Source organism: Panicum virgatum, chromosome 7K (genome assembly GCF_016808335.1).
Source record: "Panicum virgatum strain AP13 chromosome 7K, P.virgatum_v5, whole genome shotgun sequence".
NCBI classification, from domain to species: domain Eukaryota; kingdom Viridiplantae; phylum Streptophyta; class Magnoliopsida; order Poales; family Poaceae; genus Panicum; species Panicum virgatum.
In genome coordinates this window covers 8,125,771-8,197,859 of record NC_053142.1, presented here as the reverse complement: position 1 = coordinate 8,197,859, position 72,089 = coordinate 8,125,771, and the positions used below count along the sequence as shown (strand labels likewise).

The window sequence follows — 72,089 nt, the reverse complement described above, 5'->3', positions numbered from 1 at the left end:
GGTACTGGAGGCCTTCCTCTCCTTCAGTCGTGGGCTCGTCCTCCTCGGAGACGACCCCGAAGTCGAACTCCTCTGCATCCCAGTGCAGAGGAGCCAGTGCCTCGTAGGCTGTTGTTGGGTCCCATTCGGGAGTCGGCTCTCGGCTCTCTGAGATAGGATCGATGGAGGAGGCGGAAAGGGAAGAAGAGGAAGAGGGAGAAGAAGAAGAAGAGGAATCTCCAAAGGAGTTGGAGCCAGAGGAAGAAGAGATCGCCATGGCCAGAGGATTGGGGTTTTCTGCGCTACTTGGCTTTGGGAGGAAGGAGTTTGCTATGGAGAAGAGCCGATTCGGGGTGAGATTAAATAGGGAAAAGATGTAAGACGAATCGGCAGTTTCACATTCTACGAGAAGCCAGTTGCAGAGACGTTGCGTCTTCCTTGGTAGTTGCAGTGTGTTTAATGAGCATTAACGGGAAGATGAAGCGACGGAGTGGCTTTGGAACTATCATTGCCAAAATCAGGGGGGCATGTGTTATCGCCGTAAATTAACAGGGTTAATTTATGGGCCGAAAGCAGGATGGGCTTAAAGCAGAAGATTAAGAGGGCTTATAAATCGGCTCCTGCGTGAGCATTTGGGCCACATGGGTCATGTATCTTTAGATTTAGTTTAAGATTAGAGATAGAGTCCGATCGGGACAAGATTAGTTTAGATTGTTTCCCAAGTCTCCAGACTATAAATATGTACCCTATGTTATTCATGAAAGAAGAACGTCATCACGTCTCGCACACAACAATCTCGGCGCATCGCCACCCCTAATCCTAGGGTTTCATCCAAGTAAGCGCCATGCTGCCCTGATCGCTTCTCGCGATCAGGACAGTATTGTTCTTGCTTTTACCTTGGTATTACTCGTACCGAAGCATTTTTGATGGCGAGTAATGCTAGTTATCCTGATGTTCATAGCATGGCTTTTAGTAGATCCATTGTGCTTTTATTGCTAATTGTCAACGAATATCATGTTGTCTTTATGCAATCATGTTATCATCTTATACTAGCTCTTGTTGCATAGAGTTAGCTACGTAAAGGCAACACCCTGCTTCTTTTATATCTAGTAGATCTAATCTGTTATGGTTTGCTCTTATCTTTAAGGGTTAGCGTAATATCTGTTAGATTAGGCCTTGCAAACGGGTTGGATGATCCGGTGGTGTACTAGATGCTTTATCTTAGCCTTGATAGGGATTGTTCCGGGAATCAGCTCTTGCTAGTTCTTAGGCCTCTGTTTTGGGTTATGGTTTAGTTATCTGTTACGTTCATTAGGCCCAGTCACGTGTAGGACGTTCCGATCTAGCAGTGAAGCTTTTACCATCGTGGATTTGATTAATTAGATTTAATTGAAGCAGTTTTACATTTATTCGCTTTATTTATCAATATCTGGATAGATGCAGATCCAATCTGACACTGGGACTCGATCGGCTCTTTAAAGCCGATGCAAGAGTCATCCCAGGGAGCCAACCACGGCTCGGACTTATGTTTCCACATGTTTGTGTATGGAGGCACTCATTGCAAGCATGTTCGCACCTTCCTGATCGGGTATAGGTCAGGTGCCACACCCTGCGTCTTCACGAGCCGCGGCGTGTGCTGGAATTGCGGGCCGTCGACGAGGGAGCAGTGCCTGCCAGCGCCCCAGCAACCTCCCGGCTCTTCGTCTTGCCTGTCGCTGCTCGCCGGTGGGTTTCGACCGACAACAGAAGCGCAACAATGATTGTGGAGGCAATAGCAACCAGCAGGACCCTGCACGCAAGCGTAAGCCAGACGATGTTGTCAGGGCTATTGATCACAGCCCGCGTGGTAAAAAAGCAGAAAAAACTCAGGATCAGTTTGACAAGATCCTGCACAACAAGAAGTGCCCGATCCATCCTAAGAGTAACCACTCGATGTTCGAGCGTACAATCATCCGCAAGTCCCTCCAGTCCCTGCTGCCAGATGCACCCAAGAAAAAGTCAAACAAGGAGGATGTTGACAATGACATGAAAGATCCTGACAGGTTTCAAAAGCCTAAAAATGTGGTCAACGTCATATTCGGAGGAGATCCAAGCTTCTCCAACGTGTCCAAAAGCTGCTGCTACGGGAGATCCTTTCAGTTGAGCCTGCAATCCAAAGACCCCTCAAGTATAGCAAGGTTCCAATCACATTCTCCAGGGAGGATCAATGGACCAGCTTCTCTGAGCCAGGAAAATTTCCACTAGTACTCGATCTAGTCGTTCAAGGATCCAAGCTTACTCGAGTACTTATCGACGGTGGAAGCGGGCTCAACCTGATTTTCGCAAGTACTCTAATCAAGATGGGCCTCAATTACATGAGTCTGCTCATGCCAAGCAAAGCTCCCTTTTACGGCATTGTCCCAGAAAACTCCTCTACACCAATCGGCTCGGTCACTCTCCCGGTCACATTTGGTACAGAGCAAAACTTTTGGACAGAGCACATCAAGTTTGAAGTAGCCAACTTTGAATCCTCTTACCATGCCATCTTGGGAAGACCAGCACTGGCCAAATTCATGGCGGTGCCCCACTACGTTTACCTACTCCTCAAGATGCCAGGCAATACAGGTGTCCTCTCTCTGCTTGGGGATCTCCTCAAATCCTTCGAGTGCGACAAGGAGGCGATTATCCACGCCTCCAGCATTCGGGTACCTAGCTCCGTGAGCGAGATACTTGTAGCTGCCAAGGAGCTATCTCTCAACAAGGACTCGATGCCCTCCAAGAAGCCAAGCCAGTCGTTGGTAAAGCCAGCCGGGGACATCGGCACTAAGGCCATCCAACTACAAGAGGGAGATGATTCTAAAACTGCTATAATTGGAGCAAGCTTAAGCAACAAATAGGAACTCGATCTCGTCAACTTCTTTAGGGCCAACCGAGACATATACGCGTGGAAACTAGCAGATATGCCAGGGGTGCCCAAGGAGTTGATCGATCATGCACTAAAAGTTGATCCCAAAGCCATCCCAAAGAAGCAGTGACTATGATGTTTCTCCCCGGACAAGCGAGAAGCCATCAAGAAAGAGCTGGCAAAACTACTCGCAGTAGGGTTCATCAAGGAAGTCTACCACCCTGAGTGCCTGGCCAACCCTGTACTTGTCCAAAAGAAGAAGAACAATGAGTGGAGGATGTGTGTTGACTACACTGAACTGAACAAGCATTGCCGGAAGGATCCTTTTGGGCTTCCTCGCATTGATTAAGTAATCGACTCTATAGCAGGATGTGTCTTGTTATCCTTCCTCGACTGCTATTCAGGCTACGACCAAATTGCCCTTAAAGAAGAAGATCAAATCAAGACAGCATTCATCAACCCATACGGGGCATACGCCTACAAGACCATGTCTTTCGGGTTGAAGAAGGTAGGTGCTACCTACCAGCGCGTGATACAGCTCTGCTTCGCTGATCAGCTACATTGCAATGTTGAAGCTTATGTTGATGACGTCGTCGTCAAGACAAAAACCAGGATCAGTTCACATCTGATCTGGAAGAAACCTTCAACAGCCTTTGCAGATTCCGCTGGAAAATCAACCCAACCAAGTGTGTCTTCGGCGTACCCTCTGGAAAACTACTCGGTTTCATCGTCAGCCACAGAGGAATCAAGGCCAATCCAGAAAAGATCAATGCCATCTTGGCTATGGATGCTCCAGCAATAGGCAAAGACGTCTAGCAGCTCACAAGCTGCATGGCAGCCCTAAACAGATTCTTGTCTAGACTTGGCGAACGGGGTTTACCCTTCTTCAAGCTTCTTAAATGACAAGATAAATTCGAGTGGACTACAGAAGTTGCGGAAGCACTCGAGAATCTCAAACATCACCTCCAATCACCGCCAATTCTCACAGCTCCATTACCCGGTAAGGAACTACTCCTCTATATCACTGCGACTACTCACGTAGTTAGCACAACGATTGTGGTCAAACGCCCAGAGGAAGGCCATGCTTATGGCGTCCAGAGGACAGTATATTTCATCAGTGAAGTACTATCTGAATCAAAGGTCAGGTACCCTTCAATTCAGAAAATTCTCTATGGAATATTAATAACCTCCAAGAAGCTTCGCCACTACTTCGACGAATACAAGATCTTAGTTATCATTGACTTCCCATTGGCGGATATTCTCCATAATCGGGATGCCACTGGAAGGGGCAGTGGAATTGGGAGCCTTGGAGATTAAATATAGGCCAAGAACAGCTATTAAATCACAAGCACTAGTCGATTTCTTAGCTAAATGGCGTGAAAACCAAATCCCAGCACCCCTCAACGTTCCAGAGCATTGGGTAATGTACTTCGATGGCTCACTAAAGCTCGAGGGAGGAAGCGTTGGAGTATTATTCATCTCTCCTAAGGGAGATTAGCTCAAGTATGTGTTCCAGATCCTATTTAAAGTCTCCAACAATGAAGCAGAATACGAGGCACTCCTCCACGGGCTTCGCCTGGAGGTTTCCCTCGGCATCAAGTGACTACTGGTATACGGCGATTCTCTACTCATCATCCAGCAAGTTAATAAAGAATGGGACATCAATAAGGAGACAATGGATGCGTATGTGGAAGTAATCAGAAAACTCGAGAACAAGTTTTTAGGACTGGAAATCCATCATGTCGATCGCGATGATAACGTGGGAGCTGATATCCTCTCCAAACTTGGATCTACTCGAGCCAATGTTCCACCCGGAGTTTTTGTCCATGAGTTACATCATCTATCAGTCAAAATTCAAAAGCAACTAACCACCGACGCGGAGGCCCCGGCCACAGTCAGTGAGGTAATGATGATTGAAGAAGTCTGGCAGACACAATTCATCGACTTCATCAAGGAATTCAAACTCCCACCAGGTGTCGAAGCCAAAAGCACTCAAGCAGTGCATATCATCTGGCATAGCAAAGGCTTTGTCCTAGTCAGTGACAACTTATACAAGCACTCTGCTTCAGGGATCCACATGAAGTACGACACTCTTGAGGAAGGCAAGGATGTTCTAAGGGAATTCCATGAAGGAGTCTACGGCAACCATGCTGCATCAAGAACACTTGTTGGCAAGGCTTACAGATCAGGTTTCTTCTGGCCAACTGCCATGCATGACACAGAAGACCTTGTTCGAAGATGCCCTGGTTGCCAATTCTTCGGCGAACAAGCTCATGTCCCAGCTCATAACCTAATCACAATTCCTCCATCTTGGCTGTTCACATGTTGGAGTCTGGACATGATCGGGCCTCTAACTACAGTGCCAGGAGGATTTAATCATGTGTTGGTGGCAATCGACAAGTTCACCAAGTGAATTGAGTACAAGCCAATTGCCAAGATCTCATCAAATAGAGTAGTCGACTTCATCTCCGACATCATACATCAGTTTGGTTTCCCTCACACAATCATCATAGCTTTGGGTTCTAATTTTACCTCACAATCCTTCTAGGATTTTTGTGATAACTGATGCATTGAGGTCAAATACGCTTCAGTAGCTCACCCACGAGCAAATGGACAAGTAGAGCTCATTAGTGGCTTGATTCTCGATGGCCTAAAAAAGTGAATCTATGATGCTAATTCTAAAAAGGGTTGCAAGTGGATTCACGAGCTGCCTCATGTGGTCTGGGGGCTTCGAACGCAGCCTAGCAAAGCAACTGGACAAACTCTTTTCTTCCTCACTTATGGATCAGAAGCCATATTGCCAGCAGACATCATGTCGAGATCTCCAAGAGTTGAGGCTTGTCAAGAAGGAGAAGCAGATGAAGCTCGACAACTTGAGTTAGACTTTTCTTCCTCAGATGAGGCTTATCATGTGGAAATTTTATCCTTGATTCAATTGTATGATAAAGGTGTCAGTTGATCTCTTTAATAAAGCAATGATACCCAATACCTCTCGACTACATTAAAGGAAGCAATCAATCTGATACTATCAAGATCAACTACTCCAAAAGGGTTTTTCCAACCAGGGTAATCTTATGAGATTCACACCGACCTGGATAACCCAATCTGGATAACCTATACAGTTTTTCCTACTGGGATAACCTAACAAGGTTCATCCGAACTGGATAACTATACAGGCCACATCTCCGTCCTCAGAATAGGACACGCCCTACTCGCCCGGTCGTGTGGGTTCTTGGATATCTTTAAAAGTTAGTCCTACTTGGGTAACCCGACGGGGTTCATCCTAATTGGTCAACTCTAAAGGTTACTCCAGCCTTCCACTAAGGCACAACTACTCGTTTGCTCGAGTATGTTTTGGATACTTTTAAAATAAGTCCTACTTGGGTAACCCGATGGGGTTAATACTAATCGATCAATTTTTATAAACAGTTACTCCAGTCCATGAGAGGTCATTCTACTCGCCTGCTCGAGTAGAATATGGATATCTCCGTATAGTTTTTTTCTATCCGGGTAATCCGACGGTGTTCATCGTAACTGATAAACTACTCGATGGAAGGATTAGAAGCAACCAGAAGGATGTTCTGATTACATGAATTACTTGAAGATGCCTCACCAAATACTCGACGCCTGTAGGACTTGGTTACGAAGAGCTCGGGGGCTTGTCAGACCCGAGGCAGCGGTACTGCTCATAGGCATAGAATGTTTTAGAGTAAGGGATAGTGCATGGATGTACCTTACCTCTTTTGTAACTACCCGAATAGCGTAGAACTAGCTGCAGTACAAGGAAACTACCCGACCAAGATGTAATAGGACTCCAACAGTACTCGGCTAGGACTTTCCATGTAACCCTGTCCCCCGGAATATATAAAGGCGGGCAGGGATCCCCTCAAAACACATCAACACCTAAAGCAATACAAGCAACCACACAAGACGTAGGTTATTATGCACCTCGCGGCCCGAACCTGTCTAAATCCTTTTGTTCTTTGCACCATCAAATTCGAGAGCTAGTCGATTCCTTACCTACAATCCTACTGCTAAGTGTATCCCTGAGCAGGTTTAGCAGCTAAACACCAACAGACATTATATCTGACATTTCTGGACATGGATGGGAAAACCACCCTACATTTAATCTTTGCCAGTTGTTATGAAGAATACTCATCAAGATCAACCATTTTCTGTGAACATCTCTGAGCAGGTGCATGTGAGAACAGCTGATGATATAATTAACCCTCATGGTTATGAAATCAAGGTACACAATTGTCATTTGTATGGTGCAATGTTATTTTGTGCCCTTGTTAATTAAATGATGTCTTATACTTGACCAGGAATACATGTTTTCCTATAACATTTTCAAGCCCACCGAACTATTTTGTTATCATGAGACGAATTTATGTTGAAATATTGCATAGTTAATACTCTTTTTTTTGCAAAAATAGTTAATACTCAAATATAAACTATAAATAAATGTTTCTGTTGGTTGCAGAATGCTTGTACTCCATAAGAGATTGATGCATATCTTCCAAAAGTTGCACTCTTTTCCTATGCAGAAGTTGAACATATATAGTATATAGTGTGATTCTTCCGGACATTCTATTAGGTGCATATTCTTTATTATATGTTTTTTTTTTGCGAAGGGGCTGGAAGCCCTAGAATGCATTATCCCCTGAGAATTACATCAAGGCCCCTAGAGAAGGAAAAAAATACAACACACCCCGCACCACACAAACTCCAGGGACACCAACTTACACAATGGACCCTACAAAACTTTGAATTCGAAGGAAAAGCCCCTGGATCCTTTGATCCTCCCAGCTGCCGCTGCGCTTCCTGAGCTGCAACACCAAGGAGAGCCCGGCAAAGTAAACCGACGAGACCTCCAGCAATTTGAAGCCGCAAAACATGTCTTCAGTGGGGTGAATCGTCCATCATCGCCGAGTACTTGGTCAAGCTTGAAGCCTGCACCAAGCGGCAGGAAGAAGCCCAGACTGCAGCCCCAGAGAAGCCCTAGGATCGCAGACAGGCAGAAGACCGAAGCCGGCGAAAAAATCAACAGCCCGGAAATCGAGATCTGGGTAAACCGAGAAGAAGCCCAACAGGAATCCCGGCGACCCAGACCAAACCGCTCGCAACCAGGGGAGAGAAGAAGAGGCTTCCCCCAACCAAAGTTACAAGAACAAGGACGCACTTGGCCACAAAATCTCGCACAGAGACAAAGCCTCTGACAAAGAAGACGGCCGGCATCAGGAAAGGCCAAGCCAGTGGTACCGCCGACAGGCCAGCACAACCAAACCTACCAGCCCCAAGATGCTCATCACCGGAAAAAGCGTCGAGCCTACCACCGCCGCCATCGCCGAGGATGAGCATGGGGAAACCTAACCCTAGACGGTGACCATGAAGCCGTCGCCGCCAATGAGCTGGGCTCCCCTCTCGACGCCGGCGCCCCGAGGGCCGCCGGAGGAGAGGGGGCTGGCGGATCGCCGGAGGAAAGCGGGGTCGCCCTTGAAATCACCTTGGCCTACTGTAGCAGGGGAAAGCGAGTGAGGGGAAAGAGCTCCTATTCTTTATTATATGTTATTACTTACTGCACTTCTATAGTTCTATTGCTGTCATATTTCTTGAACGAGTACTAAGAAAGTAGTATATGTATACAAATGTAATTTTAAATAGGCAAGCATAATGCAAAAAGAGCTATTGTGATGTCACTTGTCCATGAATCTTGTATTGCCTTTTCTTGTTAACTTCTGTTTATTTTATTCATTCAGCATTCAAGGAGAGACATGTCCGCCCAATATGCGAAGCAAGTACAAAATGAGAGGGAAGACATTGAAGAAATGACAAAAATTGCAAAAGTGGAAGGCATTAACAGACGTCCATTTGTACGTACAGAGTCGGAAGTCATATGGTGCACATGGTAAATCTGTTGATTACCATGTATATGGAGGAAGGAATGCTTCAAGAAACAGTCACGGTAGTTCGGCTGAGGACATTTCATTCAACATTCCTGGACATGGATGGGAAGATCACCCTACAGTTGACACTTCACCTCTCAGTATGACAGATACTCATCAAGACCAAGCATTTCTTGGTTATGAGATCCAGGTATGTAATTTTCACTTTGTATGATTCCATGTTATTTTCTGCCATAATGAATTAAATGATTTTTTGTACTTGCCCAGGATACTTGTTCCCCTGTAACATAATCAAAGTTATCAAACTGGTTTTTCCTTTATTACGATACTAGTTTATTTTCAAATGCTGCAATTAGTATTCATATGTAAAATGTAAAGAGATGTTTCTGTTGCTTCCAGGAATGCATCTGGCGTTCTAGTCTATAAATTTATCTATATCAATGTTAAGGTTGATGCCTATCCTCCGAAAGTTTCAGTTGTACTTTTTTCCTTTACAGTGTGATTCTTTCACGCATTCTATTTAGGTGCATTATATCTTACTCCACACATCCATTGCCCTCATATTTCTTAAAAGAGTGCCCCAAGAAAGTTGTGGATGTATGTAAATGAAATGTTAAAAGCAGGCAAGCAAAGTACAAAAGGGCTACTGAGGTTTCACTTGTTAGTATCGATCTCCATGGGTTCGGTCCAACGACTGAGCCCAACCCTGACTCGTGCCCTGATCGGGGGTGTCCAACTCAACGAGGTTGGTGGGCCCCGTCGCGCAGCGCCGAATAAAAAAGAAAGAGGTGGGGTAGGTAGCACGAGCAAAAAAGTTTTCCATGAGCCGACACACCACACAGAAACCCTAGCCCGATCCGATCTAGCGGGAGGCGCTGAAGTGACAGGAAGGGCCACCAAGCCGCTACCATCACCGACCTCGACCTCTGCCACCGCTCCTGCACCACTACACCAACGTCATCGACCGCGATGACATCGCCACTGCTTCCCCTACTCCAACTACGCCGCCACCTCATCCCCACCACGAAGGCGGCACTATGTCAGGTGGCAAAAGCTACTGGCAACCCTCGGTTAAGTACTCAGCCCACTGATCTACTCCTAGAATGTCTAGTATACCTAACAATAGCCTCGATCTAGTGAGTAGATCAAGATGGGGAAGAAAAGCAAAAAGAAAGAGGTGATTTCGATACGAAATCAGAAGAAGAAAGAATTCCGATCTCGAATCGTAAGAAGGGAGAAAGAACCGATTCGATTCGAATCGAAGTTGAGGAACCCTAACCCTAACAAGAACGGGCTGCGGGACTTACCAATGCCCACCAACGCCAGCCATCGCTGCTCGGGAAGCCACCCCTCGGGACCGGTTTGCTGGCGCTCCAACGCTACACGCGGGAAGGACTCCACCGCCGGCTCGCCATCGTGCCGCCACGCTGAGTCACGCGTGCGGACTCAGGGCACCGCTGCTAGGCCACTCGACGGCGTCACGCTCACGCACAGGTGAGTGCGCGGGCCGGCGAGGGGGCCAGCGGCGGCGCCGCCATCTTCCCCTGCTGCTACGGGCGGCCACCGCCTGAACAAAGAAGAGGGGAAGAGAAAAGCAAGTGAGACAAGGTTTGGGGTCGTGCGTCCATGGAGTGGCCTTGCGCGGCGGCCTGACCGGGCGACGTCGACGGCGCGTGCATAGGCCGGCAGCGGCGGCGAGGGGGAGGAGAAAGTGAGTGCTAGGGTTTGGGGAGAGTTGGCCGATGCTGGGTTTTTGTCCCGCCGAAGATGTCGGACGAGATCCGACGGCCGGTAACTACCGAGCCGATCTCCAGCCCAAGTAGGAGCCGCATGCTAGGCTGATTCGGCGGCCTAGCCGTTGGCTATCGGGCTCCAGGCCCGGGCGAGCCAAGAGGAGCAAGCCAAACTAGCCATGGGCCTCGTGCACGCGGGCTAGGCTGTGCGCGGAGGCGCTGCGCTGAGCAGGCGCGTGCTAGCTGGGCCTTGGGCTGTTTCATCGACTGGGCCGCCTGAACAGTAAAGCATATATATATATATATATATATATATATATATATATATATATATATATAAGTTTTACTTCATTTCAGAAGCCCCTTTCTTGATGATTTTTGATCAGTTTATCTCTAACTAAAATTGCACCAACGTGACAATTTTTTTTAGAGAATACATGAGTACAAAGTATTGCTTCAGAAAAGGAATTGTTTCCGCTGCTATGATGTTCATCTGCCAATTAAATTGGAACCAACGGGAAAATTTAATTGGAAGAGAAGTTATATTTTTCAGTTAATTATGATATTGTTAGTTTCTGACCAACACCAATGTTGATATTAACAATATTATGATTCCTTATTATAAGATTTATGCATTAATTCTATTTCTACCCGATGGTAATGTAGAATTAATGTAGAAAAGAATGTTGTATTCTTTATTTTTTGGCCAACGTCAAACTAAGGCATACAACTTTGCCTAAGAGAAAAAGAAAGACAGCCATTGATTTCCATCAACACATGAGATTGCTCAGCTGCAAGCAAACATGTTGCTTTTGCTGGGGAAAGGGCTTTGGGCCAAAATAATTTTAGTGATTCTGTCACTAAAAGCTTCCGCTGTTGTTAGTTTATTACTTTTCTGATTAAATCGGAACCAACGGGAAGATTTAATCAGAAAATGAAGTATAAGTGAACGTTTTTGGTCATCATGACTAAGTTGTTAAGTCAGCTGCATGTTTAATTTGACCAATGTTGAATTAAACATGTGTGTTATAGAATATTCAGATTTAATTTCTGAAATTGGTGTACACTTTTCTGTGTCCTAAGAGCTAGTTCCAGCATTTATGTCCCTCATAGAGAATTATCCCGCATGGCAGGAGAAGCTTGGCATAGTAATTATGCTATTCATATCCTGCATTGCAGGAGAAGTTTGTGATGACTCATGTGCTGTTAGTGTATCCAGCACAGTGAGAGAAAGTTTGAGGTAGCTCTTACGCTATCCTAGAATTGGCTGTGCATTTTTATTGTGTCATAGTAATTAAGCACTCAATGAGTTGAGGCCATAAGGGGAGTAATCCCAAATAACACCATTATTAAACCTTGAGAAGGTGGAGCGTCTGCCAGAGCCGGGGCAGTGGGACTGCTCACAGACATGGAATATTCTAGAGTAAGAGATATCGCATGGGATGTAACTTACCATATTGTAACTACCCGACTAGGCGTGTAGGACTAGCTGACTTATAAGGAAACTACTCGACCGTGTAAGAGTTGGACTCTCCACTAGTAATCGGTTAGGACTTTCCATGTAACCCTGTCCCCCCAGACTATATAAGGGCGGGCAGGGACCCCTCCAAAATATCATACACAATCATCTACACCTAAGGCAATACAAGCCATCACAAAGGACGTAGGGTATTACGCTCCGGCGGTGTTGACACTAATTTGCGCCAAACACACTCGAATGCGCTAGAACGCGTGGACGATCGTCAATACGATCAACACCAGTGAAGCTCTAGGCGGACCGGTCTGACCGGTTCCATCGACCGTTCTGACTGCTGTGAAGCAAAGCGCCGCGTAGACCTAGGAACACAAGCTCGGGAGGGACCCTGTCAGAGCTCGCGCAGCTAGGGTTGCTTTGAGGTCGGCAAGGGCACTCAGAACGCCTTCAAACACCGCCGGGACGCAGGAAGAACAGCAAATTAGGGTTTGTTAAAGCTAGGGCTTGAGAGGAACAAAAGTAGATGTAAATTGTATTGATTCGATTGGGAATATCCTCAATCGGCCTTAGTCTTTATATTTATAGGCCGGGGAAGTCGTACCCCTTCCAAATCGATTTACACAAGGATTCTAAAAATAAAATAAAACCTACTCGGATTACAACTGGACAAACTGGTCTGACCGGTCGGCCCGACCGATCAGACCGGTTGGCCTCTGACTGCCAAATTTGGCTGTCAACATATGGCCCCCTACTTTTTGGTGAGTTTTACAAGCCAAAAAGTAAGAACTAGCCTGATACACATGTTTTACATAGATTACACAGGCCTAAAAATAAAACTATGGGCGATATACAATATCGGCCGTCTTCATCTTCATGCACTTTGCCACACGCTGGGATAATATTTCTTCAAATACCGCCCGTTGATAGCTCTTGGTAGACACTTACCTTGTACCATCTCCATCATATATGAATTCCCAGAGATAACCTTGTTAATCTTGTACGACCCCTCCCAACTTGGCCACCATTTGCCAAACTTATTGCTTTTCATCCCAAGAGGCAAAATCGTCTTCCTAACAGAATCCCCAACCTGAAAAGATTTAATTTTTACCTTCTTATTGTAAGCTCTGGCCACTCGAAGCTTGTCCTTCTCAATCTCCTTTAGAGCCCTCAAACGCTTGTCGGTCACCTCATCAATGTTATCCATCATCAAGTCATGGTAATCAACAGCAGAAATGTCATTTTGTTTTGCCAATCTATAAGCGTTCAGATTTACCTCAACGGGTAAAACGGCCTCTTGACCAAACACAAGCTCAAACGGAGTAACTTTAGTAGCACCATGTCGAGTTACGCGATGAGCCCATAATGCTTCGGATAACACCTCATACCACCTCCTAGGATTTTCTTCTATCTTTTTCTTAGTAAGTTTGATCAAAATCTTATTACTTGACTCGGCCTGTCCATTGGCCTGAGCGTAATATGGAGATGAATTGAACAATTTAATCTTATAAGATTCGACAAAGGCACGCACCTCCTTTGATATAAACGAAGAACTTTGATCAGTTGTCAAAGTTTGTGTAATGCCGAATCTATGAATAATATGGTCAATAATAAACTCAATTACCTCCTTATGTGTCATATTTTTCAAAGAAACTGCTTCGGTCCATTTAATGAAATAATCTGTAGCAACTAACCCGAAGTGGTGCCCCTTTGAAGATAGAGGATTAATTTGTCCAATGAAATCCAACCCCCAACCTTGGAACGGCCATGGTCTAATAATAGGATGCATCAATACAGTAGGCACCAATTGCAAATCACCAAACCGCTGACACTCTTCACACCCTTTATAATACTTGAAGCAATTAGACATCATGGTAGGCCAACAAATACTGGCTCTTCTAAGTAACCACTTCATATTGGGAGCCGATTGATGAGTACCACAAATGCCTTCATGAACCTCGCTCATAGCAACTCTGTCCTAATCCGAATCCAAACACTTGAGCAGCAAATCTTCGGCAGTTCAACGATAAAGCTCATCGTCGATCAAAACATATTTAAAATCCAAACGCCAAATATTTCTCTCTGCACCACGACCAGGATCTTTTAAATAAGATATAAGGGGAACCCTCCAATCCTGATCTTCGGCCTTGACGATTAAATCATCTTTCATGGCTGAATTGGAGTCATCAGCAGAACCACCGGTCAGACCGGTCTCTGGACTGGTTAGACCGGTTGCTACAACCGGTCAGACCAGTTCGTCCAGAACCTGACACTCGGCTTTCGCCCGCATCGGTTTGCGAGTGTTAAAATATTTCTTCGTAACACTATAGCTAGATGCTTGTTGAGCTAGATCATTTGCCATTCCATTCTCTTCCCTCGGGAAATGTTATATCACAAACTCATCAAAGGAAGAAATAATATCAAGGCATTTATCAAGATATGCATTCAAAGAACCATTATCACATTGGCATACCTTGGATACTTGCTGCACCACCAGAAGAGAATCTCCGAAGGCTTCAACATGCTTCACGCCCATGGATTGCAAAAATTCCAAGCCAAATAGAAGTGCTTCATATTCAACTTGATTATTTGTGCATTCTTCTTCCAATCGGATTGAAAATTCAAAAACAGCACCACTCGGAGAAATAAGAACAGCATCAATTCCTTGACCATCATCACAAACCGATCCATCAAAGTATAACTTCCATGGTGTGCAAGTAACATAGCCGACTTCTAAATTATGCTCATCATTAATCCGATGCTCAACAATGAAATCTGCTACAATCTGGCCTTTCATAGATTTTAAAGGTTCACAAGCTAAATCATACTAACTAAAGTATAAACCCACTTTCCGATCCTACCACTCAAAATCGGCTTTTGTAACATATGCTTGATCACATCGGTTTGACATACCACTATGCAAGTACTAGATAATAGATAATGCCTCAACTTGGTACAAGCATAATAGAGAGACGAACACAACTTCTCAATGAAAGTATACCTTGTCTCCGCATCAATAAGTCGTCGGCTTAAATATGTAATGAGGTACTCCTTGCCTTCGGTTTCTTGAGTCAAAATAGCTTCAATAACCTTGTCTTCAGCAGCCACATAAAGCTTGAAAGGTACTCCTCTCCTAGGCGCCTTAAGCACAGGTGGTAAAGACAAATAAATCTTGATCTTCTCAAACGCTTCTTGCTGTTTTGCCCCCCAAGTGAATTCAGATTCATCTTTTAACCGAAGAATAGGAGTAAAAGCATCGATCTTCCCAGACAAGTTAGATATAAATCTTCTCAAGAAATTTACCTTGCCCAAGAACTTTTGCAAATCTTTCTTGCAGGTAGGAGCCTCAACTTTCTTTATGGCTTCAATTATCTCAGGATCGATCTCTATACCCTTTTCATGAATAATGAAGCCAAGGAACTTCCCTGCCGATATACCAAAAGCACATTTGTGTGGATTCATCTTCAAACCATACCGGCACATCCTTTCAAGAGCAAGCCTCAAATCGGCCAAATGATGATCCAAACCAGCTGATTTAATGATAATATCATCAATATATACTTTCAAGTTGACACCAAGCAAATTATGGAAGATTAAATTCATAGCTCTTTGATAAGTTGCACCCGCATTCTTCAAACCAAAAGTCATAACAACCCACTCAAACAAACTGACAAATCCAGGATATCTAAAAGCCGTTTTAGATGTATCTTCTTCTGCCATAAATATTTGATTGTAACCAGCATTACCATTAAGAAAGCTAATGACACGATGTCCGGAAGCCTCATTAATCAACATATCGGCTATGGGCATAGGGTATTCATCTTTGGGAGTAGATTTATTAAGATCTCTAAAATCAATGCATACTCTAATCTTCCCCTAATCCTTTTTTTCTCAACGGGCACAATATTAGAGATCCAATCAGCATAACGAAAAGACCGAATAAATCCAACATCAAGCAAACAATTAATTTCAGCTTTAATTCGGTCATACATAATGGGATTGAAACGTCTAGCTAGTTACTTATAAGGTCTAAAACCGGCTTTAATCGGTAAATGATGCTCAACAAGATCACGACTCAAACCAGCCATTTTATGATACTCCCAAGCAAATCAATCAACATATTCTTACAATAAATTAATCAAATCGGCTTTATATTGAATCGATAAATTTTTATTTATAAAAGTCGGCCTAAGAATAGTCCCATCACTAATATCTACATTTTCTAAAGGATCAGCCGATGTAAACCCTTGGCCCAGCTTTTATCGCCATAATTTAACAAGTTAATTAATGGGCCGCAAGTGAGTTGGGCTTAATGAAGAAATTGAAGGAGGCTTACGAATCGGCTCCTGCGCGAGTATTTGGGCCATGTGGGCCATGTATCTTTAGATTTGGTCTAGTTTGATTAGAGATAGAGTCCGCTATGGACACATTAGTTTAAGATTGTTTCCCAAGTCTCCGAACTATAAATATGTACTCTATGGTATTTGTAAAGGAGAACGTCATCACGTTTGCAAACAACAACTCTCGGCACACCGCCACCCCTAATTCTAGGGTTTCATCCAAGTAAGCGCCATGCTACCCTGATCGTTTCTTGCGATCAGGGCAGTGTTGTTCTTGCTTTTACCTTGGTATTACTCGTACTGAAGCGTTTTTGATGGTGAGTAGTACTAGTTATCCTGATGTTCGTAGTATGAATTTAGTAGATTCATCGTGCTTTTGTTGCTTATCATCTACGAATATCATGTTGTTTCTGTGCAGTCATGTTTTAATCTTATGCTAATTCTCGTTGCATAGAATTAGTTGCACGGAGACAACACCCTGCTTCTTTTCCATCTAGTAGATTTAGTCCGTTATGGTTTGCTCTTATACTTAAGAGTTGGCGTAATATCTGCTAGGTTAGGCCTTGCAAACGGGTTGGATGATCTGGTGGCATTTTAGATGCTTTGCTTTAGTCTTAATAGGGAATTGATCCAGGAATCAGCTGTTTGCTTGTTCTTATGCCTCTATTCTGGTTAAGGTTTGGTTATTTATTACGTTCATTAGGCCTAATTACGTGTAGGATGTTCCGATCTAGCAGTGAAGCTTTTACTGTCATGGATTAGATTAGCTAGATTTAATTGAAGCAGCTTTACAGTTATTTGCTTTATTCACTAATATCCAGATACATACAGATCTGATCTGACACCGGGACTCGATCAGCTCTTTAAAGCCGATGCAAGAGTCGTCCCAGGGAGCCGACCATGGCTCGGACTTATGTTTCCACGTGTTTGTGTATGCAGGCAAATCGTCGCAAGCACATTCGCACCTTCCTGATCGGGTATAGGTCAGGTGGCACGCCCTGCGTCTTCAGAAGCCGCGGCCTGTGTTGGAATTGCGGGCCGTTGACGAGGGAGCAGTGCCTGCCAGCGCCCCGGCGACCTCCCGGCTCTTCGTGTTGCCTGTCGCTACTCGCCGGTGGGTTTTGGCCGACAACACATTCTGGCACGCCTGGTGGGACATTCATCAGCAACAACGCCCGCCGTAGAGATGACAGGACCTTAGGATCAAGCACCGGTTCCGCCGGTCACCAAACCTGTCACATACGAAGAGCTGACTCTAGAACACAAGCAGAAATACGACGAGGTCGAAGCTCAGTTCAAAGCCGATCTCATCGGCTCTTTCGAGAGGACCCGCAACCACGGCATCAGGTCGAAGGGGTTCTCACCCGAAGGCGCTCTCGACAACGTTGACCTGTCCGTGCCTTCAGAGGAGCGCACCAGGGCCCTACGCCAGGAGATGAATTATATGGTGGCTCACACGCTTCATCGGCACTCAGAAAGCCTGGTGAACGAGCTCGAGCGCGTGGCACATCGCGTTGTCCACGAGGTGATCAAGAACCAGTACTCCCCATCAGGGCCAATCTTGGGGAGTCACGGGGGAGAGGCCTCACTTCAGTCTAGGCCGACATTGCCATATTCGCTTGCAAATCCAGGACCGTAAGGTTCGCCGATCTACGTCATCTACAAGATCGGCGGTGACCCTGGAGAAGGCCAGTTCCCGAACGAGCCGCCTAAGGAGATCCCGCATGGCTACACGTGCGTGTACATACCTGACAACGTCAGTCCAACATGTGCGGGGCATCTATTGGGTACAGGAGCTTCAGGGACAGATGCAGAGAAGCAGGCATGGCTAGCGAAGTACGCTACCGGGCCGAGTGCTGAAACCTCGGCCCCAGGAGTTCTGAGTGTGGAGCAGGTCAGTGCAACATTAAGGGACCAGTTCGGCATCCTGCCCAAGAGAAAGGTGATCGGCTATTCCAAGCCGTATCCAAGTGATTATGATTTGATCCCGTTGCCACCAAAGTATTGGCTCCCGAAGTTCACCAAGTTCAGCGGGTCAGAAGGGGCCAGCTCCATCGAGCATGTGAGCTGATACTTAACGCAGCTTGGGATGATCTCAGTGTCGGATCCTCTAAGGGTCCATTTCTTCTCCCAGTCTCTCATGGGTTCAGCCTTTGGGTGGTATACGTCACTGCCCCCAGATTCGATCCGGACTTGGAGGCAGCTGGAAGATCAGTTCCACACCCAGTATCATTCAGAGGCTGCTGAAGCCGGGATTGCTGACCTCACCCAAGTCAAGCAGAAGCGAGGGGAAAGTGTGTCGGAGTATGTGCAACACTTCAAAGAAGTTAACAATCGATGCTACTCGTCGCGCATCACAGAAAAAGAGGCAGTCAATTTGGCAGTTCTGGGACTCGCTAAGCCGATCAAGGATTTGGCTTTTCAGTTGGAATTCACCTCTCTGGCACACATGGTGCAGAAGCTCACGGCGTATGAACACTATCACCCGGAGCTGTACCAGGAAAAATTCAAGCACCATGTAAACATGGCCCAAGCAGATGATTACGATGATTCTGGTGGGGAACAAGAAGTGGCTGTGGCAGAGTGGACCCGGGGGGCAAACCCCGTCCCATGCAAGTGGGTCAAACAGAAGGGGCTTGTGAATGGCTTTGATTTTGACGTGGCCAAGGTAGATCAGATATTTGATCTACTGCTCAAGGAAAAGCAGTTGACACAAGAGCTGCAGGGGAGGCTGTACTGCAAGTGGCACCACTCGTTCACCCATGCCACGAATGACTGCAAGGAGCTACGTCGGCAGATACAATCGGCTATCGAGCAAGGCCGATTAATTCTGGCCCAACACACTATGAAGGTGGACAGTCAACCATTCCCACAAACTAACGTGGTGGAGCTGTCGGATTTTCGATTTGAGGGCCAAAATTTGGCATTCCAAATTAACATGGCAGGACCCATGCACCGCCATGACGAGCAGAGGAAAGAGGCCGCTTCTGGCAAATAGCCGCAGAATGAAGATGAGCCGGAGCAGCAGCATGTCACTGAAGAACAAGTGTGTCACATCCGCAATTAGCTCCCAGCTTCCAGTCGGCTTCTGGAAAAGTACCAGAAACCATTCGGATCATCAACACGAAGCATAGGAGCATCTTCCAATGCCGACACCTTGGGTAGAGCAAGAACAATGGAGAAGACACATCATTGAAGCCGTGATATTTGCTGGTAATCAATGGTGATGACCTTGAAGCCTAGGGACGCACGACACTACGTTCCAAAGACCACATGATCGAGATCATTGACATCTTCGGATGAATTCACAAGAAGATATTGTTCTCATCAATATCCAGCTCGACCTCAAAAGCAAATAGCAGCATATTTTTGTATATTCAAAAGCTCCATGAAGTTCCCGTTCCAACAAATCAAGAACCAAGTCAATCGGAGATTCCTACAAGCGGTTATGGCCAAAACATTGAAGGGTGTGCACTCTGAAAATTTCTGGACAGCACGCAGCGCCAAAAGTGAAACGGGCATAACTCCCTCGTTTGGACTCGGTTTAAGATGAATGACCACTCGTTGGAAAGGTAATTTCATAAACATTTCAATAGATTTATATTTTGGTATATGTTCTATTGAGTATACCGGAGATATTCCACGAAGAAGAGGAGGAGCAACGAGATGAGAACAAGATAGAGAAGATGACGATGACAACAATGAAGGGGAGCTTGGGCGATGCTTTCATCAAGCATACATGATAAAATTCAGAGGCTTGAAGCAGAGGAAGAACCCTAATGACATTGGCAAATGAAGGCAAAAGCGGTCGACCTTCGACAAACGAAGATGTTGCAAACAAACCACGACGGCTTACAAGAGCGCAACATTCAACACATGGAGACGTGAGAAGCAAACCACAATGGACCACGAAGAGTGCATCAAGATGACATCTCGCACAATGCACCACGACTCCAATGAGTATGAAAAAGCTCCGAGGCTAAGGTATACATTGAATTCTCAAGCTTCTATTGGTTTAGTTGATAATCTTTAAAAAATCTCATGCTCGAACCGATAGTCGGAATGAAAGTTTAAATTCTATGCCTTGTTCTTTTCATGATGATAGGCTAGAGTTTCTTGAGAAGGTTGATTTCATGCTTAAAGAACCTCTGCCTAATAATAAGCTCCGCGCTATGCAAGAAACACATGCTACATTTAATTACACCATGCCTTGTTGATGAAATATAATTGAGGATGTGATTATGTTGCATATGTTCACAAATAATTGCAAATTTCGATCTTGCTTTGTGCTTGGTCAAGCTCGCTGTGACACCCTAGGTGTGTGCACAGTAGTTGTGTATCTATTTTATGCATCATTTGCTTGATTGCTTGAAAAATGATCTTTTTGTAAATATAAAAGGTTATATGTGTAATTATGATTTTATGCAAGGTCCTTTTTATAGTTTTATTTGAATAGGATGGGTGATTATAGCTTTTGTGGAGGGTGTTTTTGCGAAATTCAGTGCAATCATTGCTTGGCAGGAAATCTTTCAATTCAGTCTAAGTTTAAAGTGAATTTACCTTGAAAAAGACAAAAGTCCTTTGAATTCAAAATCCCTTCTATGTTTTCAAAATTAGCTCTTTACCCTTTGTTCAAATCAATTTTTCCACAACATCAAAGTTGTAGATCTTGAAAAATTGAACAACTTTCATGTTGGGCACTTTTTCATTTGAGCCATAGATTAAAAGTTATCCTTGTTTTATAGTTAGGTCCCTGAAATATTAGAAATTGCAAACCGGTCCTTTTCCCCTTCCTCCAGCTTGCTCGCCTGCTCTGTTTCTTGCCGCCGCTGTGCAGCGCCGAAGCCGCCGTGGAGGGCTGCCCCCGAGCCACCTCCTGCTTCGCGCTGGCGCCCACGCGTCGCTCCCGACCTCCTCCACCACCCGTTGCCTCGCGCTGGCGCTCCCCTCGCATTGCCACGCAGCAGTAGAGCACCGCGCCGCCGCCACCTCGCCGCCGCGGTGGCGAGCTCACTGCAGAGCCCTAGGCCTCCAACTCTCACGCGCAGCAGCACCAGGAAGACCCCTGCACTCTATCCCACACGCTCTCTCTCCGGTTCCCCGAAACCAAACCCCAGAACACCACCGCCTCCTCCATGGCCGCCATCTTCCTCTGAGCTCACCGTCGAACCCACTCCTCTGCCCTTTCCCGCCCTCAATTGTCCTCACCAATCGCTCCGCCTCACTCCCGTGCAGCTCACGGGCAACTCCTCCTCGCCCAATCCCCACCGTAACACTCCTGCCGACGAGAGCCTCCGCCGCCGTCTCACTGTCCACCGCCGACCTCCCTCCTCCAACCCTCTCCCGATGCGCCAAGTACACTAGGAGGTCCGCCTTGGCCTGCTCTCCATTTCCCCCAACCCCACCCTCGCCGCCGGTGACTCCTCTCGCCGGTAAAGGCCGGCCATCATTCATCTATCCTTCCCCAGCTGGCCAAGGACCTCGAGTTTGAAATTCAAGAAACCCCAGGGGGTTATTTGAATAGCCGTAGACTCAAATGAATAGTAACAGCAAGGGCTTATTTGTTATTTCTAGCTGTAAACTTTGAAATTCAATAGGAATTCGTAGAAAATTCGTAAAATAGTAAATCCAGTTATTCTGGAATCCTTGTGTAAAGCTCTATGCAGTAGAATCAAAATATGATGGATGTTTGTTGAAAGTTTTTGCTATACAAATTGATTTGTGTCACTAGGTATATAAAGACTAGTTGTTTTATCTTTTTCTTAACTATTGCTTGAAGCCATGTCTTGTAGTGAAATTTTTATGGTGAATTATTCATGTGAATTTAGTATTTCCATAAAAATTATGTGGTCGGTTATCATGTGTAGCTATTTCTTTGATTTAATGCTTGTTTAGTAGACTTTAATTATGATAAATAGTTTATGTTGAAGTTAAATCATGAAAATATTTATGAGTGTTCTTTTTGAAAAGTTTAGGTTGTCCATGATGTTTGAGTCCCAGTTCATGACTAGAACAGAAGCTAAAAATGAATCTTGTTAAATTGATATGTGTTTTGTTTATTTTCTCATAATTAGTTCTCTCCATAATAAATTCTGAGAAATTTATGAGGTGTTCAAAATCATATGAAGTATATTCTGAAAAGTTTTGAGCTTCATAAGTGTTGTGTTTTGTTTTGTAGAATTTAATCTTTCTCTAGGTGTTATCTAAGTAAATGAATTGTTTTGATTAAATGGATGCATGAAATGACATGATTTCTACAGAGTAGATTTCTCTCTATACCTTCTGTTTAGAGTAATTTTTGCTAAATTTATTACTGTTTTTGCTCTGAGTTGTTGATTTATTAACAAACCATGATTTAATTGCTATAGGAAGCTACTCCCACTTGTTTAGGAAGTTAGTATAGCTTTCTTGTGCTGTTGATCATGATGCCTTGTGTACTTAGATATATTGAGTTACTACTCTATAAATGATTGCCCATGTGTGTTTTATTTTTGTTTGCTTAGCTTCACCACATCGTGAGCGTGTTTATAATACTGTTCTTGCATCACATATAGATACGACTGCTTTATTGGACGGGACGTACGAGCTGATCCCGGATTCCGAAGGAGGTGATTTCGAAGCTCAAGTGAATACTGTTGTACTAACTGAAGCCCCGAACCAAAGTTCGGAAGAGCCCAGGGCTGAAATAGTTAGTGACTACCGAGAAGGCAAGCCCCGGACATAACCTATATTTCAAATTATTACCATTTACTGTTATTACTTACTTGTGCATTTACAGTTCTTAGGATTTGAATTGAAACCCTAGATGCATGATCCTAGGAACCTATGTACTGAACAGTAGACCTGAGTTAGAATAATTGCTAAGCTTATAGGATCGGTAAAAGTCGAGTGATTGCCTATCACTCGCGAGCTCTATAGGAATTGCTTGTTTACTTTCTGTTATCAATATAAGGACGACGGACGGGGTTGTGTTCGATATCATGACCTTATGTGAGACCCCGTTTGTGTTGATGAACTTGCTAAGGTCGCGGTGTGTGGTAGCCACATGCCGTAAATATGGTACGTGGTAAGCCTAGTAACCGATTGGACCGGGGAGTGGATATACCTGACATTCTCTCTTAGGGATAGGTTTTATTTTTATGTTGCGCAACACTGCGACTTCGAGGGACAAGGTTGGACCTTGGAGCCCTGTAGTCGGGGAGAGTGTTCCTATCCACAAGCCGGAAATAAAGACAAACGGTTGTTTGGGAATGACCACTAGTACAGAACCTCTTTTCTATGACAAACAGTTTTCGTCATGGATAACACCGTTTTCGTCATAGAAAGTGTTTTGTGACGAATTAATGACGAATTTGAAATTGTCACTGTGGGAGCGTCACATTTGATTTTTTGTGACGAATCGACCAAATTCATCATAGAACTGTTTTTTCCAGTGACAGACAGGTTATTCGTCATGGAACTGCTTTCGTTCTATGACTAATGCAAAGCGTCATTAATTTCGTCATGGAAGACACTGCCACGTGGCACACGCCACGCTGACAGCCTGATGTGGCAAGCTGCCATGTGGCACCGCCACGCTGGCAGCTGACGTAACGAGCTGCCACGCTGGCAGAGCCACATGTCGCCTTCCTGGGATGCCACGTGTCTGCTTCCAGCGGCGCCACATGTCGTCTTCTGGTCGTGCCACGTATCGTGTTCCGGTGGCGCCATGTGTCTACTTCAGGTCGAGCCACGTGTTCTATTCTGATCTAGCCAGTTGTCCTGTTCTTTTTGCACCATGTGTTGTATTCTGGTCGCGCCACATGTTGTATTCTGGTCGTGCCATGTGTCGCTTTCTGTTCGCTTCATGTGGTAGCTTCTGGTTGCTCCACGTGGACGCTTCCTGTTGCGACACGCACTACACAGAGGCAATTCTTAAAGATGTACAGAATAACAGACACCAAAATATAGCACAGAATAACAGCTGATCATGTCTGGTTCATCACAGAGTTCAAACACTATTCATCACAGAGTTCACACAGGCATCAAAGTGTTTAACCAGCACCAAGTGCTTCACCCAGAACCCACCGAACGTGACCCAGCACCCACCAGACACAAGTTCACCATACACCCATCACCAGAGAAGTTCACCAGACAAAATCCAACCCACCAGACTGTAGCTCATCAAACTGAAGGACCACTGTTGGCACCGCTGGTGATCATAAAAAACCGGCGCATCAGCGCATTGGTTTCCTCCGTCGCCTTCTTGTTATCTTCCACTTGCCGCTTGTATTCTTCCAACTCTCTTCGGGTCTTCTCAAGCGCTTCGTCTGTGCTCTGAGATTTTTGCTTCAGCACAATCACTTCCTCTTGGAGAAGTGCAGAACCTTGTCTTTCAGCTGATAGCTGTGCCTCGAGCACCCTTTCTTTGGCTGTGGGTGCTTTTGTCGGGCTAATGGGCTGCACACCAATGTTCTTCAGGAAGATGTTGCTGCTATTCTTGGGGAGCACCTTGGAGACGACCTCTGCACTTGAGACTACTGGATTGCCTTCGGCAGGAGGCATGGCCTTAAGGGCTTCCATGTCAGCCAGACATAATCCAAAACCAAATGTCAATTAGCTGGCTGCTATTCAATGCAGGAACGAATAGTTAAAATGCACCAATGCCAACAAATCATAAGTAATGTAGCAGCGGGAGCAATGGCATACAGAACTGAAGGAAATACTAACACCAAATCAGATTATGCTACAACCATAAAATAGTCCATTTACCTAGCAAGCGACTGTGCTAGCCTAAAAAGACTCACAGATTTACCAAATGCAGCACTATGAGATATTTCTCCCCTGTGTTCTTGCAAACAGTCAGAAAATGCAATCTACAACCATGGCAGAGCCTCAACTACACTAGCCTGCTGCAAATTTATGTGTAAATAGTGGAAGATGAAGAATTCATGCCTACTAACAGCATAAGCCAAGTTGCCTTATTAGTATATAGTCATATTATACTTACTACTGCTTCTTTTGCAGTTTCACTCAGTCCTTTCTTGCGGCTAGTATGGCATTCTTTGAAGACCTCCACTACATCAAGTTCTTCATCAGAGGCATCTTCTTGGTCCCCATCAGCGGGTTCTTCAAGTTCTCCAATAGCATCTTCTTGATTTGCACGTGTTGTAGCCATTTTCTTTTGTGTCTGTTCGGCATGGAATGCACGGAGTAGTTAAAATGAGTAGCATAGAGGCAGTGGAGTTAAGAAGTAACATAGCACCAGCAGTAGCAAGTGACACAAGAATGAAATAGTAGCAGCAGTAACATAGCAGCAGTAGCAACATGTGTGACACACGAAAGAAAATGAAGTAGTAATAACATAACAGCAGCAGCAACATCTAACATAGCAGCAGCAGTAAAAAAAGTGACCCTCCTCATACATATTCATGCAGCTGTGCAACATAGCAGCGAGAACCCGTTGTCTGGTGGAACTTGACTTCGCCACGGTTTTGCGTGTTCTTCTCTGCTGTTTGCTACAACATGTCACATATGAAAGAATAAATTTATAATTCATCCAACATAGCTGCAAGAACATGTACACGAGAACTAAAGAATTGCACTAAGATAACATACCAAGTTTTTGGGATTCATCCACTTTTCAACCAGTTTGTTCCACATTTCATCAGTCATGTAGGAGACATGTGATGTTCTTCTGATTTGATCAATTGGAATCCCAGTGAAGTATTTTTTTCTTCAGCCTGTAGCGCTTCTGTCTTATAGCAGATTGGAACACACTGTAGCAAGCCTCCTCAACTGCCTTTTCTCTGGTGTCCACACGCAGCCTTAACTGAAATATTTTGAGAGAGATCTGTCATTAGCAGCAAAAGATGAACACTGTTATAGTCAAATGCAACATGTACTGAGTATAAAGGAACTTACTCCTAGTTTTCCTATGAAGTTATCAAAAATGGGTTTACTCTCCTTTTCCTTGTAATGTTTCCAATGGGTAAAGACAGGAACATGATCTCTAACAACGACACCAGCTTTGGAAGCAAAATTCGCCGCTTGAACCGGGTCATGGGGTCTTTTGAATCCATCTGCAACAGTTATAGGCAACTTGCTCTTCATCAATCGTGTCATCTTGTCAAGCAATATCCCTTTTGTTCGTGTCCTAGCCTTTCTTGGGGCAGGCTCTACAAAAGACCAACCAATTGAGAATGTCAGTACTAATAAAATGACAAGATGTAACATAGCAGCAGCAGCAACATGTGACACATAAATGATAAACAACAGTAGTTAACACAGATCTTGTAATGCACAAGTTAATACAACACCCCCTAATCATATGTATCAACAATGTAATCATGATCTTGTAACAGAGATCTTAATTTGATTTAATTCAATACAGCAGTAGTAGTATCATTTAGGAGGTACAGATACATATTAGCTTAAAGTGAACTTTCACAGAAATTCAGATCTCACAGAGAATTAATTGTTGCACAGATACAATTATCTAATCAAACATCTAATGCAACTAGTTTATGCCCAGGACGTAAACCATCTACATTATTATCTCCATTTCCCTTCCACAAACATCATCATTCACAAAAAAGAGCCATCAGCAACATGTAACATGTAATATAGCAGCAGCAGCAATAAAAGAGGTAGCAGCAGTAACATAGCAGCATCAGCAACATGTGACATAGTAGCAACAGTGAAAAAGAGGCAGTGTTAGCAAATGCCACTTGCCTTCAGCTCCTGCTTGTGTCATTTCTTCAGGGTGCACCTCTTCTTCTCCCTCAGCCTGCTCTCCTTCACCACCAAAACCATCATTCTCATAAGCCCAATGGTAGGACCAGTCAACACCGTGATCTTCTGACATTGGAGTTAACCCTTGCTGATCTTCATCACTTGGTTGTGTTGGCTATTGGCGCCCTTGCTGATCTTCATCACTTGGTTGAGTTGGTTGTTGCCTTGTGGAGGAGGACCTTGTTGCCACACCTGGAGGCGTCTCATTGGAAGGACTTGGCCTGATTCTCTTATCCTGGGTTCCTCCTTGAACAGCTACATCTTCAGCTTCAGCAGGTCTCTCATCTGGAGCTTGAGACCTCACTCGCTTACTCTTTCTTGCACCTCCAGGTGGCATTTCTACCGTTCCTTTTCGGCACCTTGCACTGATTTTCTTTCGAAAACGTTTAGGAGGCTATAGTAGGGGAGAAAAAGATCTTGTTAGCACATGAATGAATTAGAAAAACAAGTCAAATAATGAACTGCTGCCAGAAGTAAGAAATGCAAGTGTTCATCACATCCCCAGGTACCTCAATAATCATTAGAGGAACAGGCTCGTCGACTAGCTCCTCGTCTAATGATGTATCATCATCGGTGTCTCCCTGAACCTGCTCCACAGTTTCAGGGAGATAATCCGAATCATATGTATCTCCAGGACGACTACCATGTTCCCCTTCCCTTATTCCCGTTGAACTTGCAGATGCATTTGCAAATGAATTTACAGTTGCTGAAAATTTGTTGAGGCCAAGTGCTTCAAATCTTGCATTATTCTCTGCTATGTTCTTGTCCCGCTGCCTCTCGTAATCAGTTTTTGCAGTTTCTTACACGCGTAAACACATAATACGATAGGTGAGGATGTTGCATTCATAGAAATTCTAATTATTCATAACATATTGACTACCTCAATTCTAATTGCCTAATGCTGGTTGGTGACACAAACCAAGTATGGTTCTAAATCCTTAACAACAATGCATATCAAGAATCATATATTCTACACAGCACCTGGTGTAAGGCAGGAAGCATACAATGAAAAAATAGCACCTGGTGTGATCTGAGCAATATACATGAACTGTAATGAATTTAACACATGTATAATGATTTAACACAGCAGTAGATAATCATATCTAAACACAGCAGTAGATAATCATATATAAACACAATAGTAGATAATCATATATAAACACAGCAGTAGATCTTGTAATGCAGAAGTTAACCCATCACCTGCTAATCATATCTAGATTAATTTGATTCATTTCATCACGGCAGTAGTAGTATAATTTCGGAGGTACAGATACAGAAACATCATTCACAAATCCGAACCCTAATCCTGAAACATCATTCACGAATTGGTCCAAATCCTAATCCCGCTCGAGATCCAAATCCTAATCCAACTAATTATTGTCCAGCTCGAGCTCCGAACCCTAATCCAACTCGAGCTCCAAACCCTAAGAACTGGAACCATCTTCGAGGGTGTAGGTATTTGGCTTACCTGCTACTGCACCGCGTCTAGTCTTTACCATACTTCGTCGAAGAGCTAACGGGATCCGGTCGGCGGCGGCGTCGGCGTAGTAGATCCGCAAGGTTCCGGTGGTGAGGTGAGGTAGCAGACCAGGTCGGTGAAGGCGAGGAAGCAGAGCCGCTTCCGGTGATGAGGTGAGGTAGCAGACCAGGTCGGCGATGGCGAGGAAGCATAGCCGCTTCTGGTGGGCGTCGTGTGTCGTCGTCGTCGAGGTGCGGACCGGCCGGGGCATCGCGCGTCGGTGAGTTGCGGACCCGGCCGGCGCGTCGGGCGTCGTCGAGTGCGGATCCGGCCGGCGCGGTGGGCGTCGACGAAGAGACAGCCACGGCGGCGGCTAGGGTTTAGAGGGGGAGAGGGAGAGAGAGGGACGAAATGAGGGAGAGAGAGGGACGAAATGAGGGAGATAGGATTTATCTAGAGCCGGCTGGAGAGGGATGAAATGAGGGCGTCGCGCGACTGGTAGGTGGCCCCTGGAATGAAATTAGAGCGGGAGAGATAAAAAGAAGTGAAATTAGAGCGGGAGGTTAGCAGCGGGAGAGGGTGGGAGGATATTTGGCTTGCCGCCGAGAGGGAGATGGCTCACTGGCAGGTGGCCCCAGTTTTGAAATTAGAGCTAGATAGCTTCAAACAGTATTTTCAAATACTAAATGATTTCAAATTAAAAAGTCATCAACTAGACAATTGTATAACTCATCAAAATCTACAACTTTCATATTTGGCATTTCTCCGTCTGAGTCTTTTTTAATGATTGAAATTTTGAAATTCAAAATTTGACAATTTGTAACAACAATTTGAGTGAGTAAATGAATTCAAATGGAAAAGTCAATAAAACCAAACTTGCAGAACTAGTCAAGATGTACAAACTTTATTTTGGTTAATTCTCGATCCGACTTTGTTTGAAAAAAATGAAATTTGAATTTCAAAAAATGACAAGTAGATTCAAGTTTTTTAACACTAAATGATGTCAAATCAAAAAGGAATGAATACCAAAGTTTTGTAACTCAACAAGCTCTACAAACTTTATTTAGATCATTTTTTTATTTGACAAAGTCGTTACAATATGCAGTACAAATCTGACAAACCCCTAACATAGCTCCTTACACTATGAGGGTGATGTGTAGTATTTGTGAACAACTTTAGTATCACTTCGTCGGATGAACAAATGACCCAAATAAAGTTTGTCGGTCTCGATGAGTTATACAATCTTGTTATTCATGACTTTTTCATTTGAAATTACTTAGTCCCCTAAAATTTTGTTTGAATATGTAACATTCAAAAATTCAAAAGTCAACCCGTCGAAACTAATTCAAATGAACAAATGACCCAAATAAAGTTTGTCGGTCTCGATGAGTTATACAATCTTGTTATTCATCACTTTTTCGTTTGAAATTACTTAGTCCCCCAAAATTGGTATAATCAGTTTTTTTTCTTAAGAAGACAGTGCCAATCAGTGATCGCTAGATTCTCATAGTTGTTGATGTTGGATAGTCTTGTCGTTTTGTGGCATGCAGGTTTGGGGCATGGTTAATTATTACCAAATAAAGGCAACTTGGCTTATGCTATTAGTAGGCATGAATTCATGTCTGCACCGTCTGCACAATCTGCTGTGACAAAGACAGTATGGCAAATTCATCATGATCACTATTCAGTATTCACCACCATCCTCACAAGATTGATGGACAAGTAAATCAAACAGAAAATGCATTATTATACTACTAATCACATGGAACCAGCCATCAGGGATTCTCAGTAAAGATAAAACTGTCCAAAAGAACTGATTTTCTCATTTTTGCTGTCTCGAGTTCACAGCAATCATGTCCATGGTAAAATGTTTTCTCAGACACAATTACCACTCGCCAGCTCAAGCAACTAGGACACGAAACTGTCCAAAAAAAATCAGGACATGAAGGCCACAGTTAAAAAAATGCAACACGACAATGACAGCGTTAGAACTCACTCTACCAACCTAAGCAATTAAGCAGTGCATAATATTAGTGTACAACAATATCGTCCAGCAATTCTTCTACTTCCCTCTTCCTTCAGGGCCTCGCACCACCCTTTTTCATCCTCCTCGCCGAACGTTCTGTCTCGAGGCTCCCTTAACAGGTTTTTTAGGATTTATTCCAGTGCCGTTCTCAGCAGAATCAACATCTACAGCACCGGCTGCAGGCTCAGTTAAGTCATTACTGGTGGGTAGCACAGCACTGCTCGAGTTAGTGCAGCTGGGATTGTCATTTCCTGAAGCTGGGATTGTCATTTCCTGAAGATTCTAACCCAGAGTTGGTGTTTGATTGATCCAGAAGACTGCATTACCAAAGGATGTCAGTTACATAAATGCAAGTTCCAATGAAAAAGGCAAGAAGTAAAAGAGAATCTGCAAATGTTGTGGTTACCCATTCACAGATGTTTTCTTGGTCGACCCATTCATTCGGGTCTGGATTGGGGCACCTGCATCCTTCAGTATGGGTTCTGGAAAAGCTTGCATAAAACCAGTGAGTTTATAATAGTACATGTTAGTTTATAATAGACAATAAGTAGAGATTTCGAGGAGAGATAGGGGCAAAAAACTATCAATTAGTTTCTGTAGAAAGAACCAAAGGTTGTAAAGCCCATTTAAAACCTGTACTAGGAGTTGCCATTTTCTGAACAGAAGTTGCCCCATGCCAGTTCGTGTAATGGCATTCCAACAGAAACTGGCATTTGCTGGATGGCACAGTAACATGTATTTCCTTGAGCCTCATGGACAAGGTTGTCTTATGGTTATTGATCAATGCCATTACAGCTCTATAACCACAAGCCATTTTGGCAAATTGTGGGCTAGAAATCGTCTGTAGTACTAATAACTGACGAATGATACTTGCCACTAAACTAATCAAATGCTGGTGCTGGCTGTGAAATACAGCCAAGGTTGATATTTTAGTTACTGAGATTTGGCCTTTGCCTTTGCATACAGAATGGTTGTGACTATTACCATGCAACAACACAAAACAAGCATTAAAGCTTGGTCTAATCTAGCAACAAGAATAAAATCGCTGAAACTCAACAACTTCTCTAGCTATATCAGTTCATTAGCATAACAGAGAAAAATTGATGGGAGCCTAGAGCTCTGACAATACCAAACCGACTTAACCAAAAATAAATAAATGGAGCAAAAGATACACTAAAATCAAGATTTATATCAGTAAGAAATATCCTTGAATACCTGAAGCTGAGTTGATATCTATATTTGGTTCGGCAGTGGGGGCTTTAACATCACTGTGGTCAGAAGCATCCTTTCTAAATCTGAGACATAAGAAACATCCATTCAGAATGGAAGTACAAATTCAGCTTCTAAAAAATAATTTCAGGACATCAGAATGCAGGTAAATAACATACTACTAAGCACTACTTAATCAACAAGCCTATAACTAATGTTGCTGGTGACACTCAGTTCCACAAGCTAAGCTTATAACTGATTGTGCAACTGCAGCAAAAGTGATTTAATAAGTAAGCATATTTTTTATGCAAAAACTGACCTTGTGGAAGATGCATTGACTTCCTCTGCTACTTTATCTGCACAAGTAACACAGGTATTCTTCAGGTGCATTCCCATTGTCGTTTGCAAGGTCCACAGGTTCACCAATACCCTTAGGACAACAAGAATGCACTAGTAAATAAAAGATGTAGTTGTGAAACAAGCTACAGATAAGGTTTTTGAAGTCAAAGAACAAATGCATTTTTTCAGCATGTCATAAGTACTTGGCTTATGGCTTGCTCTGTGCTTCAAATACTTGGCATATGGCTTGCTCGTCTCTCAAAACTGAAATCATTCTAGAAAATTGAAGATGATGTTCTACATGTCAGCTTCTAACAAATAAGTGGTTGACTGCCTAACACAGCGGTGAAGTGTTCCTCACCTTTTGTTGGTTCTAGCAATTTCAGGGATCATCTCCATCTACCTCCTCATCTTCATCTTCAGCGTTTTCATTGCCATTATCACTAAAATATTCCATGACACTGTCATCTTCCTCCTCCTCTGCATCTACAGAAATGTTGGCTCGCTTCTTGTTTCTTATAAGTTCATGTAAACGACCATCAATTCTAGTATATTCGCCATCCTGATTATTGACCTCAACCTCATCACCATCACCTTGCTGCACTTCGCCATCAGCCTCACCTTGCTGCACTGTATGAGAACAGCAGTCTTCTTGGTAAACAAGGTCACTTTTTTCAGGCACATTATACACGTCCCTATGCTCAAATTTCTGCACAACTCGCCAATTCTTTCCCAAAGCCATGTCTTCTATGTAGAATACCTTTTTGGATTGAGTTGCCAAAATGTAAGGGTCAGACTTGTACCACAATGACTGAATGTTAATGGATTTGAAATGTCCATCATCTCTGATGCCTGTTGTTTTGCCTACTACTTGATTGTACCAATCACATCCAAAGAGAACCACAGACCGAGTGGCTGGTGCAGTGGTGTTATACTGCAGCTCAATAATCTCATTAAGGACACCACAAAAATCAATTTCAACATCACCATGAGTACCTGGAGTCATTACACCACTGTTCTGAGTCTGCAAGTATTTCTCACGGTGCACTGTGTTATACCTGACTCCATTGACAATGCAAGCAGACCAAAACTCCACTCGAAGATCAGGAAAACAAGACAAAGCATACAATCCATCAGTAACCTCTTCTGGACGATCTGTGCGCTTCTTGGCGATCTGGGTTCAAACAAAGAATACAAGGAGTGAGATGCTGAAACTGATGCTGAAACAAAGAATACTAGCAGTGAGATGCTGAAACAAAGAATACTAGTACTGCAGGACACTTACATGGCTCCTAAACCAGTTAGGAAAACCATTTTCAAGCCTTTTTTTCAACATCATGTGGCCCTTCTTGCAATAACCCTGCCCTGTAGATGCTATCCGGAAAAGCATAACCATCAGCAAAGCTTCACTTGCAATTCAGGATAAGACAATTTTGCAAATAAATAAAAATGATACTTACTCCACATATGGCTCAGCTTCTGTACAATTGTTTAGAACATACCAAACTAGTCTGAAATACATCTTATCATCGATGTATGTCCTCCTGTCAGCTCCTACGAGTTTGACACCATGCTTAAAAATTTCAGGGTCACTATCTAATGGTTCATCTACATTGATGGCATCATTACTGTTGAATTTGGTGTCGACATCCCCCATATACCTTGAACAAAATGTCAAGGTGTCACTTGCGCCATAGGCCTCCGCAATTGATCCTTCAGGCCTCGCCCTGTTACTCACAAAATTCTTCAAAGTACCCAATCTCCTCTCTATTGGGTACATCCATCCATACTGAACATGGCCTCTAAGCAATGCCTCATCAGGTAGATGCATAGCTAGGTGCACCATGACATCAAAAAAGGCTGGAGGGAAAATTTTCTCAAGCTTGCAAAGGATAACTAGGATTTTCTCCTTTAGTCCTTTCACAACATCTATCTTCAGATTTCTACTACACAATTCTCTGAAAATGTCCCCAAGCTCCGCAATTGCTTCATACACATCTTTCCTCACCAATCCTCTTAATCCAGCAAGCATGATCTTTTGCAGTAGTACATGGCAACAATGAGTTTTCAGCCGCCCCTGCAACTTGGTACCATCTGCACTTATGAATCTGCCTAGGTTGGCGGCATAACCATGTGGAAACTTCACACCTTTGAGGAACTTGCAGAATCTAGTTCTATTTTCCTTGTTCAATAAATAGAAAGCCTCTGGCATCCTACACCCATCTCCATCCTCTCGCAAGTGAAATTCGTGTCTAATGCCCATATCATACAAATCCAACCTTGCATTTTCGGTGTCCTTGTTCTTGCCCTCAATTTTGAGTAATATGCCAAGGAGGGCATCACAAATGTTCTTCTCTATGTGCATAACATCGAGATTGTGTGGCAGCAACAAGTCCTTCCAATATGGTAGCTTCCACAACCCAACTTTGCGACTCCAAATTTTGGGGCTGCTTTTCTCCCCACGCTTCCTTTTCCTAGGTGCTGGTGCGGGATGCTTTCCTGGCCTCACATCTTTCACCTTCTCTAGTTCCGCTTGAACCTCTGTACTACTGAATTTGCCCGGCGCATCCCTGGTTTCACGGCGGCCATCAAAAGCCAAGCTTTTTCGCCACTCATGATCCTTTGGAAGAAAACGACGATGGCCAATGTAAGCAATCTTACCCCTCAGTGCCCGTGACAAAGGATTTTTGTCACAGTGGATACATGCATAATAACCTTTTGTGGTTCGCCCCGACAAGGTGCTCAAGGCTGGATAATCATGTATGCACCACAACACAGCGGCACGAAGATCAAACTTTTTACCGCTAACAGCATCATAAGTGGACACTCCTTTCCAAAGAGCAAGCAATTCTTCAATTAGAGGCTTGATGAACAAGTCAAAATCTTTTCCAGGAGATGGACCCGGGATGAGCAAAGACATAAAACAGTTGGCTGAATTGACACATTCCCATGGTGGTAGGTTCAGAGGTGTCACAAGCACTGGCCACATGCTATATTGAGTGCTCATGTTGCCTAAAGGGTTGAAACCATCTGTAGCTAGGGAAAGCCTCAAGTTCCTTGCATCCGCTGCAAAAGATTGATACTTCCTATCAAAGTCCTTCCATGCCTCCCCATCAGCTGGATGGCTCATTTCATTGGCGACTGGCTTCCTATCCACCTTGTGCCACTGGGCCTCCTCAGCAGTTCGTTTCATGGCAAACATCCTCTTCAGTCTTGGTATAAGTGGAAAGTGCCTCAAGACCTTATGAGGAACCTGCCTGCCACTCTCACCACCTTCCCATCTAGATTCATCACAAACTGGGCACACTTCTAGGTTGGCATAATCCATGTCAAACACCTCAGACTTATGAAACAAAACACAATTGTTCTTGCACACATGGATTGATTCATATGCAATGCCCAATTCACGAAGATACTTCTTCGCCTCATCATACGACTTTGGAAACTGACACTGAGGGAATGCATCGGACAATAACTTCAACAATGCAGTAAAAAAGTTATTGTCAAGTCGATAGCGAGACTTCATATAGAGAAGTCTCACTACAAAGGAGAATCTAGAATGCGCTGATCCCGGGCAAAGTGACCGCTTGGCATCGGCAAGAACTTTGGCAAAACTTGGAGTCCCTCCATCTTCCTCTACTGATGTGTACAAATCTGATATCATCTCTGTGACTCCGTGATCATCATCTTGGTCATCAGCTTGGTCATGATCTTTGTCATCCTCACCCAAATGTATCCTCCACCATCATCATATTCATCATGCTGCACCTCCTCTCTGAACTCAACAACCTGGCCATCTGGAGACTCTCCATGATGAACCCAACGAGTGTACAAAAGTGACATTCCAAAGATGTGTATATGGTCATTCACTTCATGGTGAGGTCGTAAAGCTTGATTAAGACATTTGCGGCAGGGACAATGTATCTCGCTGTCTGCAGGGAACTGCCCTCTAACAAATTCCATGAACTGTTCCACTCCGTCCATGTAGGCAGGTGTGAAACGTCTCCCATGAATCCAACTTCGATCCATCTATTTTAGCATACATGTGCAAAATCAGAGGCAAAATACTATAACAGAACCTCAAATACAACTTAATAGAAAATGATTTACTAATTAACATACTGAAAAAATAGTAACTGGTCATATCATTTGGGCCCCTAAATCCTTACTGGATGAATGCACATCATTACCATAAGTGACACTAGTCCAATCTACCGAACCCTAGAATCTTGAAACAGCACAGTAACAGCATACACTACCAGCACAACGAGAAAAGGAAAAAGCTTGAGATATTTGGTAAAAGAAGTCACCTTGCCGCCGCCGTCAACCGGGGAAGCCGCCGCTGTGCGCCCGCCGGGGATGCCGCTGTGCTCCCTCCGCCATGCGCCGGCGGCACTACCGTGGTCCCACCGCCGTTCGCCGGGGACAACGCCGCGGATCCGCCGCCGTGCGCCGTGGACGCCGCAGCTATGCGCCCGACTCGACCCGCAAGATTCGATTTGTGTCTGTAGGGTTCGATGGCGCAGTGGAAGAACATATGGAAACCATTCGCTAATTAAACAAATAAAAAATATAAGTCTCCTTTCACAAGAATGTTCGATGGCGTAGTGGTAACGCTTTCTCTTGGCTTCCGTCCAGTACGCGGTTTGAATCCTGGGAAACGCAGGTTTTTTGCCGATTAATCTCTGGGCCGCGCGAGGCTGTTGTTGCTGGGCCGCGCGCGAGGCTGTTGTTGCTGGGCCGCGCGCGAGGCTGTTGTTGCTGGGCCGCGCGTGAGGCTGTTGTTGCTGGGCTGCGCGAGGCCGCTCGGACGTAGTGCTGGGCCGCGTGTGTTATACTCAGTTGAGAGGGACCGGGATCGTAGGGACTGACGTTGATGTGGAGTGCCACCTGGTCGTGGGACCGTGCCGGAGTAGAGGGCTGTTGACGTTCACTAACGCCCCCGATTTGTATACCGCAAGCGCACGGTTCGTGGTAGCTTTTCCCTTAGAGTATTCCCCCAAAGTTTATCAATCCGTGGATCGACAATGAACTTACTAGGGTTTTCCATCTAATCTAACGGATCTATCCTAACATGAAGCATTAATTGCATATAAAAGGTGAACCTTTGATAAATATGAGTGATGTACGAAGGTTGATCTCATCCATGAACATCGGTAAGGATAAAGCATGACCGAAAGCATGACTAAACCTATCACACGCATTCTAGTTGTAGTTCTAGCTAAACGAGTAAGCTCAACATGCATCTCATCCAAAGCCTCTTTAAATCAAAACCTCCAATCCGATCCCTCGATACCCAACCTACTCTGTGGAGACGGCCTGTCACGACGCCCCCCTTTTCAACGGGACACCCTGAAGCAAGTCGAACCCCCTTTGGGTAGATCCGGTATGAACTCCTAGCCACCATAGCTACAAGAACACCCCATGCAATCTATCTCGAGAATAGATCTAGGAATAAGCGCACCCAAAGCAAGAACAAAATCGAAAGAGGAGAGACATGATCGCTAAATAGATCGGATGACATGAAGACATTACTCACATAATAGATTCGTTTGGATTGCCACCACCGCGTATACACCATTGACGACTCCAACGAGCTCATGAACTCCACCATGACACAACCACGCAGGGAGGCCATGGCGGCTTGGGATGGCCTAAGCCATCTCCTAGACAACTTCGAAGACTTGCGGCGGCCGTCGTCTCCCTCCGGTCTTGGCCCTAGGTTTTCGTCGAGTTCTGGTTGGATGGATGCTTCGAGTTGAATAAGGTGTGAGCTATTTATAAGCCGAGGAAGCCACCGGTCGAAGGGGAAGGCAAACCGCCTCAGAAAAGGACTGGGCCGGCCGGCCCCATGGGCCTAAGCCGGCCGGCCTACCCCTTTTCGGGCTCACCTCGGTCTCATTTTTGGCTTGTAGACTCCTCGCATCTTCTAGAGTTTCTGTCCTTCACGATTGCACCCCTTTGGACGTTGTTATCTTGGAGATATCTTCGAGGAAAGGATAGGATAGAGAATCCTTCCTTAAATCTTCATTTGCTTTGCTTAATCCCGAAGTCTTTTGATCTCATCTTCGTGGGCTTGGTCCTTTGGGCTCTCTTGGAGGATGGATGTGCATGAATGTGCTTCGAATCAACATGGGCTTTGGTCCTTCCTTTGGGCTTTGGCCTTCGTCTTTCTCCGTGTTAGCGCTCGATCACGGGCCTCGTCATTTCATGCTCCAAAATAGGCCAAAAACCTGCAAAAACGAAGTTCCTCCAAAATATATGTGCATATGTGAAAATGACCAATAATTAGGCCGGGGTTAGGACGGTTAGTGATTTTGATATTGAATTCATGCCATTATCAAGGATAAACAAGGGATAAAACGGATACTTAAGGAGCGCCAACATTCCCCCCATGCTTAAACCTTGCTCGTCCTCGAGTAAGTCCAGGAGCTTTGCTTATAAAGAAATCAGCGTTGCCCCTCAATGTCCTCTTTGCACTTAGTCATACATAACAAGACATATTGCTCTCTCAAGTATTTAGCATTTAAGTTCATGTTGTGACCGGCTACTTTTTCATTATGGAAGATAGACTAGCAATTAAAGAACAAGCCACAATAATAAATAAATGCAATGCTCTCAAACTTAAGCGAACTTCAAACCTTTACCTTGTTTCATCGTGAAGAGTTTTCAAAAGAATGCATATCAAACATAAGTGAGGTTCTCTTGCAAAAGATCATGGAAATACTCATCTCATCAAGTCGCTCAAGCCTACATTAGATTGTTTTCAACCTATTATACTCATATATAAAAGTGGAAGGCTTATGTGGAGCTTGGTAGGTAAAAACAATCCTAGCAAAACATTATACTTGAAATATTATCAAACTAAGAGAGAGATCTAATGGGATTACCGAGACTAGTCAAAAAGGCCATTGGAAAATAATGTTGGAGAGGGGGAAAGATGAAACACACACATTTAGATAGGTGGACATGTGCAAGTGGCAAATGGATGATCCCGAGACACAAATGAAGTTCTCGTTATCGGATTGCACATGGTTGGAAGATTTGAGTATGGAATAGTTCTTCAAAGTAACTTGGAAAATTAATGAAACCAAAAAGAACTAAGGAGCATTTTATTCTTCTCTCTTTTTTTTCTCCCCTTTTTTTCATTTTTCATTTTTTCTTTCTTTTTGCTCCATAGAACTTTTGATAACATAGAATACTTACCCAGCCATCCCCCCATGCTTGAACGAATGCTCGTCCTCGAGTATGAATAGTGGGAGAACCAACTAGCTAGGGTAAGTATCTCAAATTAACCTTCTTCTTCGTAAAACCGCTTGAAGGTGTGTTCCAGGATCAAAACCTTTCCCTCCCGCATACTGTCACTACACGAGGATAATTGGTAACGAACAACAAGAACACGATAGTTGATGTACTCTAGGTAAACCATGCAAGAGCAAAGCAAACCCAAAGCCAAGTCGCGATTCTATTAGGCATCAAAGTATCTCCGGGGAGCCTTGTCTCCCAAAACTTTTCTTTATATGGTGCCCTTGATTCTTTTGATTCCGTCGAAATGATAATCCATAATCAAATTGGATTGTGGTCAAGGAGGTAATCACAAAAAGATATTTTTGGTTTAGGGTGGATATCCAGCGAGGTTTGCAAAATTCCCGAAGTGGAAACTCACAATGCATGGATAGATAGGCTAGCAGAAAGAAGGTTACACAAAAAAAACGGAATGACCAGCTTCTTAGTCTCGTACCAAAGAAATCAATCTTAATCCAACTCATCAAAATATAAGTTTGCAATCTAAAGGTTTCATCATGAAAAAATATGCTTCTATAGGCTTTGGTAGGTAGAACTTTGCAAGAGATTCACAAATGTAGATAGCATAGGAATTAAGTTTTCAAATTAAACAACACAAGGTGTAAGGTCATCGGTAGACTTAAATCAAAGAGCAACATATAATATGTGGGTTTAGAATTTAGTCATTTAACCTCCACAAATAAAAGAGCCGGTATTTAAATATTTTAATTCCATTTAATTGAGAGCAAATGGTCAAGTCATATACAACATAGCGTAGGTAAAACAAAGCAGCAACTTTCATCATTTTTCCATAAGCATAAGTCATTGCCAAAATGTATCAATGTGGTGAGCTCAAAGTGATGGTGATCCTACACTTATTGAAAACAAAAACAAAACTAGGTTGTACTCCTAGTAGCCATGTTATTATAGGGAGAGATATACAAAGGTTGCATCTTTGGTTTAAGGCATATATGTACAAGCATTTAGAAAAAGAGAGAGTTGAGGAAGAATTACCGTCCTTCTCGATGCTCGTAATGAAGTGTAGCACGGCCTCCCCCATACTTAAGCATTGTGCTAAGCATGGAAGAAGAATCATAAGCATCTTGTGGCAACCGTGATTATCTTACTCCATGAGATCTTTCTTCCTTGTCCACGAAATCCTCCCCCATGCTTAGCATGATGCTAGGCGTGGAAGGAGAAGATGGACCATCTTGAAATTCTTGAAGTCCTTCCCTCATGTGTATGAATATCATCTTCAATGTGTCTTCACCTTTGTTGCCTCAATTTCCTTCAACTTCTTCTTGTACTAAGTCATGGTCCCAATCCTTGCTTCTCATCGTCGTCGCCACCTTCAATTCCTCGTTGTCTCATTGCTGCCTCATCTTCACGAATTTTTCTTTCAATTTCCAGAACAGAACCTGTACTGAAACATTGCTCCATTGCGAAGTGCACGAATTTTCCTTTCCAACGAGTCCTTATTCGCCCAAAATTGATTCCGAACAAGAGAGTTGTGTCCATTTTATCCCAGCGCTGCAATCTGTCCCGACGAATTTCAGAACGCGCAACGTCCAATGTTCTTGCCATATCTCCTTGTACGGGTCTTGAAATTCATTGATCTTGAATGCGTTGGAATGGGAATTTGATGGAGCTTCTGAATATCAACTTTTTCTTCCTTGTACGTGTCTGTACATGTGCAAAATTTGATGAAAACAGCGGGGCTTGCTCTCGAACTTTGGAGATGTTGACGAATTTGATTTCTTGTTTGATCACGAATTCATGGGAACGCTTTGTCATGCCTGCAAAACAATCAAGTGCACACACTACCCCCGGGGGTGATGGTCGGGAGTAGAAATAAATGCCAACAAACCCACCATTCCTAAGATCTCAAATTGTGGCATAGCTAGCTTAGCGAAAAATAAATAAAAACCTAGTGAGTGTACGTGTGTGCTAGTGTAAATGCAAATGAGAGGAAAGTATATAAACAAAGACAATGTTTACACCTAGTTCTAAACACCGTGTTTACAACTAGGTTGCCGAACTTCTCCATAGCCAAAAAGACTTATTTAACCAAGGTCAAAACACCATGTCTATCCCAAGATCAATAGGCCTTAATAGCACAAGACAAAATAAAGCGCATTGCAAAGCTTATAAACCAACCAAATGCAACCTCATAGCTTGGTAACAAAATGATGATGGTCTTCAATCATGTCTAAACACCATGTTTACACAAGATTGCAAAAAGGAAAATGCTCACGTGAAGCATTAACATGGATATGAAAGCTTTCATCAATAAAGTTGAGACCAAGCTAGCAAAATGAGTGCATGAACAATGGAATGGATGCAAAGTGCAAATGCAAAGTTAGCAAAAACAAGTGTTAGCAAGGTTGAAAGGACCTTTCGATGTTGTTCCGCAACTAGCTTATTCAAAAACAATTGCTAAGAGTGACAAAAAGCCTTCACGGCAGTTCATAAGAAGTGAGGCTTTTGTCAATGAAAAGGTTATTTATCAAAAAAGGATCAAGCAACCGAGCTAACAAGGTTTTAGAAGTAGGTTTATGGGTTTCCTATATTTTTGGCTTAAAACAAAATTTTTGAAGAGAGAGAGAGTGTTGGGTATAGAAATTCTATCTAAGGTGGTTTCAAAAAAACTAGAGAGAAACAAAAGTTAGATTTTTTTTTGAATGAAAAACATACCCTATGGTTTTAGGATTGCTCTATGAGTGGTTTTCCTAAGGGTTTTAGGATCTCAAAAGTGAGGCTAGTCAATGTTTTTAGAAAAGGTTTTTTTAAAATGCAACATGCAATGCAATGCAATGCAAGGGTGAGACGAACACATGGTATGCAATGCAACACGGGGTGGGTGAACAAAATGATATGACATGGTGAGGTGGTCTAAAACAAAACAAAAAGTTAGCCTAAGTTAACTAGCCACAAGTTTAGAATCAAAGGGTGGTGCAACACTTCATATTTCCCTCTAAAAGGACACAAATAAAAAGACTCTAAACACTAATAGGCACACAAAAAGGTCTACAAGTTTCCCAAGACCAAATAACAAAGTGCTCCCTCAATAACATTTAGAATGAACAACATGAAGTTGTGGTTTTTATTAGAGCAATGGTGCAATGTTACTTGATATTCCGATTAAAGAGTGCAATGTAGACGGTCATATTAATATATATAAAATAAAAGATCGGGTTGCCTCCCGCAAAGCGCTTCATTTAGAGTCATAGAGCTCGACTTTCTTACATACCTTCTCATTGATGCGAAGCCATGGTCCTTCATGCAAGAGGTGAAGGTGTTCCATGCAGCTCTTATTCCAATTCCCATGTTTTGACATGATCAATCACGCTTAATGGAAATCTTGCCCAATCGTCTCTCACATCATCATCACCTCCTTCTTTTGTTGTCCTTCATCGCTACCTTTCTTTTCATGAATTTTCCTCTCTGTCCAGATTGGGAGTTGCACCAACCAATTGATCCAATGCAAGGTGCACGAAATCTTCTTTCCAACAAGTCTTCATTTACCCAAAACGCATTCCAATTGAGGGAGTTATGCCCCTTTTTCCCGTTACTGCAATCTGCCTCGTGCTGATTTCAGCACGTGCATCTCCAATGTTTGAGACATAGCTCCTCCCGTGGGTCTTCAATTGTATCGATCATGGATGTGTTGAACCGAGGACTTGATGGAGATCCTGAATATTCAACTTTCTTGCATTGTAAACCTCTGGACTTGTGCACAAAATTGATGAGGCTTAGCGACGTCCGTTCTTGAAACTTGAAGATGTTGATGATGGTGTTCAAAATTTTGGGCACGGTTTCCCTCCTCATCATTTGAGTTTCATGTCCTGCATGGCTAGTGAAATCCCGGGCTTCTCCTGACATGTGCTCTTTTAGGGTCATGAGCTTGACCAAGCGCAAAGCAAGATCGAGATTTGCAATTATTTGTAAACATATGCAACATAATCACATCCTCAATTAAATTTCATCAACAAGGCATGGTGTAATTAAATGCAGCATGTGTTTCTTGCATAGCGCGGCGCTCATTATTAGGCAGAGGTTCTTTAAGCAAGAAATCAACATTCTCAAGAAACTCTAGCCTATCATCATGAAAAGAACAAGGCATAAAATTTAAACTTTCATTCCGACTATCGGTTCGAGCATGAGATTTTTAAAGATTATCAACAAAACCAATAGAAGCTTGAGAATTCAGTGTATACCTTAGCCTCGGAGCTTTTTCATACACAATGGAGTTGCGGTGCTTTGTGCGAGATGTCAACTTGATGCACTCCTCGTGGTCCGTCGTGATTTGCTTCTCACGTCTCCATGTGTTGAATGTTGCGCTCTTGTAATCCGTCGTGGTTTGTTAGCAACATCTTCATTTGTCGAAGGTCGACCGCTTGTGCCTTCATTTGCCAATGTCATTGGGGTTCTTCCTCTGCTCCAAGCCTCTGAATTTTATCATGTACGCTTGATGAAAACATCGCCCAAGCTCCCCTTCATTGTTGTCATCGTCATCTTCTTTATCTCGTTCTCATCGCGTTGCTCCTGCCTCTTCTTTGTAGAATCTCTCATGTACACTCAACAGAACATATACCAAAATATAGATCTATTGAAAAGTTTTTGAAATTACCTTTCCAACGAGTGGTCACTCGCTTTAAATGGAGTCCAAACGAGAGAGTTATGACCGTTTTACTTTAGCGCTGCGTGCTGTCCAGAAAATTTCATAGTGCACGACTTTCGATGTTTTGGCCATAACTTCTTGTGGGAAACTTCGATTGACTTTATTCTTGATTCATTGGAATCGGAACTTCGTGGAGCTTTTGAATATCCAAAAATATACTGCAATTTTCTTCTGAGGTTGAGCAGAATATTGATGAGAATAGTATCTTCTTGTGAATTCATCCGAAGATGTCAATGATCTCAATCATGTGGTCTTTGGAGCGTCTTGTCGTGCGTCCTTGGCTTCAAGGTCATCACCATTGATTTACCAGCACATAGCATGACTTCAATGATGTGTCTTCTCCATGATTCTTGCTTTACCCAAGGTATCGGAATTAGTGGAGGCTCCCGCGCTTTGTGTTGATGATCTGAGCGGTTTTCTTCCTTGATAGCATCACTCGACTAGAAGTATATCGAGCATCCCACTGGAGAAGATAGGTGATGTCATGATTCTTCTAATCTTGTTGCCTCCAGCTTTGGTCAACTTCAAATCATCAACTTTTGTGCACTCGGCCTTCCAATCATCCTTTGACATCGTCATCACTTTCTCCGTTGTTTGCTGCTGCACCTTTCTTTGTTGAATTGCTCCTTTGTCCAGTACAGAACATGTACCAAACTCCAAGCTCATTGTGAGGTGTATCAAATCATGTTTCGAACAAGTGGTCATTTACCCAAATTGGACCTCGGATGAAAAAGTTATGCTTGTTTTACTCCGGCGCTACGCTTCGTCCCGAGAGATTTCAGAACGCGCAGCGTTGAAAGATCTTTCCATAACTCTTCACACCGATCTCCAAAATTAACGATTTTTGATGCGTTGGAAAGAAGAGTTGATGGAACTTCATAATAATCTATTATTTCCTCATGGCACATATCTGATCTTGGACGAAAAACTCATCACAACAGCGACACTTCATAGATGATGATGATCCAATCGCACAATTTTCTTTTCGGACATGCTTCATACCTATTGCTTGAGCAAACAAATCTTCCCAAAAACATTAGTCTTTAAAATCAATTGACATGGCGGCGTACCTTATTTATCATCTTTTGCTTTAGGGAGTGGGGACTCGATAGCGGATGCTGGGCCACTAACAAAAGTTAGCACCTACCACTAAAGAGCGAAACTTGATGTTATTCACATCTTGTCGAAGTGGATCTAGGGTTTTCGATGTTGATGTTGAGAACTGCTCGATTGTCTTGTCATCGATTGTCGAAGTTTGTTGGAGCGGGTTGTGGACTTCTCGAAGCCCAACTTTGGTGTCTAGCTTTTTCCACCTGCTTTCAAGGACACGAACAAGAAAACAAGGGTATATGCAATAATAAAATTTAGGGTTAGCCCAAAAAATTAGATAGATCGCCCTAGGGTTCGAGTTGCTGATCCCCGGCAACGGCGCCAGAAAAGCTTGTTGACGTTCACTAACGCCCCCGATTTGTATACCGCAAGCGCACGGTTCGTGGTAACTTTTCCCTTAGAGTATTCCCCCAAGGTTTATCAATCCGTGGATCGACAATGAACTTACTAGGGTTTTCCATCTAATCTAACGGATCTATCCTAACATGAAGCATTAATTGCATATAAAAGGTGAACCTTTGATAAATATGAGTGATGTACGAAGGTTGATCTCATCCATGAACATCGGTAAGGATAAAGCATGACTAAACCTATCACACGCATTCTAGTTGTAGTTCTAGCTAAACGAGTAAGCTCAACATGCATCTCATCCAAAGCCTCTTTAAATCAAAACCTCCAATCCGATCCTTCGATACCCAACCTACTCTGTGGAGACGGCCTGTCACGACGCCCCCCTTTTCAACGGGATACCCTGAAGCAAGTCGAACCCCCTTTGGGTAGATCTGGTATGAACTCCTAGCCACCATAGCTACAAGAACACCCCATGCAATCTATCTTGAGAATAGATCTAGGAATAAGCACACCCAAAGCAAGAACGAAATCGAAAGAGGAGAGACATGATCGCTAAATAGATCAGATGACATGAAGACATTACTCACATAATAGATTCGTTTGGATCGCCACCACCGCGTATACACCATTGACTACTCCAACTAGCTCATGAACTCCACCATGACACAACCACGCAGGGAGGCCATGGCGGCTAGGGATGGCCTAATCCATCTCCTAGACAACTTCGAAGACTTGCGGCGGCCGTCGTCTCCCTCCGGTCTTGGCCCTAGGTTTTCGTCGAGTTCTGGTTGGATGGATGCTTCGAGTTGAATAAGGTGCGAGCTATTTATAAGCCGAGGAAGCCACCAGTCGAAGGGGAAGGCAAACCGCCTCAGAAAAGGGCTGGGCCGGCCGGCCCCATGGGCCTAGGCCGGCCGGCCTACCCCTTTTCGGGCTCGCCTCGGTCTCATTTTTGGCGTGTAGACTCCTCGCATCTTCTAGAGTTTCTGTCCTTCACGATTGCACCCCTTTGGACGTTGTTATCTTGGAGATATCTTCGAGGAAAGGATAGGATAGGGAATCCTTCCTTAAATCTTCATTTGCTTTGCTTAATCCCGAAGTATCTTGATCTCATCTTCGTGGGCTTGGTCCTTTGGGCTCTCTTGGAGGATGGATGTGCATGAATGTGCTTCGAATCAACATGGGCTTTGGTCCATCCTTTGGGCTTTGGCCTTCGTCTTTCTCTGTGTTAGCGCTCAATCACGGGCCTCATCATTTCATGCTCCAAAATAGGCCAAAAACCTGCAAAAATGAAGTTCCTCCAAAATATATGTGCATATGTGAAAATGACCAATAATTAGGCCGGGGTTTGGACGGTTAGTGATTTTGATATTGAATTCATGCCATTATCAAGGATAAACAAGGGATAAAACGGATACTTAAGGAGCGCCAACAAGGGCCCGCGTGGACCAGGGAACCGCCGGTTCTGTCAAGTGGGACCCACGTTGCCACGTGGACAAGATGGGACCCGCCGGTTCTGTCAGGCGGGACCACGGTTGCTGTAGAACGCCACCTGGCAGTGGGACCGGGCTGAGGTGGTGGGGTCCACGTCGCCACATGGTCATGGACCCACCGCGCAGTGGGACCAGGCTGGGGTGGTGGGGTCCGTGCCATGTGGCGGTGGGCCACTGCGTCATGTGACCCAGGTGGTGGGGTCCGTGTCGCCACGTGGACATAGTACCATGATCTGCATGTGGGACCCACGGTCTCAACCACACTTACATGTGGGACTAAATCGCTGTTGTACCATGGCCTTTATTATTTTGTGACGAATAGGTTGTTGTTTTGTGACGCCCATTTTTGTTCGTCGTTGTCTCCCCATGTTCAGTAGTGGCATGAAGCATCTATGATGAATCGTTTGTGCCTTCTATGACGCTCGTCTTCATTTCGTCATTATTTTCAAGCGGGTTGGCTGCGTCACTCATCATCTGTGATGAAGTAATAAATTTCGTCATTAAAAATAATGTTCAATGACGAATTGCAGAAACGTCACTATCAATACGTCATAGAAAAGCACATTTGTACTAGTGGACCCGACGGTGTTCCAAACATGTGTGTTAGGTCTGCCTGGCCAGGTTAACAAATTCGATTCGAATCGTCTGCTTCTCACAGTTTGAGACTGCTTGATCCCTTTGCCACACAGAGTAATAAGGGCAACATTATGATTATTCCTGATGTTTGCTTAAAGATCTACCATGATTGGATAGTAGTTGCTTACATAGAATGGTTAATCAACTAGAATCTTGGAAGCTAAAACTTGAAAGTAAGGACCTACTCTTTATTGCTTTTCAGCAAAAAGGAAAACCAGAGCCTCACAGAACCTTGCATAGTCTAGCTAAAGTGGGCTACGTATACCCGTTGATAGTTAAGTCTTGCTGAGTATTAAAATACTCAGCCTTGCTGTTGAAACCCTTTTCAGGTATGAGTTTTGAGGACCAGGTTGCTAGTTTGTCTTGGCCCTGCTCCTTGCCTCCTGGCTGGTCCGTAGAGTGGGATACGTCTTCGGCCGGCAATGACCCTAACGAGTGATACCATGCTTGGGCTAGCCTGGTATACTTTTGCGACGTGTTGTAGCCGTCGTGTGTTATCTTCCGCAGTTTAAACTCTAAAGTTTTACCCTTATGTTTTGTATAACTAGTTTACAAAGTTTGGTTTTGTAATAATGTCTTGAACTGGCTGTAATCACTACTTCGCCTGTGTTGTAAAATTGTGGTTGTAATATCTCTGGACTCGCCTTCGTGCGGGGTATGCTTGTTCGATCCAAGAACTGGTGGTTGTATCGGGACGTTACCCGACAGACCAAGAATTGTTCCGTTTGAAGTGTGTTTGAGCCGGTGTTGCCTTTATGGTGATGGCCTGCACACTTGAGCCGGGATAATTCAGGTGGTTCTGCCACACTCATGACCCTAAAAGAGCACATGTCGGGAGAAGCCCCGAATTTCACTAACCATGTAGGACATGAAACTCAAATGGTGAGGACGAAAACCGTGCCCAAAATTTTGAACACCATCATCAACATCTTCAAGTTTCAAGAACGGACGTCGCTAAGCCTCATCAATTTTGTGCACAAGTCCAGAGATTTACAATGCAAGAAAGTTGAATATTCAGGATCTCCATCAAGTCCTCGGTTCAACGCATCCATGATCGATACAATTGAAGACCCATGGGAGGAGCTATGTCTCAAACATCAGAGATGCACGTGCTAAAATCAGCACAGGGTAGATTGCAGTGACGGGAAAAAAGGGGCATAACTCCCTCAATTAGAATGCGTTTTGGGCAAATGAAAACTTGTTGGAAAGAAGATTTCGTGCACCTTGCATTGGATCAATTGGTTGGCGCAACTCCCAATCTGGACAGAGAGGAAAATCCGTGAAAAGAAAGGTAGCGACGAAGGACAACAAAGAAGGAGGTGACGATGATGTGAGAGACGATTGGGCAAGTTTTCCATTAAGCATGATTGATCATGTCCAACATGGGAAGTGGAATAAGAGCTGCATGGAACACCTTCACCTCTTGCTTGAAGGACCATGGCTTCGCATCAATTTGAAGGTAAGAAAGTCGAGCTCTATGACTTTAAATGAAGCGCTTTGCGGGAGGCAACCCGATCTTTTATTTTGTATATATTAATATGACCGTCTACATTGCACTCTTTAATCGGAATATCAAGTAACATTGTACCATTTCTCTAACAAAAACCACAACTTCATGTTGTTCATTCTAAATGTTATTGAGGGGGCACTTTGTTATTTGATCTTGGGAAACTTGTAGACCTTTTTGTGTGCCTATTAGTGTTTAGAGTCTTTTTATTTGTGTCCTTTTAGAGGGAAATATGAAGTGTTGCACCACCCTTTGATTCTAAACTTGTGGCTAGTTAACTTAGGCTAACTTTTTGTTTTGTTTTAGACCACCTCATCATGTCATATCATTTTGTTCACCCACCCCGTGTTGCATTGCATACCATGTTGTTCGTCTCACCCTTGCATTGCATTGCACATTTCATTTAAAATTTTTTTTCTAAAAACATTGACTAGCCTCGCTTTTGAGATCCTAAAACCTTTAGGAAAACCACTCATAGAGCAATCCTAAAACCATAGGTTATGTTTTTCATTCAAAAAAATCTAACTTTTGTTTCACTCTAGTTTTTTTTTAAAAAACCACCTTAGATAGAATTTCTATACCCAACACTCTCTCTCCAAAAATTTTGTTTTAAACCAAAAAAAATATAGGAAACCCATAAACCTACTAATAAAACCTTGTTAGCTCGGTTGCTTGGTCCTTTTCGATAAATAACCTTTTCATTGACAAAAGCCTAATTTCTTATGAAGTGTCGCAAAGGCTTTTTGTCACTCTTAGCAATTGTTTTTGAATAAGCTAGTTGCGGAACAACATCGAAAGGTCCTTTCAACCTTGCTAATACTTGTTTTTGCTAACTTTGCATTTGCACTTTGCATCCATTCCATTGATCATGCCACAAGTTGAGTCTAGGGATGCTTGGTTTGTTGGCATTTGTCTCTACTCCCGACCGTCACCCCGGGGGTAGTGTGTGCACTTGATTGTTTTGCAGGCATGACAGAGCGTTCCCATGAATTCGTGATCAAAGAAGAAATCAAATTCGTCAACATCTCCAAAGTTCGAGAGTAAGCCCCGCTGTTTTCATCAAATTTTGCACATGGACAGAGACGTACAAGGAAGAAAAAGTTGATATTCATAAGCTCCATGAAATTCTCGTTCCAACCGTCCAAGATCAATGAATTTGAAGACCCGTACAAGGAGATATGACAAGAACATTGGACGTTGCGCGTTCTGAAATTCGGGACAAGATTGCAGCGCTGGGACGAAATGGACATAACTCTCTTGTTCGGAATCAATTTTGGGCGAATGAGGACTCGTTGGAAAGGAAAATTCGTGCACTTTGCAATGGAGCAATGTTTTAGTACATGTTCTATTCTGCAAATTGAAAGAAAAATTCGTGAAGATGAGGCAGCAATGGGACAACGAGGAATTGAAGAAGGCGACGACGATGTGAAGCAATGATTGGGACCATGACTTACTACAAGAAGAAGTTGAAGGAAAATTGAGGCAACAAAGGTGAAGATACATTGAAGATGATATTCATACACATGAGGGAAGGACTTCAAGAATTGCAAGGTGGTCTATCTTCTCCTTCCACGCCTAGCATCATGCTAAGCATGGGGGAAGATTTCGTGGACAAGGAAGAAAGATCTCATGGAGTAAGATAATCACGGTTGCCACAAGATGCTCATGATTCTTCTTCCATGCTTAGCACAATGCTTAAGTATGGGGGAGGCCGCGCTACACTTCATTACGAGCATCGAGAAGGACGGTAATTCTTCCTCAACTCTCTCTTTTTCTAAATGCTTGCACATATATGCCTTCAACCATAGATGCAACATTTGTATATATCTCTCAACCTATCACATGGCTTCTAGGAGGACAACCTAGTTTTGTTTTTGTTTTTAATAAGTTTAGGATCACCATAATTTGTGCTCACCACATTGATACATTTTGGCAATGCCTTTTGCTTATGGAAAAATGATGAGAGTTGCTGCTTTATTTTACCTACGCTATGTTGTATATGACTTAACCATTTGCTCTCAATTAAATGGAATTAAAATGATTAAATATCGGCTCTTTTATTTGTGGAGGTTAAATGACTAAATTCTAGACTCACATATTCTATATTGCTCTTTGATTTAAGTCTACCGATGACCTTACACCTTATGTTGTTTAATTTAAAAACTTAATTCCTATGCTATCTACATTTGTGAATCTCTTGCAAAGTTCTACCTACCAAAGCCTATACATACATATTCTTTCATGATGAAACTTTAGATTGCAAACTTATATTTTGATGAGTTGGATTAAGATTGATTTTTTTGGTATGAGACTAAGAAGCTGGTCATTCCGTTTTTTTTTGTGTAACCTTCTTTCTGCTAGCCTATTTATCCATGCATTGTGAGTTTCTACTTCGGGAATTTTGTAAACCTTGCTAGATATCCACCCTAAACCGAAAATATCTTTTTGTGATTACCTCCTTGACCACAACCCAATTTGAGTATGGATTATCATTTTGACGGAATCAAAAGAATCAAGGGCACCATAAAAAGAAAAGTTTTGGGAGACAAGGCTCCCCGGAGATTCATGAGGTTCTACGAAGAAGAAGGTGAATTTGAGATACTTACCCTAGCTAGTTGGTTCTCCCACTATTCATACTCGAGGACGAGCATTCGTTCAAGCATGGGGGGATGGCTAGGTAAGTATTCTATGTTATCAAAAGTTCTAAGGAGCAAAAAGAAAGAAAAGAAAGAGGAAAATAGAAAAATGAAAAAAAGGAGAAAAGAAAAGAAAAATGAAAAAAAAGAGAAGAATAAAATGCTCCTTAGCTCTTTTTGGCTTCATTAATTTTCCAAGTTACTTTGAAGAATTATTCCATACTCAAATCTTCCAACCATGTGCAATCCGATAACGAGAACTTCATTTGTGTCTCGGGATCATTCATTTGCCGCTTGCAGATGTCCACCTATCTAAATGTGTGTGTTTCATCTTTCTCCCTCCCCAACATTATTTTCCAATGGCCTTTTTGAGAAGTCTCAGTAAATCCAATAGATCTCTCTCTTAGTTTGACAATATTTCAGATATAATATTTTGCTAGGATTGTTTTTGCCTACCAAGCTCCACATAAGCCTTCCACTTTTATATATGAGTAGAATAGGTTGAAGACAATCTAATGTAGGCTTGAGAGACTTGATGAGATGAATATTTCCATGATCTTTTGCAAGAGAACCTCACTTATGTTTGATATGCATTCTTTTGAAAACCCTTCACGATGAAACAAGGTAAAGGTTTGAAGCTCGCTTAAGTTTGAGAGCATTGCATTTATTTATTATTGTGGCTTGTTCTTTAATTGCTAGTCTATCTTCCATAATGAAATAGCTCGCACCTTATTTAACTCGGGGCATCCATCCACCCAGAACTCGACAAAAACCTAGGGCCAAGACCGGAGGGAGACGACGGCCGCCGCAAGTCTTCGAAGTTGTCTAGGAGATGGCTTAGGCCACCTCTAGCTGCCATGGCCTCCCTGCGTGGTTATGCCATGGTGGAGTTCATGAGCTAGTTGGAGTCGTCAATGGTATGTACTCGGTGGTGACGATCCAAACGAATCTATTATGTGAGTAATGATAATCATGTCTTCCGAATCTTTTAGCGACCATGTTCTCTCTTTTGATTTCGTTCTTTTCTTTGGGTTTGCTTCATCCTAGATCTATTATCGAGATAGATCTTTGGGTTAGAGGTTCATGGCGGAACTACCAAAGGGGGTTCGACTTGCTTCAGGGTGCTTTCGTCCAAAGGGGGGGCGTTGTGACAGGGCGTTGCTTTAAGTAGATGGGGTATCGAAGGATCGGATTGGAGATTTTGGGTTCAAAGATGCCATTGATTGAGATGCATGATTTATTTGTTCGTTAGCTTGAACTACAACTAGATGACAATAGGCCTAGTCATGTCTTTGGTTTTTCTATGGTTACGCCTATGTTCATGGATGAGATCAACCTTTACACAACACTCATATCTATTAAAGGTTACTCTATATGTGCAATTCATGTTTCATGTTAGGATAGATCCGTTAGATTAGATGGAAAACCTTGGGTAGTTCTTTGTCGATCCACGGATTGATAAACCTTGGGGGAATGCTCTAATGGAAAAGCTACACGATCCCGTGCGCTTGCGGTATATAAATTGGGGCGCTAAGGAGCGTCAACATCATCCAACCACCCATATTCATCCTCATCATCATCTTTTACTTCTTACTCTATTTGGCAGAAGGGTTAAGCAGTCCCAAACCGTGAGAAACGGACGATTCGAATAGAATTTGTTAACCTTGCAAGGCAGACCTAACCACACGTCACGTGGTTACTCCCAGAGTCACACGTGCAACATTTCCCCTTTCTTTCCGGGTTGTGGATCAGGGTCACCCACCTCGACTACAAGAATCCACGCCCGGCGTGCGCCTTCTTGTACCCGCATGTGGCCGCATGTGAACCCAGTTCAAAGAGGGTGAAAGTAAAGTCCACTCGCCGGGCCGATCAGGTACTTAAGCTTACCGATTACCATATTTCTCGGCATGTGGTAAGTACGTTCAAAAGCAAAACCACCACTACCACACACTGCGGCCTTATCCATTTTCACTAAACAGACGGGGTATCACAAGTACCACAACCCCGCCCATAAGCCTTATAGTTGCAGTATGTAGTAGACATTCAACTCCTATAATTCTCGCGAGTGACAGGAAGTCACTCGACTTCTACCGAACCATTAGCCTAGCCATCTAGCGACCTACACAAACTAGTGTTCAAGCATAGGTACCTAGGAATCATGCATCTAAGGTTCCAAGCAACTTCTTTAAACTTAAATGCGCAAGTAGATAGGAACAATAAGTTGCATAAATTTAAAATAGATAGGACATGCTCCGGGGCTTGCCTGGGATTAACACTAGGTCAATGTTACTTAGAGGAGAATCGCTCGGCGAGTATCTTCCTTCAGTCGTGCACATCTGGATCCATCATTCACATGGTTCATCTATCGTACCTAAATGAAATGCAACAATGCATATGTATGAATGCAAAGTTCCGAGTTGCTTAGCGATTTAGGTGTTATTATTTTTCCTTCCTGATAAAGTTGTAGTCCAACATGATGTGAGTTTGAATGTGAAACTTCTTAATTAACATTTCCTGGGCAGTCATTTATATAGTAGTAATTTAACATAATTTAGTTCGTACGAGGAACGGGTGGTTTTCAAAATTTTGCTAAGTCATGCAAAATGACACCACAAGATTAAATTGTACGGGCCAAACTATGCAAGTGCTAGTACTGAAGATTTAACTGAGTGGTGATGATCCTATTATGAGCCTACTGTAAATTTCTCATATTTAAAGGATCAGTACACAAAGCATAAAAAAAAGTGATAGCTACATTAATTAAGTTTAAATTGTACAAGTAGTTATACGGAGTTCTAGGGGCTCAAACTTTACTGCCATGATTATGTACTCAAGGAAAGGCTCTAGTAAAAATATTATATTTTTCCAGGCATAAGAACTATTTTTCATTATTTAGTACATTTCTTCCTACCATAAATCAAGATTTAATTAAAACTAAAGCTAAACATGAGAAGTGACGATGAAATTTTTATAGTAACACTAGAATCACATGTACATAATACCATAAAAATGTCATAACATGTCATGGCTCCCAACATTAGTTATTAAAATGATAGGAACAACTAGCATTTATGCACTATTAAACATAAATCTATTTTTGCAGCAAAAATTTCAAACTAAAACTTGTCATATTATGGTTCCATTATGTAGATATTTTCTTAAGGATTCCAAAAAGTATTTATTTGCTATTTTAGGATTTTTCTACAATTTTTAATTGAATCTACAATTTCACTGCAAAAATATAAAAACAAAACTAGATATTATGAATAGGTCCCTGGTTTTACACTGGGGTCCCTGGAACATCTTCTATTCTTGCCATCGGGACCCTGGGTCGGCCAAAACAGAGGAGGGGTTGCGCCGGCCAGAATCCGGCGATTACCGGCGGCTCTGGTCGCCGGCGGCGAGGGCCCCATGGGGGAAACGCAAGAGGAGGGCGGAAGCAACCTCGGGGTGGTCTTATTGGGGTCGGAGGCGGCCGGAGCAGGCGCGCCGGCGGCGCACAGGGAGCGGCGACGGTGGCTGTAGCGGGTGGCGGCACTCCGATGGCTTGGGGCGGCGGTGGAGGGGTTGGGGAGGACCAGTGAAGGCCGGGGAAGCTCGCTAGAGGGTCGGTTTTGGGAGAGGAGGGGCGCAGGAGGGGGCTCCACGGTGGCCTAGGGGGCAGCGACGGCCATGGCTCACGGCGGAGCTCGGGCGCTCAGGGCCGAGCCTGATTGGGCTCGGAGATGGGAAGGGAGTGCAGAGGGAGGTTGGGAACATGTGCTGCGCGAGCTCAAGGGGGAGGAGCGGGTGAGGGCGCAGGTGAGATGGAGAAGGGGCGCACTGCACGGCTCGGCGCGTCATTCGTCCTCGGTGTGCGCGCAGGGAGGCGGCCCCTTGTGGCGAGGTCGAGAAGCGTCGAGGAGGATCCAGGAATGGGGAGGCGAGTCTGGCCAGGGAGGGCGGCGCGTGGCCGGTGGTGAGACGGCGACGAACGGCGAGGCGATGGCGTTGCGATAGGGAAGGAGGAGATGGTGGTGAGGGCAGTTTTGTAAATAAACTGAAGTTCAAAATGCAGTTTGTAAATTCAGTTTTTCTCCTTTTTCCTGACCTCAAATGAAAAACTTTTGAATACAAAACTTGCTTAAAATTTTGAGATCTATAACTTTTGTTTTAGACACTTTTTCATTTGAACAAAGGTTTGAAAGATAAAATTTAAAACTTGAGTGCATTTGAAAAGGTCCTATATGCTTCGAAATTCAAATTTTTCTCCCATTTTTGTGTGGCAACTCGAAAAACTTTGAACATGAAAGTTGTTCGTCATTCGAAAACCTATAACATTGGTTTTGGGAAAAAAATCCATTTAAGCAACATTTTAAAATTTATTTTGAAAACCTTTTTGTTACAATTTAAAAGATAATTTAAACGTTTAAAAACTGTGATTTGAAGAACTCGTCATTTCATGTGCAAAACTTCATTTAATGACTCATGATTTGATCCTAACAATCCGTGATTAGCTAGTTGAATATCTGGGCTGTCACATGAGTGCTTTGACCTGGGAACATTGTTCGACCTTCGGTCGGAAGGCGAACTTTTCTGTCTGCCCATTGATGTTGAGCTGAATTTCTCCGGCTCTGACATCAATGTGTGCATTTACGGTACTCAAAAATGGCCTTACCAGAATAAGAGGCGTCTTGGCATCGACTTCCATGCCGAGGACGATGAAATCAACGGGAATAAAGAAGTTCCGGATTTTAACCGGAACGTTCTCTGCAATTCCCGCGAGATAACGGACCGTCTAGTCCGCTAGCTGCAAGCACATAGCAGTAGGGGCAAGCTCATGATAGTTTAGTTTATCATAAACTACCTTGGGCATGACACTGACGCTTGCTCCTAGATCACACAGAGTGTGTGAGAAATGCTGACTCCCGATTGAACATGTGATTGTGGGGCATCCTGGATCTTTCTTCTTCTCCAGGAGAGGATCGAGTATAGCTGCGCTACACTCCTCTGTGAGTTGCACGACCTCGGTGGTGGGCAGGTTTCTCTTGTTACCAAGTATATCTTTGATGTACTTGGCATAGGTTGGGACCTGCATAGCGTCAAGAAGCAGTATATTGACATACAACTTCTATATTACCTCAACGAACTTGCCAAATTGGTCGTCGGCCACCGGCTTCTTTAACTATTTCGGAAACGGTAAGGTAGTAGTCTCATGAAACTCCCGTGAAGTTCTAGGGGGTTCCACAGTTTCCTGCTGGGCAGCAATTGTGCTGGACTCTTCTGCCTCCTCCTGGTCTTCGTCTGCAGCAGACGTATTGCTGGTGGGTACGGCTTTCCGCCGGGATCCTGCATCTTTCGGGTATGGTGGTTCTTGCGTGGACTTACCTGTCCGCGTAGTCACCGCACTAACACTTTCCTTCGGAGGGACTTCCGGTTGCCCAGGAAGTTTTCCCGAATTATTGTTAGGACAAGATGAGGCTAGTTGAGCAACCTGAGTTTCTATCATTTTGTTGAAGCTCAACTGGTTTTTAATAACTGAGTTTATGCCCTCTAGTTGTCCGGCCAAAGATTCCAAAATTTTATCATTAGCAAGGAATTTCTTACTAATGTTGTCATTAATTTGTTTCTGGCCATAAACTAGATCCTTTAAGGTAGGCTGAAAATTGTTATTAAAATTCATATCTTGCTGCTGACTGAAGGGGAGGTTGGGTTTGGAATTCCAACCCTGTTGAGGATGGAAGCCTGAGTTGTTGGAGTTGTTCGCTCCAACAAAGTGAGCTTCCTCCTAAGTGATCGGGCAAGAGTTGCCCATGTGTCCGGTTTCTCCACAGACCTCGCATGTCATACGAGAATCCATAACTTGGTTAGCCTCCTGGTGCGGAGACTCCAGTCTCTTCATGAGAAGGTCCATCTTGGCAGCAAGCATATCGATGCTGTCGATATGATGAATTCCCTTGTGGGGCTGTTGCTGCCTTTCACCTTTCCAACTTTGGTTGGAAGCAATCTTCTCTACCAGCGCTTTTGCTGCAACAACACTGAGCGAAAGGAAGGAACCACCTGATGCTGCATCGATGTGGTTCTGAGCTGGTGTGTTCAGGCCATTGAAGAAACTCTAAATAATTGACCATTCCTCCATGCTGTGGTGGGGGCATGTTGCAATGCTCTCCTGGAATCTCTCCCAAGCTTCTGGAATGGCTTCATCCGAAAGCTGCTGAAAGCCAGAGATCTTGCCTCGGAGGGCATTGGTTTTTCCCACCGGGAAATACTTCGTCAGGAATGCATTGGAGCCAGCTTCCCATGTGGTGAAGTCTGCTTTATTGGCGTAAAACCACATCGTCGCCTTGCCTAGCAAGGAGAATGGGAATAGTCGAAGACGAACATTATCCATCGTGGTACCTCTAGGGTTGATGGTGCTGCTCACTTCCAAGAAGTTTTGGAGGTGAGCGTTGGCATCCTCTGATGCCTTGCCACAGAATGGACTCGCTTGAACCATGTTCACCAGTCCCGACTTGAGCTCAAAGCCATAATTGCCTTGGTCATTGTTCAGTCTAGTAGGAATGTGGCTGCTGGACGGGGCCAAGTACTGCTTGAGAGTCTTGGGCATGGGTGGTGCTGAGACTGACAAACAAGGATTCCATGTGGGTTTCTTCTGGGGTGGGATGACGCGGAGTCTCACAATTCGCCCAATTCTCTAAGGATTCGGATCGAAGTTGGATGGTAGATCAAAACCGGTCATGCACTACTCTGCATCGAATAAACGAGAGAGAGAGCAATGGTAAGCCCGCTAAAACTAGCAGTGATAAAATAGTTAGGTTTCCACTCAATTATACATTAACTTTAGCCAATTGCTTCCCCGGCAACGGCGCTAGAAATACTTGTTGGTGTCTCTTATGCTCAATCTAAATAGGTATTCTGTAAGCACACAGAATTCACTGGTGTACCACTTCACCTTGGAGTATTCCAGGGTATCGTGAAATCCTCAGGGAAGCACTATGGTAAAGTGTATTGTAAATTGTAGTGACAACCCTTACTGAAGTTATCGATCGACTAATTCAGCAGGGGTAAGCCAGATAACTGATGAGATAAATGGCCAAGCTATGACCGTGTGACACACAGGAGACTCTATACCTTAGAGAGGTAGCAGCTGGGAGTACAAACGAGCGAGAAAGGACTCCTGAAACACTTCTAAACTACTGAGCTAGGCTCACTAGAACTAATCTAAATTTCTAACTTGATGTTGGAACCAGGAGCTTACTTCGGCAGCCTAAGCAAAGGGCGTAGGCAGGGGTGAGAAGGGGCCCAACATACTTTTGGCAATCCTACTGCTATGAAAACACCCGAACGTGGTGGACTACGAGGGACGGACAAGGCTGTCACCACTTGCCGCCTACCACTGCAGTGCCGTGGGGTGGAACACACTTTCTAGCTAGCACTGAGTCAGACACCACATCTGCTCTTGGTACTAGGATTTCACTTGAGGCCTTCATGAGAAATCCCCCTCAACCTAGTGAACTAACTTGAGTTACACTAGTACGGGCAAGAAAACCTGTAAGACTAACTCCGACAAGCAAGGAAGGGAACTTAAACTGAACTAGAGGTAAAATTTACCCTCGCAGACAAGTACTAGTACTTGGGAAGATAAATACTTGCAGAAAGTAAAGCTGACTCAAGTAAATAAAGAAGATAACTTATATTGAAAATAATCAAAGGAAAAGATACAGGAGCTTTACCGAGCTCCGATGACGACTCCGAATCCCCGAGACAAGCTCGACTCGACTCTAACTCCCAACTACTAACCTACTCTAGACTTGATAAGAGAGAATTGCTCCTTTTGAGTGTGTGTTTACAAGGGAGGGGGAGAGTGCTATTTATAGGCTTCCAAGGTCGGTAGAAGGCTGGTAATTCCATTAGCGCCAGGTGCACGCAACTGTAGAGGCGGTGCTTAACTTCCAACCGAAGCCGGGAGCTGAGAGGCTGCAAGGTGGGGCTGGGCGGCCCATCCTAGGCTGGCCGGCCTAGGATTGTGCCACCTTGCCACCGACCTTCTGTGGATGGCCTCTGATCCCTCATGGACGTCGGTGCTTCGGGTATTTTCCTCAGATGCTGGAATCTTAGGCCGGGCGGCCCGGGGGAGGCCGGGCGGCCCGGGGGAGGCCGGGCGGCCTGGCTCCGGGGCCTCTCAGCCCTCCGTTTCACCGACGTTGCAGATCAACACTCCACATTGCCTCTGGGATGGGTGGTTTCCCCATTTGGCGATCTTGGCACTGACATGTGGGTCTTTGAGTTGAACATTGTGCCTTCCGAGTCCACCGATAGTATATGAAATGTTCGCCTTGTTTTGGAACCTCATGGGCATGTCACATTGCTTCAGTGAAAGTATTGGACCCATGTATGTGGAGGTGTCAGGCCGGTCGGCACGGAATGTGCCGGGCGGCCGGGATTTTCTCTGATTTCGACCATCTTTGGACAGTGAATACCTGCAAGCACAACTCATCTAAAACTTCTGGAACTTATTAGAATCAAATAAAATATGCATGGAACATAGTGCAAAACTCAATTCATTCTCGAGAAGTTGACAGTCAAAAACATGAAATAATGGCCGTCAACAGTGTCTTGGTGTCGACTTCCATGTCGAGCACGATGAAGACGGCGGGAATGAAGAAATTCCGAATCTTGACCAGAATGTTCTCTGCTATTCCCACGGGGTAATGAACCATTTGGTCTGCTAGCTGCAAACACATGGCAGTAGGTGTTGGTGTTTCTTATGCCCAATAGAATAGATATTCCGCAAGCGCACAGAATCACCACTGTAGCACTTCACCATGGAGTATTCCAGACTATCGTATTTTTCCTCGGGGAAGCACTATGGTAAAGAGTATCATAAATCGAATGATAACCATACTAGCTTAATCAACTGACTAACTAAATGGGGGTAAGCCAGATAAAGAGGTAAGATAAATGGCCAGATGATGACCGAGTGACACACGGAGGTTCAACTCCTTAGAGAGGTAGCAACTGGGAGGACAACGAGCGAGATAAGACACCTGAAACACTTTCAAACTATCGAGCTAGCCTCTCTAGATCAGACTAAACACCTAACTAATTCTCGGGAAAGCAGAGCTTACTTCGGCGGCTGGAAGAGGAATGACTTCAGAAAGGGGTGAGATGGGACTCCAACGGCAACCTGCACTACTGCTATGAAAACACCCGAACGTGGTGGACTACGAGGGATGGATAGGGCTGTCACCACCTACCACCTACCACAATAGTTCCGTGGGGTGGAACACACATTCTAACTAACACTAAGGCCAGACACCACGTCTTCACTCGGTGTTAGGATTTCTCTCGAGGCCTTCGAGAGAAATCCCCCTCAACCTAGAGCACTAAATTGACATACTCTAGTCCGGGCGAGAAAACCCATAAGATAAGATCCCGATTACTACAGATAACTTAGCCTAAGCTAAAGGAAAACTTCTGCGCTCGAGCTGAACACTCAGACTTGAGAAGATAAAAGACAGCAAAAAGTAAAGCTGACTCAGAAAAGTAAAGAAGTTAACTTATATTAATAATGTCAAAAGAAATATACAAGAGCTATACCAGACTTCCGACGACTCCGGAATCCCGAGCAAGCTCGACTCGACTCTAACTCCCAAGCTACTAACCTACTCTAGAAAGTAAAAGTGAAGAGAGAAGAGCTCCAATGGTGTGTGTTACAAGTGATGGATGGGTTCTCTATTTATAGGCTTCCAGGGTCGGTTCCTGGCCGGTAAAGCAGTTGGCGTCAGTTGTAAGCAGGTAAGATCGGTGTGCTTGTCTTCCACGCAAAAGCCGGGACTTGAGGGGCTGTAAAGTGGGGCCGGCCCGGCCGACCGGCCTGGGGTTGTGGCCATCTGGCCACCGCCTTTGCGTGGACGCTCTTGATCGTCTCCTGGGGTCGGTATCCGTTGTGTGGCTTCAACGCGGGAGGTTGTAGGCCGGCCGGCCTCCCACTAGCCCATCTCGACCCTCCGTTACGCCGACGTTCCCTCTGCACACTTGTGATCCTGCCAGAGTGGTGGATCGATGACCTAGACCCGAGTTTGTACTGAGTTGTGGGTCCTTTGATCTTTTTGCTATTGACACCGGATTTTGTCGGTAAATCTGATGTAATCTGAATTATGAAGCAATCAGCTATTTGTGTTGACTTGAGAGCCGATAGATGATAGCAATTGCCAATGTAGCAGAAAGCCTGTTGGTTTGGAATTCACACGTGAGGGCAAGTGAAGCAAAAACCTGTCTGGAACTTACATGCAAGTATGTGAAGCCACGTGGGAAGGAAAAGAAAGCAAATATGGTGTAGGGGCTGTTCGGTTTGATTTGGTCAGCTAATCACGTGACAAGCGTGGAGGACAAAATAAAAAAAGCTTCACGTATAAGGCACGATGGGCTTCGAGTGATTGGTCAAGCAAGAAGAGAATATTAGAGAAAAATATACATGGCAAGGTGATCAATATGCACATGCAAGGAAATGTGAAGCTTCATAGCTGGAATGGGTCCACGCGTGAGGATGATTAAAATAATTGAAGATCCAGGTAGCCACGAGAGGTATTTCTGCTTGGTGGAATTAAATATTTCCTAATCTAATGCCTTGGCCGTGACAAGTCAGAAGCTTCACCGATGAGAATTCTATAGAAAGGAAATCAGAGTCCATGTATCTTAATATTAGTTTGTTTAGATATTTCTTCTCTAGCAAGTTTGGTGTGCCGTAACAGGCTAGGGTGTCTAGGCTATAAATATGTACCCCATTTATTGTGTAAATGTTTGTCACACGACCAATCGACAAACCCTACTTTTTCCTTGCAATTTACTTTTCTGTCTGCGGCTTCGCTATTTTCTTTTCCTGCGAGTTCTTTCGAGTTGATCAAGGACGCCTCACATTCGAGCCACTTTATCTACCGGTAAGTTTTCGTTTACCGAATAAATCTGAGCTTTAGCTTCCGGGCACATCGCTGTTGCTTCGTTCAGATCTATTCAAAATTTATCGAATTCATCTAGGCTTTGATCTCTGGCGCATCGCTGTTTTCTCATCTAGATTTATTCACAATTCACCCAGCTTAGCAATCTATTTAATCGGCTATCAGTTCCTTTGTTGTAGCGTTAGATCTTGAAAAGCTGATTAGATCGGTTGTAAGCTTAGCTTTGCTCAGATTCATACATTCGTGGGTTTGTGCATTGTTATCTGACACGTGTCGGCTTTAGATCTAGCCGTCTAGTTGCATACCGATATCGGCAGCTTCTTGCCAATTTCCCACAGATCGCTTTTAATACTTGTTTATCTCGTTCGATCTGTCTTTTTCTGTATCGGCAGCTCCTTGCCGATACGCTTCGTGAGGGTTATTTAGAAATCCAGCCGATACACCCCCGAATTTGACGTTTACCTTGTTTCCTTGTCAATCAACAGGTCAGATTGATTGGCACACTTGGTTTGTATTCTGAAGCTTCGCAAACAGTACCTTCAGATTCCAGTGTGTTAATTTTTGTGTGAACACATCTTTTGGCACGCCCGGTGGGACTCGACAATGGAATTATCATCACGGGTTTTCCAATGGATGGAACTAAGTTACAAGATATGATTGATTAAGCCATGAAACAAGCAATGATCAACTGGTCTAATAGCCTGGCAAACACGACAATTAATACAGTACACGGTGTGGTTAGTGGTACAATTGCTGGCAATTTATCCCATCAGTATAATCATCATACCTCACAGCCGACGATTTTTCAGCATCAAACATCGGCTCAGACAGGAGGCTATAAATATTATGCATCGGCTCTACAGCTGATAGCTTGTCAGCAACCATGGTCAGCAATCCAGCAGCTGCAGCCGGTGACTCATCAACAACAGCGGTTAGGTAGTTGTTGGCCACAAGCGTCAGCCTATCAGTCAATGGTTTATCAGACAGCTGAACAGCGGCCATGGCCGGTAGCTTGGCAGCAGGACCGATTGGTTACTGGGCAAGGAGAAATTGAATCTGAAACTCTTGCCGAGCCAGCACAGATTGATGGACGCTCGTTTCTAATAGAAATAATTGATGTCAACAATGAACGGGACGGGAGGTTCTATTTTAAATCATTAATCTCTCAAGAAGCAGAGGAGTCTGAAGCCATCCTCCCGGAAGAACCAATATCGGCTGCTGGATTGAATAATAATAGCCGATATGAGAAATGGCAAAATTTTGAACGGACCATCAAAAAGGATATTTCAGTTGATAATGTCAGGGGTGTAGAAGATGAACTTGAGCAAGATCAGAGGGAGGCTTTTGAGAAGGCTGTTGAAGAGTATAAGCTGTTAGGAATAAACAAAGCACACGTGTGTGCGTGGCTGGGATGTGTGTGTGTGCGCGACGCGCGTGTGCGCGGGCGTCGTGTGTAGTGTGCGTGGCGCAGTGCGTGTGTGCGCGCGGCGCCGAGCACGGCAGCGTGTGCGTGCACGCGGTCGTCGCGGTGTGTGGATTGTGATCGTATGTGTGCGATCGTGATCGTGGAGTCGCACTTAGGGGGAGCTCGTCCGGGCGAGCAGGACGGAGGTCGTTGAGTCTGTTATAGTCTCCGCCTCGACCGGAGGATCTCCAGTCCACGTCGCGCGCGTGCGAGCGCGTCCTTGGCGTCGTGTGCGGAGCGAGCGGGTCGATCGGCGGAGGAAGTGCAGCACGTGTGTAGTGGGCGCGTCCGCCAGGCTATAAAGCCTCCATGTAACCCCATGTGATGCGAGTGAGTTGAATTGGAAAACCGGCGTGCGGCGCCGGGCGTTCGAGCGCAAATTCTTCTCGTGGTTACTGTTTATCTTCCACCTCCCGCCACCTCAAATTCGTCACGTGTAGAGCCGATCGCTGGAGCTAAGCTAGTCGGTGAGCAAGTGTGTGAGCTGGTGCGTCTTCTGCGCGCCAAGGATCGAGGAGGAGTTGGCCAGAGGGGTGACTTCACCATCGACCCCCCCTCGGCGGCACTCTGTTTCTATGTGGATGCGGTGTTCTGCGTCGGGCGGATTTCCAACATTTTGGCATCAGAGCCGGCGAGGTCCAGGCACCATGTCATTGCCACCGGAGCGCTCGTTGTCGCCGCCCCGTCGTCGTGGTCGCTCTCCGCCGCGGAGGGTGCAGACCCGTGACGTCGTGTTGGAGCGCGTCGTGGAGCGGGTCGTGACATCGAGCTCCGTCAGCTATCCGGTGTTGGCGCCATCGAGCTATACTGCATGGGCGATCAAGGTGGAGGCAATCCTTGATGCGCAGGGGCTCTGGGAGGCGGTGGCACCGGCGGACTACGAGGAGGTGGACGTGCGTAAGAACAAGGCGGCGCGGGCCCATCTCCTCCAAGCTTTGCCAGAGGATATTTTGATGCAGGTGTCGACCAAGCCGACGACGAGAGAAGTGTGGGAGGCGCTCAAGACACGGTTCGTCGGTGCGGATGGCGTGCGGACGGCGCGCCTTGCCACGCTCAAGGGGGAGTTCGACTCCCTGATCATGGCGGACGGCGATGCGTTGGACGAGTTCGCGGGGAAAATCAGCGCCATGGCCGCGCGGTTCGCCAGCCTCGGGTCCACGCTGGACGATGCGGGCATGGTCAAGAAGTTGCTCGACTCGGTGCCCGACCGGCTATACCCGGCGGTCGCGGGCATTGAGCAGTTCTGCGATGTCACGGTCATGCCGTTCGAGGAGGCACTTGGGTGGCTCAAGGCGTTCGACGAGAGGTCAAGGCGGCGCGCTCAGCTCTCTGGCGGACAAGGCTCATCAGGCGGTCAAGTCGACGGCGGGCGGCTCCTGCTCACGGAGGAGTGGAGTGCGCGGCGCAAGGCGAAGTTGGGCATCGGCAAGTGCTTCAAATTGCGGTGTCCGTGGGCATTTCGCCCGTGATTGCCGCAAGCCAAAGAAGGAGGTCGTCATGGCGGCCACGGCGGAGGTCGACGACGAATCGGTGTTGCTCTGAAGATCCGGCGTTGGCGGCGCTGGGTTTAGGCGGAGTTTGTTAGGAATAAACCCAGCACACGTGTGTGCATGGCTGGGATGAGTGTGTGCGCGCGACGCGCGTGTGCGCGGGCGTCGTGTGTACTGTGCGTGGCGCAGTGCGTGTGTGCGCGCGGGGCGCCGAGCACGGCAGCGTGTGCGTGTGTGCGCGCGGGGCGCCGAGCACGGCAGCGTGTGCGTGAACACGGTCGTCGCGGTGTTTGGATCGCGATCGTTTGTGTGCGATTGTGATCGTGGAGTGCGTTTAGGGGGAGCTCGTTCGGGCGAGCAGGACGGAGGTCATTGAGTCTGTTATAGTCTCCGCCTCGACCGGAGGATCTCCAATCCACGTCGCGCGCGTGCGAGCGCGTCCATGGCGTCGTGTGCGGAGCGAGCGGGTCGATCGGCGGAGGAAGTGCAGCGCGTGTGTAGTGGGCGCGTCCGCCAGGCTATAAAGCCTCCATGTAACCCCCTGTGATGCGAGTGAGTTGAATTGGAAAACCGGCGCGCGGCGCCGGGCGTTTGAGCGCAAATTCTTCTCGTGGTTACTGTTTATCTTCCACCTCCCGCCACCTCAAATTCGTCACGTGTAGAGCTGATCGCTGGAGGTAAGCTAGTCGGTGAGCAAGTGTGTGAGCTGGTGCGTCTTCTGTGCGCCAAGGATCGAGGAGGAGTTGGCCGGAGGGGTGACTTCACCGTTGACCCCCCCCCCCCCCTCGGCGGCACTCTGTTTCTGCGTGGGGGCGGTGTTCTGCGTCGGGCGGATTTCCAACATAAGCTAGCATTTCTCAGAACATTCAGAGTTACCAAGAAAGGCGACGCAATTCAGATGCATGACTTCCCGAAGCCCGAAAACTTTACCACTGCAGCAGCAAGGAATACGAGTACAACCCCTAGGATTGGGGTGAGGGTGCAGCCATTACCATTGTCTTTAGCTCAAAATATCCTAGTATGTTCTACAGCATCGCCGTTGGTCACTTCATCGGTGCAAGGAAGTTCGTTCACCATCCCAAACGAATTTGTACCTGATCCATCCTTGGGGACATCTCGTGAGTGCATGAATCTGCATGATGCAGAGACTGCTGCATGGACGAAGAATGCAATAGCTAGCAGTGCAGCTCAGACCCTGCAGTTTGCCTCTTGGGCATCACAGTCGTTAGTGTCATCAACTCAATCATCAGTTCAGATACTGCAGCCAGTCGGATGTCAGCTGCAAACATCGGCCCCTTCACCGATGGGCTATCAACCACATCAGACAGACAGCTGGCAGCCAGAGGCATCGATTCAAATACCAAATATTCGTCAGCAATCAACATCGGCTTCTCAGCCGACGGTTCAGTGTAATGCAGATCATTGGAAATGTATGTTTTTAATGTTTTGCTGGAATGAAGAATTAATGCTCGCATTTATTGATGATTGTCAAGCATACAGACAACATGGGAGTATTCATCGGCTCGTTGAAGGTAAATTAAATCAATATACTATTTCAACTGGAAAAGCCGATGTAACAATTTGTACAAGAGTATTGACCGTCGTATTCACTGAGTATAATTGGGGGTTCTGCTTAAGTTTATGGGATCCAGGTGGATAGAGCATCGGCTAGATTTTCAAGATGCTAATTTTTGACTTCCTGTGTACACCTTCTTGGAAGGATCTTCTTTATGATCTGTCTTGGTTACTTGAATAGCCCATGGAGATTATAGAAAGCCGATGGAATAAAATATTGGCCGATTGCATGGCCAATGTTCGAACGTCGTTTGGTTTACACTTCTAGATTTTAGCCCTTCCAGGAATATATTTGCGGCCGCAATTATCAGTGGAGATATTCAAAGGAGGTTGATCGGTTCGTTGCTATTTATTATTTGGAGATGGCCGATGGATTAACTCCAATGATTTTCTAATGGCTGATGCCAGTGGCCGAATTCAATCGGCTATACGTTCTTTCATGGATAACCTTGTAACTGACGGAGGCAAGCATATATCGGTTGCATGTGTGGTTCAGTTTAGCAGATTGCTTTTGTCGAAGAAAAACTACAGCCGATGGAGCATGTCTAAAGGAGATGTCAGCTGACAGTCATTTGGGCAAAGGACAGAAGCCGATAGACTGTGTAAAAAAGTATCGGCTGCTATTTGGATCCACCGAATAAAAAGAAGCATCGGCATTATCTGAGACGTCATATCTAGCAGATGTTATTATTTTGACGGCAGAGGTGTAAGTGACCGATTGGTCGGAGATTGTTTCCATCGGCTAGGTAATCAGCCTACACAGTGGATGAAGAGATGCTGATAATAAAAGCGAAGCTCTATTGGTCATGAGTATCTAATTCAAGGTTGATGATTATTAATTCTGGTCGAGCACTCCTTCAGGATATATATATCATTATCTCAGGTTATTTAATCAGCTATTATTACTATAAGTTAGCAGATGCATAGACAGCTGATGGAAGTAATATTGTGGCCGATGGTTATTATTAAGAGGGGTTTGGCCGATGTAATCATTTTTCATCGGCTGAAAAGATGTCAGATTAGGATTGAGCAAATCTTGAATTTTTAATCGGCTACTATTTGGAAATATTAAAGGAAGGAGCCAATACTAGTTCTAATTCTATTGATTGAAAGAAGTTCTTTCATCGGCTATTATTACCAAGAGCTATTGTAACAGCCGATGGATTAATAAAAAGCATTGGCCGATAATAAAATAGAAGAAACGCTGATGGAAATAAAAAGCAGTTGGTGGAGTTATAACTACAAACTTCAGGGGAAGCCGATGGAACAGAGCTGAGGTTGACTACAGTCGGCTATGTGTTACTTAGACGGATTTGGTGCAAGGATAATTATGAAGGAATTGTACATATATCCATTTGTTTAAAATAATCGGCTACATCCGTTTCAGTTGATGACGTCGATGGCCGATGGATTTGTCCAGGATGTCTAGAGCTAATGGATGTTAAGCATGAGAAATTATGTCCGGCATGCACATCTGATCAGGAAAGCCGTCGTGTTCTCACCTCGGCTTCACAGTGGCTGGCGCATCAAGCTCAGCATCGGCACATCTCCATCCGTCTTGTTCATGCTCATGATTACCGAGGCACCGCAGAAGGCCATGGAACGCCCGGCTAACATCAGTCGCGGCGACATCCACAAACACATGACGGTGGAAGACACAATCTATTTGAAGCAATATTTGATGGGTAGACAACGCTTTGATCCGATGGACTCACTGGCCGGCGTTCAGGAAGTGTCAGCCCGCGCAGCCGATAAAGAGGAGTAGCAGGGACATGCTTTAGCTGATGGAAGCTATATAATATGAAAATCGGCTATCAACTTCTTCAGCCAGAAATATACGGTGGGTGGAATATTGGTTGACTGGAGCTAGTTTCTGATTACTACACATCCGTGGCATACATGCAACTAGTTGTTTTGAATCATGCTATTCACAAGTATGCCTGTCGCTCCCTAGTGATGGAGTTGGACCGATAGTAATGTGTTGGCCACCAGTGGTGCTTATTCTTGGGAGTTGGGGCTTCTAGAACGACGAGCACATCGGCCAATTCTTTGCTCAGTATGGACAAGCATCGGCCAAGGGGACAATGACCAAAGGATCACTGTGGAGCTGCGCCAAAAGTATTTTCGTCACACTTGCAGTTCTTCATCGTCATCCGTCGTGGTTCCTGCTGGTTCTATGTGCGCGCTGGCTAAGTTGTATGTCACCGTCGCCAATCGACTCCTTGTGCTTTTCTGCATCAATGACAGCACCAAACTCTATCACCATGACAAGCCCGCCAAGTCTCGACGATGGTTTTCTGATGAACGGGTGCTGGATGGACGGTTTATCCACGGAGTATCAAGGATGTCATGTTACCGGAACTAGTACGGCCAAACGGTAATGGTGTGGAGCTAAAATGTCGAGGGGCGAGATGGCGCTGCTGACAACTGTCGTGACATCCCAATGCTGCCAAGTACGGGAGACCAATGCTAACCATCGCCGTCATAGTTCTTGAGTGCAGTGGATACACGTGAGGCAGAAGGAGCAGCCGATTGGAATTAAACATGGGAAGTACCTAATGACATTAAAATATTGGTTGGAAGACTGGTCAGTTCCTAGAAAGCCAATTAGATTTGTCATTCAATTAAACCATCATTCGTCGAGATTCTAATTGGCTATCAGGTGGAGTTTGTTCTTTTAACCGGCCGGGATTGACTTCTTTCCCAATGGTGAAAAGTTCACATCAAAGAAGAAGAGGCAGATCAATACTTCAATGTGATGGCTGCTTGAGGAATATAAAAGTGCTGATGATGGAGTTAGTCTCTGATAAAAGCGGGATTAATTCAGAAGATATCTTTATCTCACCAATGATTGATAGCTGATAAAAATAATTATCGGCTGTTAGGATTTCTGCTCTTCAGAGCAAAGTCGATGACGATGAACGGACGTTACCTAAGACGACGGTACCAACCATAGTGCTACCAGGCATAAAGACAAGCCTGAAACAGTTGCCGGCCAAACGCAAGAAAGAAAGCACATCCTTATTATACTGATTGCCAAAGATGATCCATTGGCACAGCTACAAGGTTGAGGTCCAATAATGCGGGCAAGTTACATTGTTGTGGATGGTTGCTTGCTTTGGCCGGTCGGGATAGGCAGATGGGGTTACTTGCTGGACCAACAGCTGTCATATTGTACGAGATTAAGGTCGATGATTGCCATTAGAGAAGAAGACCAGGGTTCAGACATCAACCAACGGGGATACAGGAAGCCGATGATAAAAAACTGACTATGATGCTGCCGCTCCACTGCTGATGCTGGTATGATCAAAGAAACCTTACTTCTTACTGCAAAAATACTTGGGGGTTTTTATTTTATGAAAAATAAAAATAGCTTAGCTCCTCAAAGATATGAAATTCCTATCAGAGCCATATATGTTGATATCTTTGAGAACCTCATACATATGCTACTTGTTCTTGCATTGAGCGTTGTCAAATTGTTTGTGACCCTTGTGAGATTCATTTCATGCTTCAAGATCACGTACACTCCACATATATTTTTCATTGCTGAGTGTTCTAGATATTAACTTCCGGGCGCATCGCTGTTTTTTGTCTAGACTCACCTACTCAGCTACTCATATGCTGACTTCTACACTGGAAGTTACGCAAAAACATGCCTTCCATCCACACAAAAATGTTCCATCCCTTTGACATGATTCTTCGTATTCATCATGCAAAAAGATATGGGCTATGCAAAAAAAAGAAGGAAAATATTCGTGCCCAAGAAAATAAAAGAAGAAAAAAAGGGAAAAAGAAAGATAGCCCATATCTCGAAATAAAGATAGAATCACGCAGAAAGGGGTGCGAGTTCCATCCAGAAAAAATCCACACACATGCACATCTTGATCTGATTGTATGACTTGTTTTCTCCATTGGGTCTGGTTTTTGGCTTTGCAAAATATGCAATGCAAGTATACTATCTTTTAATCACCTACCATGAACTCCACCAAAAAGCCCTATTAGAAATAGGGAGAAAAGAGGCAATCCACTGCCTTGGTGAGGAATCATATATATTGAGCGGTCCGAGAAAATCATTTGAGGAGCAAGGTTATGTTTTGATTTAAAAATCTTTCAAAAAAAACTAAGTTATTTAGCGGGAAGAGTAGAGTTGATTTGATTTTCCACATTGGTTAAAACTTTCTGATAGAAAAAGCTTGAGAAAGGGTCATCGGTTATGAAACAGCAGTACTAGAAAGATCAAAAGTTCATGGAGTGGTCAGGCAAGTTACATTGGCCAGAGGATTGATGACATTGGGTTTGTAGAGTTTCGAAGCATGAAGCCCTCATACTCCGAAACGGGGGGGGCCCCTTGTGTTGACACCGGATTTTGTCGGTAAATCCGATGTAATCTGAATTATGAAGCAATTGGCTATTTGTGTTGACTTGAGAGCCGATAGATGATAGCAACTGCCAATGGAGCTGAAAGCCTGTTGGTTTGGAATTCACACGTGAGGGCAAGTGAAGCAAAAACCTGCCTGGAACTTACATGCAAGTATGTGAAGCCACATGGGAAGGAAAAGAAAGCAAATATGGTGTAGGGGCTGTTCGGCTTGATTTGGTCAGCTAATCACGTGACTAGGGTGGAGGGCAAAATAAAAGAAGCTTCACGTATAAGGCACGATGGGCTTCGTGTGATTGGTCAAGCAAGAAGAGAATATTAGAGAAAAATATACATGGCAAGGTGATCAATATGCACAGGCAAGGAAACGTGAAGCTTCATAGCTGGAATGGGTCCACGCGTGAGGATGATTAAAATAATTGAAGAT

General features: G+C 44.5%; 1 protein-coding gene, 2 long non-coding RNA genes and 1 other non-coding gene across 4 annotated transcripts; 1 reads left to right on the top strand and 3 right to left on the bottom strand.

Moving 5' to 3' along the window:
• Positions 1-25,392: 25,392 nt before the first annotated feature.
• On the bottom strand, positions 25,393-25,976 carry LOC120642863. Its single transcript, XR_005662758.1, has 3 exons — positions 25,911-25,976; positions 25,718-25,810; positions 25,393-25,482 (listed from the first exon to the last, which is right to left on the bottom strand). It is a non-coding gene; the product is annotated as an uncharacterized LOC120642863 (long non-coding RNA).
• A 4,846-nt stretch (positions 25,977-30,822) lies between these two features.
• On the bottom strand, positions 30,823-31,866 carry LOC120642862. Its single transcript, XR_005662757.1, has 3 exons — positions 31,787-31,866; positions 30,978-31,053; positions 30,823-30,888 (listed from the first exon to the last, which is right to left on the bottom strand). It is a non-coding gene; the product is annotated as an uncharacterized LOC120642862 (long non-coding RNA).
• Positions 31,867-33,723: 1,857 nt separating this feature from the next.
• Positions 33,724-36,103, bottom strand: LOC120639886. The gene is made up of 3 exons (XM_039915811.1): positions 35,846-36,103; positions 33,781-35,594; positions 33,724-33,727 (listed from the first exon to the last, which is right to left on the bottom strand). The coding sequence occupies exons 1-3, from the start codon at positions 36,101-36,103 to the stop codon at positions 33,724-33,726; spliced, it is 2,076 nt and encodes a 691-aa protein (XP_039771745.1).
• Positions 36,104-57,933: 21,830 nt separating this feature from the next.
• Positions 57,934-58,040, top strand: LOC120643179. Its single transcript, XR_005662869.1, has one exon. It is a non-coding gene; the product is annotated as a small nucleolar RNA R71 (small nucleolar RNA).
• Positions 58,041-72,089: the final 14,049 nt, after the last annotated feature.

Bases quoted from the DNA above. Each gene is read 5' to 3' on its own strand.
- LOC120639886 (XM_039915811.1), bottom strand. From the start codon at position 36,103: ATGGACGGAGTGGAACAGTTCATGGAATTTGTTAGAGGGCAGTTCCCT. The intron at 35,595-35,845 runs GTGAGGATGACA...GCATTGTTGAAG, and splicing joins ATGGTGGAGGATACATTTGG to TTATTGTCCGATGCATTCCC.